Source organism: Helianthus annuus, chromosome 8, assembly GCF_002127325.2.
Source record: "Helianthus annuus cultivar XRQ/B chromosome 8, HanXRQr2.0-SUNRISE, whole genome shotgun sequence".
NCBI lineage: Eukaryota > Viridiplantae > Streptophyta > Magnoliopsida > Asterales > Asteraceae > Helianthus > Helianthus annuus.
The window spans coordinates 17404030-17476118 of NC_035440.2; the positions used below are offsets into that span (position 1 = coordinate 17404030).

General features: G+C 37.5%; 2 protein-coding genes and 2 long non-coding RNA genes across 5 annotated transcripts; 3 read left to right on the forward strand and 1 right to left on the reverse strand.

Moving 5' to 3' along the window:
• Nucleotides 1–12857: 12857 nt before the first annotated feature.
• Nucleotides 12858–15084, reverse strand: LOC110898885. Its single transcript, XR_002569698.2, has 4 exons — nucleotides 14874–15084; nucleotides 13813–13854; nucleotides 13230–13562; nucleotides 12858–13081 (listed from the first exon to the last, which is right to left on the reverse strand). It is a non-coding gene; the product is annotated as an uncharacterized LOC110898885 (long non-coding RNA).
• A 3239-nt stretch (nucleotides 15085–18323) lies between these two features.
• On the forward strand, nucleotides 18324–19424 carry LOC110901438 (receptor-like protein kinase FERONIA). Its single transcript, XM_035975915.1, has 2 exons — nucleotides 18324–18473; nucleotides 18900–19424. The coding sequence occupies exons 1-2, from the start codon at nucleotides 18324–18326 to the stop codon at nucleotides 19422–19424; spliced, it is 675 nt and encodes a 224-aa protein (XP_035831808.1).
• Nucleotides 19425–39821: 20397 nt separating this feature from the next.
• LOC110901439 (neutral ceramidase 2) lies at nucleotides 39822–46689 on the forward strand. The gene is made up of 9 exons (XM_022148269.2): nucleotides 39822–40126; nucleotides 42678–42886; nucleotides 43685–43975; nucleotides 44072–44333; nucleotides 44419–44677; nucleotides 44794–44919; nucleotides 45112–45175; nucleotides 45272–45441; nucleotides 46008–46689. Exons 1-9 carry the CDS (start codon nucleotides 39822–39824, stop codon nucleotides 46560–46562), a joined length of 2241 nt encoding a protein of 746 aa, XP_022003961.1. The 3' UTR covers nucleotides 46563–46689.
• Nucleotides 46690–56505: 9816 nt separating this feature from the next.
• On the forward strand, nucleotides 56506–57228 carry LOC110903074. 2 transcript variants are annotated; one of them, XR_002571644.2, is made up of 2 exons: nucleotides 56506–56677; nucleotides 56944–57228. It is a non-coding gene; the product is annotated as an uncharacterized LOC110903074 (long non-coding RNA). The 2 variants fall into 2 exon arrangements; XR_004864775.1 differs by having other exon boundaries at nucleotides 56967–57228.
• The last annotated feature ends 14861 nt before the right edge of the window (nucleotides 57229–72089 follow it).

Genomic DNA, 72089 nt, shown 5'->3' on the forward strand with positions numbered 1-72089 from the left:
AGTGACATCCACATCTCGACAAAAGGTCTCCATTTCGAAATTCTGGTGGAACTCTCGGATTTATTCGATGAGCACAACCACAAATGGGAACGAAGTTGTTAAGCCAGGGGTGAAACCCATACCTTAATCAACTGTTCCACTCCATAAAATGGTTTACAAAAGCTCTCACCAAGGTCACGACCATAACAACGACTCAGGCTACGCGAAGACTAGAGAGACGAATGTCAGGAGCTGCATCCCAGTGGAAGCATGAGTCCCCTAGGTCAACGCGTATGCCCGAACTTGTTGGGTATAGTCGGGTTACTTGGGTAGTCAACGCCTAAACACCCAAGGCATTCTATCTAAACTATTACGTATATGGTATCAATTACGTCTATGAGTTTTCAAATTTAAGCTTTAACGATTTATCGATTTCTCGATTTATCGGAATTACGGACCTCGATTTACAAAGCGCACAACTTGCACAGCCATCGCAATCTAAAACAAAGACCGAATGATCGCAACAAAACAAACGCTTAAGTACTCGAATTCGCTTACGCTATTTCTCTTATCGCGTCCTCGCGAATTCTGAATCAATATCTATGTATAACCTACAACTATATCTATATATGTATTAAATACAAAACGAATCAATTATGTGAGAGTTTAGGAACCTAGAATTTTCCTATGTGGCTCCTATGTGATTAATTAAATTCTATACCGAGTTTTGATCAAATCAAATCGCATCAAAAGCTCAAAAATCATTATGATCGAATCTCATTCCGAATCTTTCTGTCTAGATGCCTTCCAACAACTCGATCTCGAGACGAGTAGCTAGGAGAAGAGCCCAACGACGCGCCGATAAGAGGATTGCCTCGATTGTGACCAAAGAAGTGGTCAAGCTCATTCCTCAAATTGTCGCGCAAGTGCACTCTCAAAGCCACTCTCGAGCCCCGGAAGACGTCAAGACGGAATCTGCATTCCTCTACAAACACTTCAAAGCCTGTGATCCAATGCCTTTCACTGGTGAAGGAGATGTTTCTCAATTACTCCAGTGGTTCGATGCCATCGAGGTTACCCTTCGTCAGAGTGGGTGCCCCGAGGACCTTCAAACTACTTGCGCCACCGGAGTATTCAAATCCCGAGCACTCGATTGGTGGACCGCCGAACGCAACAAACGTGGGATCTCCGCAGCTTACGCCCTCTCATGGGGTGAGCTGAAGGAACTCATGAAGGAAGAATATTGTCCCCCTCACGAAGTCCAGAAGCTAGAGAACGAATTTTGGGAAATCAAGCAAACGAAGGTGACAATGCGAGCTATACAGCAAGGTTCAAACAGCTCAGCATAATCTGCCCAAGTCAAGTCGACACTCCGAAGAAAGCTATCGCGAAGTATATTCGTGGCTTACCAGAGTGTGTGGGTGATTTTGTCGAAGCTGCAAAACCTACTACCATCGAAGAAGCCTACCGTCTAGCCGCAGAGCTCAACAGCAAACGAGTCATAAACGGATTCTCCTCCAAGAAGCCTGTCACACGAGCTCATCAAGCAATCATCATCAACTCATCCGACGATTCCTTTGGAGAATCGGTCGATGGTTCATCTGACCGCGCCTCGGAGGATTCTTCCAAGAATCGCTCCGACAATGCCTCCGTTAAATCGTCAGGCGAATCCGAAGACGACACTGCATCAACTCAAGAAGCCCAACCGAGCCGCAAACGAAAGACCGTGAGCCCAGACTCTTCAACAACTGGACTGCCGCAACCCGAACCTCTCCGATCAGTCCCAGTTCAGTCACAACGCGCTTACAATGGATCTCATCCCCTGTGTTTCACATGCACGTATCATCACCCGCTAGAAGCAAAATGTCGCTATTGCGCAAATTGCAACTGGTATGGGCATTATACGTCGCAGTGCCGTACAGGACCGTGACCTGGAAGGAAGTCATCAGCAACCGCCGTCTCCGCAAGTATCCACAACTACGTTATTTTGATCCTAATGTTGTTGTAATAATCCGACTTATCGCTATCATTTCTGGAACTTATTTCATATATCATCGTGTGTGGATTCTATTTCTCTTACAATCGAGCACTATCTAGACGCTAGCACTATGTACTATATTATGTATTTTATCCCTATAACACTCTTAGAACGAGGTACGGTATACGTGCAAGGGACAACTAATCACGGGTGCACACGGGATTATCTTGGTCAGTGCACGAAGATCGTAGTGAAGTTCTAATGGTGCCATAACGTTTAAAAGCACGGTCAAGGCCGTGTCAACAAAGTGTGACACCAAAGCACGGGGCATAAGTAGTAGGGGTGACGCGGGGGTACGCTTTACCATACTACCGAAACTTCGTGAAGAAAGTGCCATGTGGAGTTGGACGTTATTAGACCTATTATACTATTATGGTTAATTTGACACTCTACCATCAATCACAAAGCGTAACAAAACTAAACCGCATCACTGCGAGACTTCTCGTAAGTCCGCGTACACAAATTGCCACATCGATGAACTTAGGTAAGTTCACCCCGAAGAGCAATTGGAGCAACGCGAGACTGGTCGTAAAGTCTAGAACGCAACTTAATCGCAGTTTTGCCGGATCAATCTCGCAATCAAATCATTCGATAAGTGGCTCGAAATCGCAATCGCATCATGTGTTTGTCTAGAAATCTCTAACGCTAGTTGTTGTCAATTGTGTGAACTTCTATCAGCTGGTGTGGATCGTCTATTGTGGATTCGCTAGACGAGTATCGAGGATCACTCGCCGCCTTCCACTATTAACGCGCCTCGCACCTAATCCATCCCCTCGATATTCTTGTCATGGTTCGCTATTACTTATCAATGCACGCATTCTACGTGTCATGTTAGCGCACAAGACCTCGCTTCACGAAACGAAACTAACAAGGTTGAAACATGGTGATGTTTTGACCATATTAGTTGACTTTGTGGAAAAAGGCCGTGTGGGCTAGCCTTAGTACTATTCGTGGTGTAATCAGTTCAATCAATCGTCTATCACTCGCAACGCAACAATCGTCGCTTATCAATCTGTTGAAATCTATTGTCTATCGATGTTCGAATGTTACTTGGAAGTCATCGCAGGTGGTGTAATGTTAGGGTGCATGACATTGCTTCACAAGATAAAACTAATATGGAAACATGGTGTTTGTCATATTAGCAAGTCTTGTGGAAACGTGCCATGCGAACTTCGTGTGGAATCAAATCGAAATCTCATTTACCCGAATCAAAATCGTGTCATTCGTTGCCCAACCAAGCATACCATATCAGCGTTGTGCGACCGGACTACTCGCACCCGCTGCCTACGCTTGGTTTGCATCCAACTTATTTCTATTCAAAACTCGGTCTAGCACCTCATCGCTAGGATCAAGGGAATCGAAATTCTATCTGTGTCTTATCGGCACGCATGACACTGCCTCATGAAACAGAGTTAATATGGGTAAAGCATGGTGGATACGCCGCTGGTACTTCCTATATATAAGTGTTTTAACCATATTAACGAACTTTTGTGGGAAGGTGCCACGTGGGGCCCGATGTAAGTTATTTTTCCATAGTATTAAGGAAAACCTATTTTTATAAAATTTTTACTAAAACCGTTGGACAAATGAAATTCCTTACAACATGGAGAAAACATTAAATCAGTTTGGCTCCGTGCCCAATGAAAATTTCATAAGTCCAATTCTTTTCTTAAAAACCTTTGCAATGACCGACAGGAATCTTCCCGAGAACGAGGGTTCGGCAGTCGAGTTCCGCTCGAACCCACGTTGTAGGAAAGTTTTCTTAAAACTTATTTTGCCACCTGATTCTTTTAAAATGTAAAACTCAAAACCTGTTATCAAATAACAAAACCCTCCACATAGCGCTGGTGTGGACATCAAAACGGTCGACACCGCGCCATGAGGAGATTTTTCTTAATTAACTTCGGAAATTAATCGAGTATTGGTAAGTTTAAAACGCTATAAAATTGCTTTTTGTATGTGTTATCACTTCTAAGTAATCAAATCGTATGCTCTCTCTATTTTCACTCGCCAAATCGTAATCGATCGCTCGTTATCTAGACGCTATTAATCTCTACTCGCAATCGCATCAACCCTTACGACCCTACTATTGGATTAATTTCGGGACGAAATTTCCTAAAGGAGGGGATACTGTAACAACCCGCACCTTCGTGCGTTGTTACTACTCGATACACTCGTTACGCCTAGCACCGGAGATTCGGATCATAATGTAACTATATCAATTATATCGCTAAATCGAAGTACAATCGAATGATTACGCATATTCTATCATTAGTACAAACCTATTTTGCATAACACTCACGATGATGTCGAGTAAAGGCCTAATCTACCCTTCTCGATAAGCGTGAGGTGTCAAAACGTAAGTAATCAACGCTAACAAGGACTATCGGGTGATACTATGACTCTAACCGTCATGACGATGATGGCAATATGAGTAAGTGGTGCCCCGATAATCATTGTGGCACATCACATCGAAGAACGCACTCGAAGGCACGCGTAACTCGATCACCGCACTGAGAATTGGATACATAAATACGTATATACGGCCCTTTTGTGATTAATAATAATAAATAATTTAATAATTATATAAATATATGAAAATATGGCTCAAACCGTCGAAATCGCACCAAAAACGGGATCAAAAGGCTTCCGAACGGATCAATTCGATCAGACTAGTCCAATTGGTCAGACCGGCCCAATCAGATAGGCCAGTCCGATCGGATGGGCCAGTCCGATCGGATGGACCAGCCGATCGGATGGACCAGTCCGATCGAATGGACCAGCCGATCGACTGGGCCAGCCGATCGACTGGGCCAGCCGATCGACTGGGCCAGCCGATCGACTGGGCCAGCCGATCGACTGGGCCAGCCGATCCAGTCACTGTTTTGCCTTCCTTTCCCCTTCCTTGCCTATAAATACCCCTCCATTCCCTCCCAAACACTTGTGTTGCTGCTCCTAACCGACCAAGACGTTCCAGCCCTCAAATCTCTCGATTTCTTCCGATTCTTGTAAGTTTTCAACCCGAATCTTGTACTTCTTTGATCCTTATGCAATCCTTCATCTTTCTACCTTTCAAATCTCAGTTTTTAACCGTGAAATCAACGGATTTTGGGTGTTCTAAGGTGATGTCACCATAAAGTTCTTCAAAGGTGATGTCATCCCATGAAGAACAACTTAGATCCGAATGATTTCCATACGATTCTTCATGAATCTCACCCAAATCAATGTTTTTCTAATCAAAAGGCCACGGATTTGGGATGTTCGGATAGATTTCATCACAAAGTTCTTATGAACTTCAAGTGTTGACCTCATATCATCAAGAACAACTCAGATCCAGGGCATTTCCTAAGTAAAATCAAGGTTTTTACATCAGATCTAGTGATAAAACGATCGATTTCGAGTTAAACACGGAAAAACCGACAAAAACGACCAGTTCCGACGAACGGGGTGATTCCCGGCCGTCAAAACAGGTCGGAATTGACGGGATTTCAGTTGCTTAACACCTCATCGTAACGTCCTAACCCAAAACGCTGAAAAACGCTCGAAAAATCATCGAAAACAGCCGAACAGGATGGCCAATCGAGCAGCTAGTCGATCGAACAGCTAGTCGATCGAACGGCTGGTCGATCGAACAGCTGGTCGATCGAACAGCTGGTCGATCGAACAGCTGGTCGATCGAACAGCTGGTCGATCGAACAGCTGGTCGATCGAACAGCTGGTCGATCGAACAGCTGGTCGATCGATCAGGCTGTCCGATCGAACAGCTGGTCGATCGATCATGCTGTCCGATCGATCAGGCCCATCCGACCGACCAGGCCCACTCGATCGAGTGGCCTGTTCGACTGGGCCAGCCCAATTACAATTTTCAGCCCAATTTCACCATTTTGTCCGATTTCAACCCAATTTCGCCCGATTTCACGCAAATCGATACCGTTTAACGCATAGTAATCTATCACTCACATAAATTATCTGGAATCAGGATATTCTCCGGCACCGGTTCCGCAAACCTAACCGAATACGCGCTGTGAGTATACTTGACCCCTTTTATCGAATTTTGGGTGTAACATACGTTCCATAAAAACCAAACTTATCAAACGAATGATTTAATTGGACTATTTATCACTTGCGAATAACTGTTTGCATAGATATACGTGATGCTAGTACATGTATGCTAGGACTTATACTCGTGACGTCCCACCAAGACTAGTATAGTACTATTTCGCCCGACGGGGTCTAGTTATGCCATCAAGAGTCGAGCATCGAGGACTTAGCTGGTAGTATCAGTTTTGTGAGTATATATGTCGTGTATTACGTTTATGCATGTGGAAATTCGCAGCACTTTTAAGCTATCACACTAAACATATCAAACCTGTATACTCGCCAATACTTTTGTATTGACAAAGTTTTAACGTATGTTGCAGGTTTAGCCGAAGTTTACATCAAATCAAGCTAGGAAGTCTAGAAACTCATCTAAATTATAGGTTGTCGGATTTGAATTGTTCGAGAGGACAAGAAATCTGTGATAACTTACGTGATTGTATTGTTTGTTAGTATGGGATGACAAATGTAATAAATATTATCGCAATATAGTTGTTATGGATTCTCTTGAGCAATCTGATTCGCCTAGTGCCGCGCCCCGATGATTCCGCCATCGGTTGGGGTGTGACAGGTGGCCTTAGCGGAGTGGTGGTATAACACGACATTCCACTCATCCTTGGGAAAGACCCCGTTCGAAGCCCTTTACGGGTATCGCCCCCCGTTACACATTCCATACATTCCCAAGGACGCGGGTGATAAAGAGGTGGACGAGATGATGCAAGATCGGGAGGAAGCTGTGAAGGTCTTAAAACAGTCGTTAGTCAAGGCTCAGAATCGTATGAAGCAACAGGCCGATAAACACCGAACTGAAAGAGTTTTTGAAACGGGCACCTGGGTTTACCTCAAACTGCAACCGTACATGCAGAAGTCGTTAAGGGTTCACAAGCACTCGAAGCTCACCCCTAAGTATTTCGGTCCCTTTTTTATTGTGGAAAAGGTGGGCAACGTCGCGTATAGGTTGGACTTGCCGGGAGAGGCCCAAATTCATCATGTCTTCCATGTTTCGTTGCTTAAGGAAGCGCGTGGGCCACCGTCTAAAATCATCCCTCTTCCAACAGAAGCTCGGTTCACTCTTCTGCCATACGCCGTCTTGGATTGTAAACTTGTTAAGCGTGGAAACCGGGCTGCTATAAAGGTGTTGGTGCAATGGAAGGGGCAGTTGACACAAGATGCAACGTGGGAATATTTGTACGAGTTGAAGCTGCGTTTTCCAGATTTTTTGGAGCTCACTTCTTGAGGACAAAAAGTGGTTAAGGATGGAGTATTGATACGATTAAGGAGTCACGTTTCCATATTTAGTGTTTTTCTTATTTTTGTGTGGTTTGCAAGTTCCAAGGACCATTATGGCCTTTACAATAATTGTTGGGTGTCTTTTGTAAGTTTGAACATTGTTGATGTTTTGGTTATTTAACCTAATGCCGATCGGTTTTGGGGATCATCCAGAAAATCGATTTTCTATCTCTCTAGTTTCTTGTTCTTAACCCTATCAGGAATCATTAATCTCAATGTCTAAAGTGATGAGAAAATCTACTCACCAATCACCATTGATAAAAATACTTGAAAAAATAACAAAGTTGAATAAGAATCAGTTATCTATGATAAAGATAACTTAATGTAAAAGTCAATCAAGATTTACTAAATCAAAACATAAACTTAAAAAGTTATCATATACAAATTCTATGTCAAGGTTACTTATTATTATTATTATTGTTATTATTATTATTATTATTATTTTTGAAATTTTGGTTCCTTTGGCTTCGTTTTATATATGTCATTTATTCCTCCAAAGATGAGTTAAAATGAGAACCATCTTAAGTTGTAAGAACCGTAAAAACTAGGCCAATAAAAAGGTTTTTGATTTTTTTTTTCTCAAAAGTCATAAATAACTTGTTTCAGGAATTTTTTTTAAATGACGCATACTCACATTTACATGAGCCGTAAAAAAAATACTTATCTTCGTACAAAATTTACAGTAATGCGTAAAAAAAAACTTGCAACAGTCAAAACTACCGACTCGACAATTTTTTGTTACTTTTTTTACAGATATGTTTATAATATTTTCATCTACGTTTATGCAAAAAAAATTTGACCTAACTCGCGCGGGAAGAAAAAGTTTTTATGGTTCTCACAACTTGTAGTGGTTTTTATTTGAACCGAGCCCTATTCCTCTAATCCATATATATATTTTTATCTTTTCTGAAAGTCGAATTTCTTCTCAGTCATTTGTTTGATTTTTTTTTATTTCACCATTTGAATTATGTTTGTTTTTTAACTTTTTACCCCCTAAATACCATATAAAATTAAACCACCAAGAATTTTAAGCTCCATTATTATTATTATGCGAGGCCACATCGTACAACTAGATTATGAGATCATGTGTAGTGGTTAAGAAAAATAATGCCCTCACATGGGGCATTATCTGACACGTGGCAGTCCAGTCAGCATGGGGCGTTATTACAAAAGTGGCGTAGTAGGAATAATGCCCAATAATCCCTTTTAGGCGGTTTTTTTTTTTTTTTTTTTTTTTTTTTTTTTTTTTTTTAAAGCAAGTTAGTTTCTCATTGGCCAGTCAAACCCAGTCAACTCATCACAATCTCTTTTAGGCGTGGTTTTAAAAACGCCAAGCCATTTTTTTTTCAAAAAAACTGCCCCGTAACGCCCTATGTAATTGGGAGGGGGCGTTTTTTTTTGGATTTTTTTCAAGAATAATGCCCCACTACGGGTGGTCTGAGTAATTTAAATCACATGCTCTAAGACCATGCATAGTCGTTTGTCGGATAATGCCCCCACCCTAGGGCGTTTTCTGTCATGTGGCAGACCAGTCAGCATGGGGGCATTATTAAGCGTTTTTGCAAAAGTGGCGTAGTGAGAATAATGCTCAATAAAGCCCCTTCCATTAATTACACAATTATTATTTTTTTAAATTAAATAATGCCACAATGCCCCATTGGTCAGTCAACCATTGCCACAAGCCCCATTGGTCAGTCAACCATTGCCACAAGCCCCTTCAGCGTGTTTCAAAAAACGCCTTAGGCCTTTTTTTGTCGAATATCGCCCAAAACGCCCGGATGTAATGGTATAAGGGCGTGTTCTGGCCTTTTTTTTTTAAAAATAAACGCCCATTATGGGCGGTCTAAGAGCATTCACATCCAAGGAACTAAATTATGTGAATGTTGTTTTTAAAATATAAAAAGTATAAAAAGTGGTTGTGAGTGGAGAATAGAGAAAATGTTACTGTTCATCTGTATATTTGAGGGAACACTGTTCACCCCCTATAATTTTTTAATATATTTTGAAAGTGGTTGTGAGTGGAGGAGAGAGAAAAGGTAATGATAGGGGTATAAAAAATATTATTTAATTGAAAATGAGAGAGAAAATGTAGTGTTTTTTAGTGTAATTTAGGGTAAGAATATGATGGATTGGATGTGAATGCTCTAATAGTTTTGAGTTTAATGTTTTTTTGGGTAAAGCTTGAGTTTAATGTTGGTAACGTTTACATTTATTTATTTATTTATTCTATTAAATTGGTGAGAGAAACGTAAATAGAAGACTTCCATTTGTAGCGATCAATAACAATAAAACAAGACTTCCCCTTTTTAGCGACTAATAATAATTGTTGTGGGATTTGCAATGCAACATTATATATTGGTGAGAGAAACGTAAATAGAAGACTTCGCTTTAAACCATATGTAGTGGTGATGCCCTTATTTTTTGACGTTTTGTATCATGTGCAGCCAGTCAGCAATAAAATAATAAAATATTATGGACGTTTTCTAAAATGAGTGTAGTGGGGATGTGAGACATTATGTTAAAAGAGATGTAATAAAATTAAATAAAAAAAACCATCAAAAAATCTTATTGGACAACAAAAAGAAGATCAATGGTAATTGGCCAAGACTAGTGAACCAAGGCGTGGAAAATAAAATGCCACAACTGATTTTGACCAAAAAAAGCCCAGGGGGGCGGCATCATCGGCGTTTAGGGGCGGTTTTCAAGGGTAAAACGTCCAAAAACCTTACCACTACGCATGGTCTAATAACGTCTCTAACACAGCTTCTTTGGCCGAAAAAAATGGAAAATAATGATTGAAATGTCATTAAGGGACGTTAACCATTACACATTTTTTAAAAGGGCATTAGCCTGATGGGTGTGGTTTAAAGCCTCTAGAGGCTTTATCACGCCACGTAGGCCGACACATAAACATATGGATGGTCTTATGTAAATTTAGTGACACGTCTCCCCTCAAAAATCAAGGAAATATGATGAGTTCCGTAAATTTCTCTTATAAAACGTTTAATCAATCGAGGACATGTGATCATGAGAAAAACAAGGAACGTGGGGGACAACAAGGACTTAGTCACATTTTATTTGTTGATTGTGTTATTGATAAATTCGTTTAGTCATTTGACATTTTTATATACAAGAGACGAGTATAAGATTCATGAACCTTTTTTGATTACAAATCAATTATTCGTAGCAAATATAAAGATGTGTGAATTTTTAACATGAGATGAACCAAACAAGGAATTTATGAATTATATTTACTCTAAAATGGCCCGGATTAGCTTCTGGATCAAACTTACAAACAACATGTTAATGGTTGATCCATTTGATTCGTTTAGTTTTTTCAATCAATCACTCGTACCCTGTAAATCCCACAAATAATAAAACTACTTGTAGGATCTGGGGAGGGTGTGATGTAGGCAAAACTTACCTCTATCCCTAGAGATAAAGAGACTGCTTCCAGAGAGACCCCCAGCTCAAGAACAAACATCAGACAACAAACTAAACTGCAAGACCATAAGAAAAAAAGTAACCAAATTACACAAGCAATGATGAGATAGTAGCATAGTAAAACATAAACATAGAAAACATCAAGAAAACACATATATATACAATACTTGTATCAAGACAGTCACATTCGTTTAATTTTTTAATGGCTATAAATGTGTTTCTTGTCATAATTATACTGATCGAGTAATTTATCCCTAAATTTAAATAATAAAAGATGTACATTTGAAAGGCAAATAAAAGGTTTCAGGTTGGATAATCTTGAAGGATTTGTTATGATGAGATCTCTAAACTACATTGTGAGGAGTAGAAATTAAATCAAGAGTAGTGTTCGACTAATATACCTCATCTAATCAATCGGGAACAAATGAACCAGGTGGTTTTTGTTGAACCAAAACAAACCGGAGCCAAATCAAGAAAACTGACTTATTCTTGCTTCTTGCATTTGTTGGATAACCGGTTTGTTGTGATCAGGTTGATTGATTAAACTGATAAACCCTTAGAACTGTCGGTTTCAAAATGATCATGGTTTTCCAAACATTGATAGAAACAATTATGACAATAATGTGAGAACATCACAAAGAAAATTGAGAGACTAATGGTACAATTTTGGTAAAAATCATAATATGTACAATGATGTGTTAAGGCTGAAAATTAGTTGGTTCGGTTTGATTATATACCAAAGCCGCACCTATAACTAATGTTTCCAGATTTTTATAACGGATAGGTTTCAGTGACTAATGGCTTGGCTTCATGAACAAAAGAGGAAATCACTTAATTAGTTGTGGCATTTGAACAATTTAATCTTGTTTAAGTTAACGAATACGATAACACTTTACGCCTAAAAAATATAAAATCTTGTTAATTTATAAAGCAGATTAAAAGAAGATTAAAAGAAGAGAATATATATAATCAAGATATAGAGAATTGCTAAAACATATTTTCGATGTATAATATATATTTAAGTTTTGATGGTGATTTGGTTTTTGATTGTTTCGGTTTTTTTTATACACGCATAAAAGTGTAGCTAAATGGCAAATATAGATTGGAAAAAGAACCATAACCAAAGTATCTTATTTCAGTTAATTGGTGTTCCGGTCCCCTTTGAATGTGTTTTCTACTTTTCTACTTTTCTTTCCTCGATTTTGGGTTGTTGGGCCACTGTTGTCTTTGGGCTGAAAGCAAGCTAGGCCAGCAAAGTGGATGTGGCCCAGGTGGGTCTTGGCAGATTATTTATTAAGAAAGTGCCTTTAAAGTTTAATGAAAGTGGGTCATACATGTTACCCAATCGCCACTAAATGAAGACCAATGACCCTTTTGGTAATTGAACCTAATCAGAGATAAATGGGTGTAGTTTTATATCGAGTAATACCCCACAGGTTACAGTCTTTTGTGAAAGGCAAATATATAATATTAATAGAGTCAAACTACCAAGATTTGGTTTGATTTAGTTGTTAAGTTTTACCTTCTTGTGTATGAAATATTTGTTTTTTAGAAAGAAATTTATGAATATGAGTATGGAAAACAACGCCATTTATCAAATAAAGATAAATCATGATACTTGGTAGCAATGTCCACTAGTACAGATTTGACTAAATGATGCGGTTAAATTGCCTATGAGATGCGGTTATAGACCCGCATCTTATGGCAAGGCATCTTTTAGCTATACGCCAAATAATGCGGGTCCAAAAGATGGGGTTCTAGAACCGCATCTTTTAATATACCAACAAATAAACTACTTTTCCCTAATATACTCAAAAGATGCGGGTTCTATAACCGCATCTTTTGATATGTTAACAAAAAACATTTAATTTTCTTAATATCTTGGTGTTTTAGAGAAATAATATATATATATATATATATATATATATATATATTAATCTCCAGGAAATTTTAAAAATTCCCAGTAAATTATATCATCAACAAATTATCTAAAAATGAAAATAAAACATACAAAAAACAAAATTAAATTAGAACCAATATAATAGAATCTAAGAATACAAATTACAAAGGTTTCAAAATAACATAAGATTACAAGAGTTTTAAAGTAACATAAATACATATATCTCTAAAGATGATGAAAGTGATATACAATAGCGTCCCGAACCGATGTCATCATACTTGCAACCCAATACCAACGTCTTCAATTCATACTTGCAACCAAAACCGTATTACCTAACAAAATATAACGTTACATTAATGCACACCATTAATAATTGTATGTATCCAATTTAAACAAAAAGCACAACTGCACGAGTCAAAATGAAACTAAAGATGAACATGAACATCTACATTGTGATATTGCTATCAAAGAAATACATACCTCTTCTTTTTTTAATGCACAACAAAGTTATCTCTTTAGCCTAGTATTGTTCCCCATGCTTTATATTGTTTCTTGTCCTGAAATCATTATAAGACGAAATATTAAAATGATCCCTTCCAAGTAAACACATCACATTCATCAATTTGAATGTCTACTTGTGAATTGAACTCGTTCTTTCATTTCGGCATTTGCAATCCAATTTTCCTTAAATTGCTCCATCATTTTGAGTTTCTCTGCTCTTTCTTTTTCTTTCTCTAATCTTTTTGTTTCTTTCACTTGTCGCAATTGCCTTATTTCCTCATTCAACAATTGTATCTATAATAGTATCCAAATCTGCAATTTTATTAGTTTAATTATAAGTAGGTCACTAGTTGTGTTATATCTTTTTTTCTTTAGTTGGTCAAAGTGGAACACCAAGTTCATCACCTGAGGAAGGTTAAAATAATATTTAAAAAAAATATATTATTGTGTATAATATACGCTTGGTAATCAAATTTAACATAAAGATCAAATCTTGTTATAAAAGTTAGGTTACCATAAACAAACATAATCAAGACCATGTAATTTTGGGTTATCATGCTACCTTTTTTCACCTATATTCATCAGGCATCATGGTAGCTACAATCTACAAATGAACATACAAATATTAGATATGATCAAGTGATCAATATAAAGCAAATTCGAGAGCATCGTCTAAATTAAAAAAACTTCATAATTAGAGATAGATTGGATTAGGGATGAGCTCGGTACCTACCGGTACCGAAAATCCCCAAAAGTGGGTACCGGTACCGAATATACTCGGTACGGTACGGTTCAATACCGGTACCAGTTCGATACCGGTACCGGGTACCATTTGCTCATCCCTAAATTGGATAACATGGGTCGATTTTATGTATCATTTTCCATGTGATAGACATGTCCACTATTGCTTTTTAGCATTTAATACAACATATTTTGTTTAAAAAGCCTTAGAAGTTCACAAACCAATCAAAACATAATAAGTTTGTCTCAAAACAGTAGTAATAAAAATGCTTACATGTATTTCTTTATCAACAATAAGCACCAGCCAACAAAACAAACAATTTAGATCACACTTTTAAATCGATATAAATACAGAAGTAAACTTAAAACTAAACGCCTATTAATCTGTAAGTTAGTAAACTTAAAACTAAACATCCATTGATCAATATCAAAATTAACATTTTTATATTTAAAAAAAGAACTAAAAAAGTCCAACTGTTTATTAATTAAGCTTAATACAAGCATAAAATATACCATGCAATAAAGTTATCACACAATTGAGTTGTACTGAAGCCCTCATCTTACATCCTCACAATATCAATTTGTTCGAGCATTAAAGTTGGTTAAAAACACCCATATAAAATACACAATGTAATAAACACCATCACTACTCGATAATATTTACTGAAGTAATATCCAAATTCAACAAAAAAAACAAGTAAATCAACATAAGCTTTTACCCAAACATGCAACAAATAAAATTTGCAAAAAAATAGTTGTATCGATTGTAGCCATTTCAGCGAAATCATGTCATAAATCCAAAAAAAAAAAAAAAAAAACAACTTAATCATAGATCAAAGTCGATACGGACTTCCAACATTCAGAATCTAAATACACATTTACCTGTAGACCAACGTGAGCATATCGAGAGGTAAAAGTTTCTCTCGCTACTTTAACACTTTATTCTCAAAACCATAGAAGAATAAGAGGGAAAGAAAAGGAGGTTTTGTTGGTGAAAGAGGAAAATGTGAAACCGTGTTGCTATATAGTATCTAATTATCTATAGATGAAAAATTGAAAATTGAAATGGTGGGAGGGAACTCAATTTAGAGGAGGGAGCGGGAATTGAATTAAGATTGGGAAGAAATTTGGTGAAATGGGGGGAATAGGTGAATACAAATCAAATTTGGGGATAATAAGAGTAAACCGCCATTTTGGTCCCTAAGGTTTGGCCCGTGGTTTTATTTTTGTTGTCATTTCGATCCAAAAGTGAAATCATGCCAGATCCCCCTAATTAAAGCCTCAACTTTTGTCCTTTTCCACAGGGATATTTTTGTCATTTACGTTTTATTATAACTGATTATCAATTAAAATTAATACAACTAAATTATTAAAACAAATATCTTGAAGTGGGTCCCAACCCCACTTCTTCTTCACCAAATCACCACCATCACTACCCAGATCTCTCTCACCACCATTGAACATCCACCACTACACCTCCACCACCAAACACCCAATACCACTATCACACCCCAACCGATGGCGGCAACATCGGAGTTAGACAAAATAGATTGCAAGAGACTTATAACACTATTTGTGACAAGTATTTAAATAATAAATTTTCATTTCATTTCTAAAGAGTCAATTACAAGGATTTGAAACAATACAACATAAATAACGAAAGACAATATAATAAGAATACAAGATTAAAGTGTGTATCTAAGCATCCTACTAGATTCCATGCATCACCAACATCATCGCTAAACCTGCAACATGTTTTAAAAGTGTAGTTCAATACAAAAGTATTGGCGAGCATACAAGTTTGGTGCGTAGTATATAAGTATAAAAACGATAAGGAACAATCCACATGGCTAACCTAGTTATCAAGATTAACGTATAAACTGGCATGCGATTTACAAGTCAACCCTCTGTTTACGCAAGTATGAATGAATAAACCTAACATGACCTCTCGTTCACGGGTGGTGCGTTACTCCTATAGCGCTATACATGTTAAGTGGAGGCTCGTACAAAGCTAATGACAAGTTCATCACATAAGAATCACCCAGAAAACACGAATCAAGCATAATAAACAACAAGCATGTATTGGATTGTGGTTTGTATATTTGCATAAGAATATGTATACTAAGTGTGTTTTGTATATGAAAACATGTTACACCCAAAATTGAAAACGGTAAAATTAATGTGATTCGGGTCCTTTTATCGTATACAGGGTGTATTTAGGAGCGTTTAGGGGTGATTTTCGAGGGTTGTTATACTTTTTGTCTAATTTGGTTTGATTTTGGCCCATTATGATCTGATTTTAACCTCATATTTGACCGACTAGGTCCGATTTTGCGATTTTTGACCGATTTTGACGACTTTGACCGATGTTGACCATTACCGCTTAGTATGGCCGATTTGGCAAAAATTAGGCGATGGACCTCCGATTACCACCTAGGCGCCGATTAATCGGCCGCCTAGGCCGATTTCTGCGACATTGCCATTAATTATCCTAAACAAGCTTCATTGACATTAATGTAGCATGAACAACCCTAGTTGACCATTACTGGCCTAATTGGTCCATCAATCATCCTAATAGAATCCTAATAGACCACTGATGATCGTTAAAGCCCTTCATTGACAAAAATGGAGCGTGAACAACCTTAGTTGAGCACCATCGTCCCTAATTGACATATCAATCATCTTAAACAGTATTCATTGACAAAAATATAGCATGAACAACCTTAGTTGACCGTTATCGCTATATGTTTAAGCAACATGCACGTGATCATCTATAAATGATTAAGCCCTATTTTATTAACCATTTAATGATACATCGATATGTACACATATACATACATTGACACATACATATATACACGCATAATACATATGAATATATAATTACGTACCAATATACACAATAAACTAATAAAAAATTAAGTCGTATTTGTAATCATGAAAAAAGTAATTTGGTTATCTAAGAAAATTATTTATTTGTTATTAGTAATACTATATATGAAAACCTTTTTTATATTTTGTTATTTAGTATCATTAATAAAAATAAATAAATAAATCATATTAGTATATACTTATCTTTATTATTAGTTTTTTTATTACTATTATATCAAGAGATGCGGTTCTAAAACCGCATCTTTTGGCTCTTGATTTTTTTCAAAACACTCATAAGATGTGGTCACATATGAACCGCATCTTTTATCTCATGCTTTTTTTTCAAAACAAACATAAATCTTTTTAAAAACACCCATAAGATGCGGTTAGAGAGGAGAACCGCATCTTTTAAATACACCCGTAGCATCTTTTGATCAATTGTGTACTAGTGGTCGTTTTGTTAGTAACAAAAACTATAGTTTGGTGATTAGAAAATATTTTAAAGAAATTTAAAAATAAAACATTTTATATTAAAAAACAGTTTTTGAAAAAAAAAAGTTATAAAAAAGTTAATTCTAAAAAAAGTTATCATTTAACTTTAAAAATAGTATATCCATCTATAATCTATAATGCTATATAAAGCATTTCAGATGTACAAGATTGTAATACCAAGGTTGCATACATGTTTAAAACATCCTAAATGTTTCAGTCACAAAGGTCACCATTCGACACTGCTATACGACTCCATTTAAATTATGTTGTCTGGTTATTAATATCGTTCTCAGCTATATTGCACCTAATTTGTTTCACCGAGAACTCCACATGTTCAGCGTTGATACCCAATCCCACTGGTCCCTCATGTTTTGAATAGTCTGCTGCACTAACAAATTATGTAGCTGACGTATTTGCTCCTTTTCATGTATTGTTGAGTGTTGATGATATTGCCCTCCACTCCAAGCCCAAATTTTACTTTTACTAATACTAATTACTAAAGTACACAGAATAGCTACAATAATGTTTGATTTCAAATCGCGTAAAAACTAGGGGTGTGACTAACACGACCCGAAAACCCAACAAGAACCTAACACGAAATTCGCGGGTTTAGGTTTAGTTTAAACGGGTTCAGGTCAGTTTCTGCGAACCCGTTTAGGTTAACGGGTCGGGTTCGGGTAAACCTGGTCGGGTTGACCCGTATAACATATTTATACTATAATATTATAATTTTTACAATATATTTTATGTCATAAATTAAATGGGGTGTGTATTTTATGCCTTGATTATAACTTAAAAAAACAAATTAACATAGATTTTATAATTTAAATATGATATTATTATATACATTAGTGTTTTTTAAGTAAATTTTAATTTTAATAAATTAACTTCAGAAAAAATTAATAAATTCGGGTTGAATGGGTCGTGTTCGGGTCAACCAACGAAGTTTCGGTTTGTGTTCGGGTTCATATGTATGATACAATTTTCAGGTTCACAAAAGATATAATCTTTACAGATACGGCCATTGAACCATTGGAGCAGAGCGCTTTAGAAACTTTTTCTGACATTGCATATCGATGTTTGATGGAATCTCGTGAAGATTGGCCAAGGATGGCTGAGGTTGTGATGGAACTTGAGACTGCACTTATATATCAGGAGATACATATTATATTTGTAGGTTGTTAAATTATATTTATAGGATGTTAGCTTATTTGGGAATTTCACTAGACTTATAGAAGCTGAAGATACATATTTTTATAAGTGGAGTTTCTTTAAAAGGCATAAAAAAAATTTTATTTTTCTCCTTCAAGTGTTTTCTTTTTGTTCCTTTCTGTTCATGAGAAAGAATTCAGTTGATTCACTCTAAACGCCAAAGAAATAAGATTGCGGAATGAATTAAAATCGAAATACACCAACGAATTGAAATGAAAATGTTTGCATATGATAACATCTTGTGTCAGGCTGTGCATTTGCAATTGCTTTCCCACCCTTGACTTCTATGTAGTAACTATTATCTGATCCCCAAATATGTTGGTATTCTGGTAGCAATTCCAAGTTCTTAAAATCTTGCTGGAAGAGATAACATCAGCCACCAACCACTTTAACGTTGAGAAGAACTATACTGGAGGTGGTGCTTTTGGGAAGGTTTATAGAGGTGAAATGTCTCACTGTAAGGGCCGAAGCATGACTGCTATTAAGCGTATTGATCCGAAGTATGGACAAGGAATCCCTAAGCTCTTGAAAAAGATCAGGACCCTTTCCTGTTACAGGCATGAAAATATTGTCTCTCTTCTGGTATTTGGGGATGAGATGATCCTTGTGTACGAGCATGTGTCTCGTGGAAGCCTTGACCGCTATTTGGACTCCTCTCATCTCACGTGGTCCCAACGTCTTAAGATATGTTTGGATGCCACAAAGGGGCAAAGGTACCTTCATGATCACCAAAGACTTATCCACTGTGATGTAAAAAGCACAAACATCCTACTTGATGACCAATGGAATGCTAAAGTTTCTGACGTTGGATTATCAATAATGGGCCCCGCTAATGAGCATAGCTCTGTTACATTGTGATTTCTTACTAATCTAGTAATCTATATATTGTATCAGATCTTCAGCTTGATGTCAAAGGTTGCCGAGATGTGTATGCCTCATTTGACAAGTATGTTGAAGTAGAAAGGCTTGAAGGTGACAACAAATATCATGCTGAACAACATGGGTTACAGGTTGGATGCTGAACAACATGTGTTACAAATATCATGCTGAACTACATTATTATCATTACCACCTACTAATAAACTATCTAATATGACCTTTCAGGATGCAAAGAAGGGCGTCCTGTTCATCGATTTCCCACCTGCTCTAAAGATAGTTGTATTAGGCTCAAGTAATATAATTTGTAGATCAGTGAGATAAGGAAAAAACTAACAAACATGTGTCAAATGAGTAAAACTATAATTAACTTATGTATTTTTTAGATGGATTTTGGAAATGGTCTTGTTAGTTCTTGTATCTGCTATTACATTCTTAGCTTTGATTATTATTATTATTATTATTATTATTATTATTATTATTATTATTATTATTATTGTTATTATTATTATTATTATTATTATTATTATTATTATTGTTATTATTATTGTTATACCACCATCGTTTGACACCAAATCTAACCGGAATCCGAACACGGGTAAGTTTGTTTGTTATTTTGATGATTTTGGTTGATATTATAGGAGAAAAAAAGGGTAATAAAGTTGTTAAATTGGTTTGAAATTTTGAGTGTTTTGACGTTGTTTTTTGTTGTTTAGATGATTTTTAGGGTGATTATGTTGTTTATATATTTTTAGGGTGATTACAACTTACGTTATGATTTCTAGGGCTTGAATAGTTGAACATTAAAATTAAAATTGAAACATTATGTTATGGAGCGATGAACTTATGTTATATAGAGAAAGAATTGCTTAAGAAATTAGTTTTAGATTATGTTTTGGATAGATTTTCAAAAAATGAAAACACGTAGGGCGTCGACATTTTAATTATGTCTGTAACAAGGTTTGACATGTTTTGGATAATTAATATAAATTTAGTTTGATGTTCGTTTGTTTTACTTGACCCGACCCGACCCGACCCGACCCGGTACGAACCGATTTTTTTACTTATATAACTAGGGGCCTAAAATTTTTAAAAATGTTCCGCACCCCCATGGAAAAATTCTTGGGTCCGCCACTGCACCAAATTACCTTTTACATCAGTTTCTTAAAGAAACTCAATGAAAAAGTTCTCTGCGTTACACACCCCCATCGGTTCCGTCAATGATGCCGTACCCACAAACCCGTACCGTCACCAAGTATGTTTCTGTTGAGAGACGCAAGGATGTTGTTGTTGACGTATCTTTAATGATGCCGGCGCCGGAGTTTCGCGAGTTTCACCAGAGTAAATCTGTTGATGTTGAGAGACGCAAGATTAGGGCTCGTTATATTCTCATCATCAATCCTCTTCGCCTGATATAACCCTGAAAGAACTGTTAAAACTCATAAAATAGAACCAATTTTTATAAATATTTTTTCAAATTGTTTGTAGGTTTTGTTAAATTGGGTGAAATATTTGTGGGTTTGTTTGAATTGAGTGAAATGTTTGTAGGTTTTTGTAACACCCCATGTTTTCGAATGTCAAAGTCAAAGTCCAAGTCAACTTTGACTTTCTTTGACTGTAATTAGTCTATTTTATATTTTATTTGTATTCTGTGGAGTAAGTGCTGTAATCAGAAAGAATCGAAGTAATCGAATGTTTAATCAACGCAAACCGATTTACGATAGGGAATAGTAGGAAGTAACAATGCGATAAAGCTAACTAATTAGTAATCAAACCGATCTAACAATCATTGAACTCGAGACTCGAACTATGCGAACTGGGTATTATATTACTTGTGTGTGTGCCTTATGTGTTACTTGTGCGTGTTTACTTTGTGCTTTGTGTGGTATTCAATCGAATCAATCGAAACTCGAATCGAAACTCGAAACTCAAATCGAATGCAATCGAAATCAAATTAAGAGGAATGGTAATGTAAAGATAGGAGGAAATATAGATGATTGTATGTTAGATATAGTAGTTGGGACTCAAAGTAATTTGAATAGGAAACTCTATCGTACTCGTCTCGTCTTCAATCGAAACCGAAATATCAAAAATCGTCGCAAAACACTCAAAAGGGTCCATTGATCGAACAGGAGACCACTGATCGAACAGGCCGGCCGATCGAACCAACTGTTCGATCGAGCAGGCCAGCCGGTCAGGGGTCCTGGCCGATCGGTTGACACTTTCCTCTTTTGGAAGCCTATAAATAGGGCTGTCATTGTCATCTTTACCACTTTTGGAAAGCTCTGACCGACCAGCTCTTCTTCTCCACCTTTTCTCAGATTTCTTCCATTCTCGATAAATTTTCATCCTAAATCCTGTACTTTCTTGATCAAAACATGCTTCTACACCTTTCTATCTTTCGAATCTTGATTTCTAACCGTGAAATCATCAAGATCTAAGCATTCTTGGATGATGTCATCATGGTGTTCTTCAAGAACATCATGTTTTGGCCTCAACTCACCATGAATAGCTCGGATCTAACCGATTTCCACATAAACAAGCTAAGATCTACCAAAGATCTAAACATTTACATGGTGTGGAGAATTGGAAGAAGGATTCCAACTTTCTTTCAACTCTTTTACACTCAATGCTTTCAAAACCGGTTGAAACGGAGCTTGAACCAACATGCTAATCATTCTAACAGTTGTGTGGTTCAAGGTTCGGATTCTAACCACGAGGTTCACCGATTTCGGGTTAAACTTTAAACTCTAGTTCTGAACCGTTCACCGGCCGGATTTGGGTGATTCCTGTTCGAGCAAGGGGAAACAAGTAAGAACGAAAGTCCCATAGTTCAGCTCGTTGTCAAACTACCTCGATCAAAGGTCAAATAACCAGAACAACCAAGTGTTAGACGAACAGGCCGACCAGGTCAGGATGCTGGCCGAACGGTTAGGCTGTTCGAACAAACAGCCCAACCGATCGGACACACCAGCCGATTGACCAGGCCAGCCGATCGGCTAGCATATGATTCCACACTTTGACAAATACAGGAAGTATAGTATTGCATGAGATGATGTTCGATCGAACAAACCGTTTGTCAACATTACTCTTCGGATCATGAGATACTATGCTTCAACACTTAGTCGATTTTCAGATCGTTCGTAGTATGGGAATGACACCCGATCGGATATGCTACTCGATCGAACAGGCTGTTCGATCGAATATGCTGTTCGATTGAGTGACATCCTGAATTAAGGACTACAACTGAAGTTCCTAACCGATCGGTTATGCCGACCGATCGAACAGACCGTTCGATCGATCGACCTGAAAGGTAAGAACACTTCAGTGTTCTCAAATACTGCAACGAAAACTTCGAAAGTTCAAACCATCAAACACAAACACATCCTATTCATAGGAAGAAACAATCCACTCGAACAGACCAGCCGATTGAGCCTACTGGCCGATCGAACGGACTGCCCGAATGGATTGCCTAGCCGAACGAACGACTCGTTCGATCGAACCTACTGTTCGATCGACAGGCCGTTCGACCCACTTACACTCATTTCCCTTTTTACGTGTATTCATCGCTATGCTATCGAACTATTCAGGCTAACTCTACTCTCAAGCGCTCCCTTCAATCCATAAATCAATCGCTGTGAGTATACTCGATCCCTTTTTGCTTTTAGCACTTTTGGGTGTTACATACGTCACTTATATCAAAACACAATCGATCATACTACTCAAACTATTTGAACGCTAACCAATATGCATGTATTACGTGACTTAATGAATGCTTGTTGATTGTGTTTACACGTGGAATGCTATCTACCTGCCTTAACGACGTAGTACTATAGTTTGGACTCAGCACCCGTTCACACGGGGGTTGTTAAGGACAATTACTTGCATGGATTACGGTGGTAATCATGTATTGCGAACCGTCTCGGACGATCAACCCGCAGTCACTGGTATCGTAGGTCGATGTCGATAATTAACATGCTTCGTTTTCCTCTGTGTACGTGCTGGTTATGCGTAAACTATTCGAACTCTATATGCTATTATCAAACTTGTATGCTCACCTTTACATTTTATGTATTGACTTTATTTTAACGTATGTGACAGGTGTTTAAGATGTTTGCTTGCTAGGAAAGCGAGGCTAGGAATAAGCTCTACAGGCCCCCAACAAATAGTTGTCTGTTAAGAAGGAGCAACTAGAGTATAGTTGTCTGTAGATCTTGTCAGGCTGGGTCTTTAGGAGCATTTGAACAATATTTGTTTGTTTTATTTAAATCTGAGTTGTCGGAACAGAATATTTGACTAGTTGTTATCTGTAATAATTTGTTTGTTATTCGGGACACGGTATGGGACGTGTTACTTTAAACTGAATAGTGATAATAATTGTTATGGAAACTTCTGGACAATCTGTTTCGCTCAGTGCCATGCCCCGATGATTCCGCCATCGGTTGGGGTGTGACAGATTGGTATCAGAGCCATAACTATAGGGAATTAGGCAAGACACGACCTAGTCCGGGTCGCTGTCTTAGAGACCTAGACTATAGTTAGGAACCAACAGACCAAGCTTAGGTGCTATAACCAATTACCCTCCACCATCACTGCACTCGAATTTATGATTAGAGCTAAGCGATTTTGTCAGGACTAGGTGTGAAAACCTCAACCTCCTGGCTAAATTATTTGTTCAGTTACAATGGGAGGATATTATTCATCGGGATTAGGTGTGAAAACCGCAAAATTCTCGACAGAATTATTTGCTCCATTTCCTCGAATTTTACAAGGAAGAAATTGTTAAGCCAGGGGTGGAACCCTAACCTTGGCAGTTTGTTTCGGATTTTATTTATCTCACCAAAGCCTCGACGGACTCCAACGACCTGAACTCACGAAGTATGACCTAGGGAATACGTGTTCAATGCCCAAGAATCGAGGCATGGACACAAGCCCGAACGTTGAAAGTGACGACAAGTCTATTGTGAATAGTTGAACCGCTTTGGGAAGTCAATGTCTAGTAGCCGCAGACAATCCATCTCTCGATTTCATGTGTTTCGATTTTGAACCCGCTGTTGCCTACTCTGATTGTTCGTTGATTTTATGTGTTTTATGTGAAATTACCTGTTTATGTGTTAAAATTTTTGGAGCATTATTCGACCTCTGCTATCACTTCGATCGACACACACGAACCGCATTACCTTTCTATCTCAACAGGCTAACAAATCGTTACAAACGTTAGGTGACACTATGCTATGAGATGCGCTTATACTATACTCAACATTCTATACGATTATACTATGCTACTCGATATGCAATACGAACGACTCGCGAGCTTGAATAATAGGTTTCTGTATTCTGACTGTCTCAGCAATAAAAAAGGTGTGTGCTTCTATGTTCATGAGTCAGAATGCTCTATGTGTGCTTATAGGAGAACTACGTGCTTAACTGCATCCGTAATTGAATGCGTATGTGCTTCTGTGCTTATGGGTCTCTGTGCTCTACATGTTTAGATGTTTATATGCTACTGTGGATACGTGAATCTGTAATTATGTGCCTATATGTTTATGTGATACGTGTATTGACGTGTTCCTGAGCTTTAGTTAGTAGTAAACGTGTGAGGTGAGATTCGATTACGTTGTGTTGAGTCCTGTGACGATGTCTGTTGCAGACCATGTCATCGTCTGGATCCCGACACCACCTGACTCGACAAGAAAAGAGGGACAAGCGTCTCGCTGCTATCATCGCCAAACAAGTGGCAAAAGCCGTGAGTGAGGTGTATGAAAATGTCAGCAAATCTTCTGAGGAGTCGCGAACTGAAACTCCCAAAGATGCGAACAAGACTGCTTTCAGCTTCAAGCAGTTCAAGGCATGCGGACCTAAAGAGTTCACTGGCGAGGATGGCCCTACCGCCATATTTCACTGGTTTGACTCTGTTGAAGTCACTCTGCGCCAAAGCGGATGTCCTGAGAATCTCCGCACCCTCAACGCAACAGGCGTCTTCCAGTCCCGAGCTCTAGACTGGTGGACGGCCGAACGAAACAAGCGCGGAAATGATGCAGCTTATGAGCTGACTTGGGAAGAGCTAAAGGCCATCATGATAGACGAGTTATGCCCTCCCCATGAACGCGAAAAGCTGGAGGACGAGTTTTGGGTAATCAAGCAGAAGGACGGAGACAACGCTGCTCTAACTGCTCGCTTCAAGCACCTTAGCATTATCTGTCCTGATCAAGTCAAGACACCAGATATGGCCATCAAGAAGTATATTCGAGTTCTGCCAGACTGCGTTTCTGATTTTGTGCATGCCGCCAAACCATCAACAATCGAAGAGACTTACCTACTTGCCACTGAGATCAATGACAAGCGGGTAATGTCTGGTTTCTGGGATAAGCATACCAAGTCTCTGCATCAAGCCACCACAACAACATCCACCGACACCGCCACTGCTCAACCCTCCAAGTCATCAAGAAGGAAGAAGAAGCACAACAACAACAGCTCCAGCAACAAGAACTGTGATGTGACAACCACTGCTGCCCCTCTGCAAGCCGTACAGGCTCAGCAGCAGTCGCACCACCGACAAGCTCCAGTAATCAATGCGCCGCCAGCTAAGCGCGCTTACACAGGCCCTCACTCTGCCCTACATGCTCATACCATCACCCAGTGGGAACCGCCTGTCGTTTCTGCGCCCACTGCAACCTCTACGGGCATTTCACTGCGAACTGTCGCTATGGTCCCCGTCAAGCTCCAGTTCAAGCTGCCGCTCATCAAGCTCTACTTCCAGCCCCTCAAGGCCAACCAGCAGCTCAAGCACCCGCAGCTAACGCTCGAGTCTGCTTTGCATGTGGTGATCCCAACCACTTTGCAAACATGTGCCCGAACAGGGTTGTGAAACAAGAACCCCAACAGCAACAGCAACAGCAGTAGCCTCAGCAGCAACAACAAGCAGCCCGTGCCAGAACTTTTAACATCAACGCCCGTCAAGCCCAGGCTGACAACAACGTGGTTAATGGTACGTTCCTTGTGAATGGTATTTATGCATCATGTTTGTTTGGTACTGGAGCCGATAACTGCTTTGTGTCGTTTGAACTCGAGAAGCTCCTTAGTCGTAAGCGTTCTTATCTCCCCTCGTCATTCGAAGTCGAAGTTGCTACTGGAAGAACCGTCGCCGTAAACTCTATTCTTCGTGATTGTACCCTCGAGCTCAACAATCACATCTTCCCAATCGATCTTATTCCGATGCAACTGGAAGTTTTGACATCATAGTAGGCATGGACTTTCTACGCGAAAACCATGCTGAAGTCGTGTGTTTTGAGAAGATGATTCAATTCTCGCTTGCGAATGGTGATCTACTATGTGTGTACGGTGAAACAGCTTCGAAGGGTCTCAAGGTTATGTCATGTATCCGAGCCAGTAAGTATCTCCGCAAGGAATACAGGGCTTTCTTGGCCAACATTGTAGTAGCGGAGAAGGAAAAGAAAAAGAAGGTTGAAGTCAAAGACGTCCCTATGGTTCGTGAATTTCCTCAGGTGTTCCCTGATGACCTTCCCGGACTACCACCAAGTCGTGATATCGACTTTCGAATCGACCTTATTCCTGGAGCTAACCCTGTAGCCAAGGCCCCTTATCGACTCGCACCATCCGAAATGAGGGAACTTTCAAACCAACTCCAAGAGCTACTGGAAAAATGCTTTATTCGCCTGAGCACCTCTCCTTGGGGCACACCAGTCCTTTTCGTCAAAAAGAAGGATGGGTCGTTCAGGATGTGCATCGACTATCGGGAGTTGAATAAGCTGACCATCAAGAACCGTTATCCCCTACCTCGAATCGACGATTTGTTTGATCAGCTGCAAGGTGCATCATGTTTCTCGAAGATCGATTTACGCTCAGGTTACCATCAGTTGCGCATACAAGAGGAGGATATACCGAAAACAACCCTTCATACTCGATACGACCACTATGAGTTCGTTGTTATGCCTTTTGGTCTAACCAATGCACCCGCGGTTTTTATGGATCTGATGAATCGCGTGTGTAAACCTTATCTTGACCGTTTCGTCATCGTGTTCATCGACGATGTCTTGATTTATTCCAAGTCGAAAGCCGAACACGCGCAACATCTACGTTTGGTTCTCGAGTTACTCCAGGGGAACCAACTCTATGCCAAGTTCTCCAAGTGCGAATTCTGGTTGGAGGAGGTTCAGTTTCTGGGTCACATCGTGAATAGTCAGGGTATTCATGTCAATACCGCGAAGATTGAAGCAGTTAAGAGTTGGATTACGCCTAAGAACCTGTCTGAAGTTCGTTCTTTTCTCGGACTAGCGGGCTATTATCGACGATTTATTGAAGGATTCTCTAAGATCGCTGTGCCGCTTACCGCTCTTACCCATAAAGATAAGCCTTTTGTGTGGGGAACTGCACAGGAGACTGCCTTTCAAACCCTCAAACATATGCTGTGCAATGCTCCAATTCTTACGTTGCCGGACGGAAACAACGATTTCATTGTCTACTGTGATGCTTCTAACCTTGGTCTTCGCTGTGCCCTTATGCAACGAGACAAGGTTATAGCCTACGCACCTCGTCAGCTCAAAATCCACGAGAAGAACTATACAACCCATGATCTTGAGCTAGGCGCGGTTGTCTTTGCATTAAAGATCTGGCGACACTACCGGTATGGTACCAAGTGTACGATCTTCACCGATCACAGGAGTCTACAACACATCTTTAATCAAAGGGAACATAACATGCGTCAACGCCGATGGGTAGAACTTCTTAACGATTACGACTGTGCGATTCGCTATCACCCAGGCAAGGCAAATGTTGTAGCCGACGCACTCAGCAGACGGAGTTATTTGCTCAGTATTCGCAACACTCAAGCCCAGCACAATCTCGAAGCTCTCATCCGTGAAGCCCAGCATGCTTGTTTTAAGGAACGCACTTTGAAGAAAGAGATAATCTACCACGATGGAGCTCAGCTTGTAAGTAAAGCAGATGGGATTTTCTATTATCTGGACCGAATTTGGATCCCTAAGCGGACCGATTTGCGAAAGATTATAATGAACGAAGCCCACAAATCCCGGTATTCTATTCATCCCGGTGCCGACAAAATGTACCAGGATCTTCGTTACAAGTACTGGTGGCCAGGTATGAAACGGGATATTGCCCTCTATGTTGAAAGTTGCCTGACTTGTGCGAGAGTTAAGGCTGAACATCAACGGCCCTCTGACTTACTCGAACAACCTCCAATTCCCATATGGAAGTGGGAGAGTATAGCTATGGATTTCATAACCAAACTTCCGCCCACGCCATCAGGTCACGACAATATTTGGGTTATAGTGGATCGACTAACCAAATCAGCCCACTTTTTGCCAATACGGGAAGACTACAAGGTAGAACGACTAGCCCGAATCTACACCGACGAGATCATTTGTAATCATGGTACGCCTCGTGACATCATTTCAGACCGTGATGCTCGGTTTACTTCGCGATTGTGGGAAACGTTTCAAGCGGCTCTTGGTACGTCACTTAACCTGAGTACTGCATTCCATCCTCAAACTGACGGACAGACTGAAAGAACGATCCGTACTCTTGAAGACATGCTCCGCGCGTGTGTCATAGACTTCGGTGGTAGTTGGAACAAGTACCTGCCGTTAGTCGAATTCTCGTACAACAACAGCTATCATGCCAGCATACAGATGGCACCATTCGAGGCTCTATACGGAAGAAGATGTCGATCGCCTATTGTATGGCACGAGATCGGTCATTCACAATTAACCGGTCCCGAGCTATAACGACTGACAAAATCCTCCAGATTCGAGACAATTTGGCGAAGGCCAGGGATAGACAGAAAAGTTACGCCGATAGAAGACGCAAGCCCCTTGAATTTGATGTTGGCGACTACGTACTCCTAAAGGTATCACCTTGGAAGGGTGTAGTCAGATTCGGCAAGAAAGGGAAACTAGCGCCTCGATATGTTGGACCTTTTAGGATTCTGGAAAGGATCGGAAAAGTCGCCTACAGACTCGAACTACCGGAGGAACTTAGTAACATCCACCCGACTTTCCATGTGTCGAACCTCCGAAAATGCCTAGCTGACCATGATCTGATTGTACCGCTCGACGATCTTCAGGTCAACGAAACGCTATACTTCGTGGAAAAGCCTGTCGAAATCATGGATCGCCAAACCAAGCAACTCAGGCGCTCACGCATCCCTATCGTGAAAGTCCGATGGGAGGGCAAACGAGGCGAGGAGTTCACTTGGGAACTCGAAAGCGACATGAAGGCCAAGTACCCGTAGTTATTCAAATGATGATCTGAAGCGTCAAATTGGTAATTCACGGTGCTGTGCAGCTTCAAGCCTAATTTCGGGACGAAATTCCATAAACAAGGGGAGGCTGTAACACCCTGTGTTTTCGAATGTCAAAGTCAAAGTCAAAGTCCAAGTCAACTTTGACTTTCTTTGACTGTAATTAGTCTATTTTATGTTTTATTTGTATTCTGTGGAGTAAGTGTTGTAATCAGAAAGAATCGAAGTAATCGAATGTTTAATCAACGCAAATCGATTTATGACTGGGAATAGTAGGAAGTAACAATGCGATAAAGCTAACTAATCAGTAATCAAACCGATCTAACAATCATCGAATTCGAGACTCGAACTATGCGAACTGGGTATTATATTACTTGTGTGTGTGCCTTATGTGTTACTTGTGCGTGTTTACTTTGTGCTTTGTGTGGTATTCAATCGAATCAATCGAAACTCGAATCGAAACTCGAAACTCAAATCGAATGCAATCGAAATCGAATTAAGAGGAATGGTAATGTAAAGATAGGAGGAAATATAGATGATTGTATGTTAGATATAGTAGTTGGGACTGAAAGTAATTTGAATAGGAAACTCTATCGTACTCGTCTCGTCTTCAATCGAAACCGAAATATTAAAAATCGTCGTAAAACACTCAAAAGGGTCCATTGATCGAACAGGAGACCACTGATCGAACAGGCCGGCCGATCGAACCAACTGTTCGATCGAGCAGGCCAGCCGGTCAGGGGTCCGGGCCGATCGGTCGACACTTTCCTCTTTTGGAAGCCTATAAATAGGGCTGTCATTGTCATCTTTACCACTTTTGGAAAGCTCTGACCGACCAGCTCTTCTTCTCCACCTTTTCTCAGATTTCTTCCATTCTCGGTAAGTTTTCATCCTAAATCTTGTACTTTCTTGATCAAAACATGCTTCTACACCTTTCTATCTTTCGAATCTTGATTTCTAACCGTGAAATCATCAAGATCTAAGCATTCTTGGATGATGTCATCATGGTGTTCTTCAAGAACATCATGTTTTGGCCTCAACTCACCATGAATAGCTCGGATCTAACCGATTTCCACATAAACAAGCTAAGATCTACCAAAGATCTAAACATTTACATGGTGTGGAGAATTGGAAGAAGGATTCCAACTTTCTTTCAACTCTTTTACACTCAATGCCTTCAAAACCGGTTGAAACGGAGCTTGAACCAACATGCTAATCATTCTAGCAGTTGTGTGGTTCAAGGTTCGGATTCTAACCACGAGGTTCACCGATTTCAGGTTAAACTTTAAACTCTAGTTCTGAACCATTCACCGGCCGGATTTGGGTGATTCCTGTCCGAGCAAGGGGAAACAAGTAAGAACGAAAGTCCCATAGTTCAGCTCGTTGTCAAACTACCTCGATATAACGTCACATAACCAGAACAACCAAGTGTTAGATGAACAGGCCGACCAGGTCAGGATGCTGGCCGAACGGTTAGGCTGTTCGAACGAACAGCCCAACCGATCGGACACACCAGCCGATCGACCAGGCCAGCCGATCGGCTAGCATATGATTCCACACTTTAACAAATACAGGAAGTATAGTATTGCACGAGATGATGTTCGATCGAACAAACCGTTTGTCAACATTACTCTTCGGATCATGAGATACTATGCTTCAACACTTAGTCGATTTACAGATCGTTCATAGTATGGGAATGCCACCCGATCGGATATGCTACTCGACCGAACAGGCTGTTCGATCGAATATGCTGTTCGATTGAGTGACATCTTGAATTAAGGACTACAACTGAAGTTCGTAACCGATCGGTTATGCCGACCGATCGAACGGACCGTTCGATCGATCGACCTGAAAGGTAAGAACACATCAGTGTTCTCAAATACTGCAACGAAAACTTTGAAAGTTCAAACCATCAAACACAAACACATCCTATTCATAGGAAGAAACAATCCACTCGAACAGACCAGCCGATCGAGCCTACCGGTTGATAGAACGGACTGCCCGAACGGATTGCCTAGTCGAACGAATGACCCGTTCGATCGAACCTACTGTTCGATCGACCAGGCCGTTCGACCCACTTACAATCATTTCCTTTTTTACGTGTATTCATCGCTATGCTGTCAAACTATTCAGGCTAACTCTACTCTCAAGCGCTGCCTTCAATCCATAAATCAATCGCTGTGAGTATACTCGATCCCTTTTTGCGTTTAGCACTTTTGGGTGTTACATACATCACTTATATCAAAACACAATCAATCACACTACTCAAACTATTTGAACGCTAACCAATATGCATGTATTACGTGACTTAATGAATGCTTGTTGATTGTGTTTACACGTCGAATGCTGTCTACGTGCCTTAACGACGTAGTACTATAGTTTGGACTCACCACCCGTTCACATGGGGGTTGTTAAGGACAATTACTTGCATGGATTACGGTGGTAATCATGTATTGTGAACCGTCTCGGATGGTCAACCCGCAGTCACTGGTATTGATAGGTCCATGTCGATAATTAATATGTTTCGTTTTCCTCTGTGTACGTGCTGATTATGCGTAAACTATTCGAACTCTATATGCTATTATCAAACTTGTATGCTCACCTTTACATTTTATGTATTTACTTTATTTTAACGTATGTGACAGGTGTTTAAGATGTTTGCTTGCTTGGAAAGCGAGGCTAGGAATAAGCTCTATAGGCCCCCAACAAATAGTTGTCTGTCAAGAAGGAGCAACTAGGGTATAGTTGTCTGTAGATCTTGTCAGGCTGGGTCTTTAGGAGCATTTGAACAATATTTATTTGTTTTATTTAAATTTGAGTTGTCGGAATGGAATATTTGACTAATTGTTATCTGTAATTATTTGTTTGTTATTCGGGACACGGTATGGGACATGTTACTTTAAACTGAATAGTGATAATAATTGTTATGGAAATTTCTGGACAATCTGTTTCGCAGTGCCATGCCCCGATGATTCCGCCATCGGTTGGGGTGTGACAGTTTTGTTGAATACTCATAAAAAAATCTAATTTTTGCAAACTATTGTTGAAACTTTTATGGGTATTGTTGAATTGCAAAATATTATTATATGCAGAACAAGATCTTCATCGCCTAGAGAAATTTAGATGTATAGATATAGATACATATCTAGAGAGAGAGAGAAATAGTGTGACATATTAGAGCATTCACATCCCGTCATCGGCTCAACAAGAACCAAAAGCAGATGATGTTGTGACAAGAGAGGTGACAACCGTCTCTCTCGCCGGAGCCTCTTTCAATTTTCCGACCATATCGCCCCCATTTGAGTGTAGTCGATGGTGGTGATTTTGTTGGTCTGCTATAACATTTTAATGGTGATGATCTTGGATAAACCCTAATGAGGGATTTGGGGGAGAAAAAGGGGTATTTATATGGTGGGGTAGTTGGTATGTGAATGGTCTTAAATGTCCTCACGTGCGAAGCAAGTGATCAGAAACTAACTTAATTTTTTAACTGGGTTTGAGGTAAAGGATGAAATGTGCGACATGTTTTTAAAATAAATGATTGTGGTTGTAATTATTAAAGTTAAAGACTATCCACTGCAACCCTAACTCAAAAGTTTATGTTGGTAACTTCAATTCTACGGAATTTCCGCCGCATCGCGCAAGGAATTCCACAAGAAACTTTTTAATTAAAAGTTTATATATTACGAGTAAAGATCCCGTACAAATAAAGGTATCGTACAAAACGTACGAATGGCGTGGAAAAGTAAAAAATTGCGGTGACATTTTCATAATTATTCTATTAGTAGAATAATTATCAAAATTACTCTGCAAATTTATCAAACAACACACAATTCAAAATTTTCTACAAATGTATGATAATTAATCTAGCAATTCATCAATAATACACTACTACAAGATATCATTCAATATTACTCTACAAGTGCATCAAACAACATAAATTTTAAAATTACTCTTTAAGTGTATCATAATTACTCTACTACTTCATCAAAATAACATAACAGACATAATTACTCTACAAGTTCATCAAACAACATATAATTCAAAATTACTTTACAAGTGCATCATAATTAATCTACAGTTCATCATTAATAAAATACTACAATATATAATTCAAAAATACTCTACAAATGCATCAAAAAATATAAATTTCAAAATTACTCTATAAGTGTATCATGAGTACTCTACTAGTTTATCAAAATAACATGACAGACATAATTAATTTACAAGTTCATTAAACAAAATACAATTCAAAATTACTCTACAATTCATCATTAATACACTACAACAAGATACAATTCAAAAATTACTCTAAAGTGCATCAAACAACATAAATTTCAAAATTACTCTACGAGTGCATCAAACAATAGTCATTTAAAATTACTCAACAAGTCATCCTAATTACTCTACTAATAGAACAATTTCGAAAATGTCACCACCCTTTTTTTACTTTTCCACACCATTCGTACCTTTTGTATGATAAATGTATTTGTATTTGATCTTTTGTCTATATATATATATATATATATATATATATATATATAGGACAAAGATCCGTTAGGAACCACCCCTTATTGCGAGAACCGCGAGAACCAGTGTGAACACAAACAGTAATTCCTAAAGAAATCTAAAAAACACCTAAAAATTTTTTTTTTATTTTTTTACTATTTTTTTTTGAAAAAATCGCTATATTTTGTTAATAAAAAAATAAAAAAAAATTTCAAAAAAAAAAAAATTTCGAGTAACAGTTATCCATGCACATGTGCATATGTGTCGTTTCTTTGTCAAATTCCGTAATTCATTACAAATAATAGTCAATTGCACTTTCATTTACACTACTACGTGTAATACACTATCTTTTACATTACCAATGTTAGAAATGCACATGTGCATCTATATGTATCAACAGGAAATAAGGTGTTTTGGTACACTACTTTCTCTTTCATCTATCATTCCATCCATAATACACAAGCATGCACATGTGCATTTCTGTCATTTCTTTGACAAATTCCGTAATTCATTACATATATTAGACAATTGCACTTTCATTTACACTACCATATGTAATACACTACTTTTTACATTACCAATATTAGAAATGCACATGTGCATTATATGTATCAACATGAAATAAGGTGTTTTGGTACACCACTTTGAATACACTTTCCCTTTCATCTATCATACCATCCATAATACACTACCATTACCTCCTACCATCCATAATACAATACCATTACCTCCTACCATCCATAATACAATATCATTAACAATATTTTCACTTTATTACATGTATGTAAACACCATTTATACCATCCAATCAACATATTACATAAAAAATTGACAACTATAACCAAACCATCAACCACTAGATATAACTAACCAAAAAACATGTATATGGGTCTACTTCTCCATTCAAAATCACAAACTTTTTGTACCAAAACACGTTATATCATGGTTATACCTAATTATGCACATGTGCATTTTGAATATTGGTAATGTAAAAAGTAGTGTATTACTAATGGTATTGTAAATTAAAGTGCAATTGTCTATTCCTGATAATGTATTACCGAATTTGTTGAAGTAATGATACATATGCACATGTGCATGGATAACTGTTACTCGAAAAAAAAAAGTTTTTTTTTTTTTTTTTTTTTTTATGGAACGAAATATAGCGATTTTTTGTTAAAAAATATTAAAAAAAATAAAAAAAAAATTTTGAGTGCTTTTTTGATTTTTTTTAGATTTTATTTTGTGTTCACATTGGTTCTCGCGGTTCTCGCAATAAGGGTGGTTCTCGCATGAACCTTACCCTATATATATATATATATATATATATATATATATAGGATGAGGATCATGAGTGAACAACATCCTTGTTTGTGAACCGTGTGAACTCATCTCAACCATCCATTTAATTAGTTGATGTAAAGGTTATGATTGTAATTTTACCTTTATTTATTTTTGTAAATTCCATTTTCTATAATGAGATAGCAGTTACAATCCTATAATTTTGGAAACCTAACCAATTCATATGATTTTTTCAAAGATTCGATCATCTCTTTAGCCATTATTTTCGAAATTCATAGGTATCATCTTATTTGTAACTTACGGAAAAGATTACGGAGGATGCTAATAACAGCGATTCCAACACCCAAGACGGAAGACAACAAGTAGAATTCAATCTCATTTTTTACACAACGATGAATCAGCCAGGTTTTTTTTTATTTTGAACTATTTGTGTCGCTAGCTACATGGATTCTTTGATTAGTTTTAGTGAAACCCAATATTGACTTTAGTCGGTTTTTTGTTGATTTATTTTGGGGTTGACGTTTATTCATGTGTAGAACAATCAAATTTTGATGATTGAAGCATTAAGATGATTTTGATTATACGTTGACAAAAGGCTGTTTTTTGTGTGTGCGTTTTAAGAATGGTGGATTAGTTATGTATGCCAGTATGTTTTCCTTTTTTTGCAGATACAGTGAAGTGAATGAATATTTTTTATGATATCAGTTGTATGTACACATATGTATAGATTATATATGCAACCACTTATATTCTTGTGTTAATGATGTATTATTCATGTGTAGCCTAGAAACTGTTTTCGTGTCGTTTTTACAAAAGTCTACAATTTGACTATATTGCCAGTAGGGATTATTTTTAGACACACTGATGTATGAGATTTTTTTATGTAACTTAAATAATTCTAGTTTTTTTTTTGTTTTCTTAATGTTCAGAGTCAGTTGCAAGTAACGTATACGAAACACCCAACAGTTGTGGGTATTGGACGCCAGTGTTCCGCCCGGTTGCAAACCCGTTGTCAATTCGAGATTTAGTTCAATAGAAACCGCAATTGAAATGTATGAGGAGTCTGCACAACTTGCAGGGTTTTGCACACGCGTGGGTACATCTAAGAAAGAAAAGGTTGGCGACAAAAAAATTACAGATCTGCCATATGTCTTTGTGTTCTAGAGTGAACAAACCTAAAGAAAGGCAACCCAACTAAGGATGGCTTATCTACCGACGAAGACGACGAGGAAGAAGAAAATGAGGAAAACATAGAGTTAGAACCGGACGAATCGGAAAGCGAAGCTAACGGTAGCGAAATATAGAATATGGGCCGAAAATACACATTTTTAAAGTTCATCTTTTTTTATAAGAGTCTGTGAACCACTTACATTTGTGACTGTTTTAAATTCATTTACAAATTAGTTTGATTAAACTGTTAATTTTACCGTATTTCTAATGTTAGTTTAAAATTAATATAACTTAACGTACAAAGAAGCCATTATTAACAGTTATACAACAATTACATAACCACAACTGAATTTTGTATTTTTTTTAAATTTGTACATTTGTACAAACACAATTAACTCTTTACATACAGTTGTTCAAGTACATAAAAAAACTGAAACTACATCAATATATACACACGTGTATACTTAGTACTACATCTATGTACATATATACACACCTGTGTATTTACTGTTAATACATTTGTGCACACACATATGTACATTTGGTGTACTCATTCATTAAGGTTTGTACACTCGTACAACATTGTATAATTCCCTAAAGCTGAAGAGAAAACCATGTATGTTGTGCGTTTTCACACCATTGTATATTATGTCCCAAAAACACAACCCAACATCTGACTAAAATAAAAACAAACCATCTAAACATCTAGTTTCTTTCTAAAAAAAGAACTAAACGGCAGGTGATTTGCCAGACTTGAATAAGAAACACCAGCCGCAACAGTCAAGTGAACTCAACGTGAATCTTGACGTTTCTTCAGCGGAACTTAATAAGTATACACAAGATGTAACCAAGTGGAATATGAAAGTCGATAGTCTGTCAACTACTTTTCAAGCCATGAACGACCAGTTTTCCACTACAGAAGCCGCCTGGACATGTTTGGGAACTTCAAAGAGAGAACTAGCACAACTAGCAGGCTTAGTTTCAGAACAACTAGCAAGCTTACTATGATCTCGATTATACGTGGAACAACTAGCAGGCTTACATATTATTTGTCTACATCAACATCAATATTGACAATGTGTCACTTGCAGCCACATCAGCATCAAGATTGATAATACTTTTCCTCTTTTGAGTCTTGTATTCTTCCACATCCACAGTTGGTGTCTCCTAGTGAAGAAGCATAGCCTGACCTTCTTCCACTATAAATGCATCCATTTCAGCAGCATACAGGATCTTCTTTATGGCATCTACAACTTGCACAAGAGAAAATATACCAATTACATACATGAAGTCACATAAACAAAAAATCACATTACAAATAACTTGAAATATATCAAGGAGAAACCGTACGGGCAAGTTTGAGATGCTTGGAGTATGGCACAGGATTTCTATGTCCCTCAGTTTTGCAAAGTAGATATCTCTCTTTCTCAAGACTGTCCATATTTAGTTTCAACTCAGTGATCTGCATATCAATCGAAGTTAATTCATTAATTAAATACGCATGTGCATCGACTGCTTAAACACATGTGTACATAGTGTACAACCCAGGTTTACAGACAAATAAAAAACATACCCTGTACATATGTGTACAACCAGTGTATTAATAAATCTTCATAACAATATACACATGTGTATATCGCCGTGTACACATGTGTACATCGCATAAAAACAGAGTAAAATCCAATATCTTGTAAAACCAACCATATCCTTCTCAAAAAAACAGAGCAACATCGCATAAAAACAGAGCAAAACTACCACTTATTTGTTAAATCAACACTATAAAAGAAACTTGTGATTAAGAAACTTTTAGAACAACTTTTACACCACATTATTAATACATCTTCAAAACCCAGAACATTAATAAACAAAAAACACACTGTACATATGTGTACAATCTGATCATATTTACCCCCCCTAAAAATCAACTCAAGTAATCGGAATACACATGTGTACACCCGCCTTAAACAAGAAACAAGAAACAAAACCCTAACCCTCTATTGATTTCGTCGACGAATACCCATTCAACATCAGAACGATCCAACAATTTTTTTTTCCAAAAATTGAACTCCAAACAACTTAAATTAGAACCCTAATTCTCCGGTGGATCAGGAAAACCAGAAAAAAAATTACTAATTTCCAGTTCAATCCTTATTCTGACAAATCAAAACGACGTCTAATCAAACAAAGATGAGGGATTACATCGGTGTACCTTGGTTGCTCGCCATTCCGACGAAGATGATGATGACGGTAAAAAGTGTTCTTTACCGTCGCCCTTTAATCTTCTACTTTCTGTCTACTTTTATTTGATAAAAACACAAAAAATGAGGAGATGGCCAATCGATTACAGAGATGATGACCTTGAAATCGCCGATCGATCTTTATGAGGAACCCTAAATCGCCGATCAGTTACAGAGACGATGAACATGAAAATTTTGTATCTTTATCAGAGAGATTGTGATTTTGATATTTACAAAATAAGATTTAGTATACATTTACATTAATGCCCCTGTCCCCCTTATTTACTGGTTATATTTTATAAAATATTTACCAAATTGCCATTACCATTAAATCTCATCATCTAAGAAATGAAGGGTCAAGATTTGTTCACTTTGTTCACAACTTAACCATTGTTCACTCTAGAACCCTACCCTATATATATATATATATATATATATATATATATAAATATGTAATCAGTCACTTTCGTAATTTTTTTGTTATATAATAATTGTTTAGCCTAGGATCGGAAGAACATATTTAGGTAGCAATTTGTCTTTTGTTATAATTCCACAATTAGTTCCATTTCTGAAAATTAAGGTGTAGTATAATTACAAATGACGATCCCGAATGTCAACCGAACATTACATTAGTAACTTACACATAAAAGATATTTAACTAGTAGCATCACCATTAGTCTTGGCTTCAATTCCATGTAAAGCCGCACTAGCTATTGATCAAATTATGCCTTAAAGACGGCAAAAGTGCCATAATACAAAACATTCACCTCGATCAATTCTAACATACTCGTTTTAACCTATGAAACACCATCCGATGAAAACCATATCCAACTCCTATATATTAAATCCTAACTACTATACCAAATAAATCAAACATAAAAAAACATGCATCAAAATCCTTTCATTTTCTTTCTTTTCACTCTACTCATCTATCTTTTGCCATCTCGGGCAACCGCGGATTATTTGATTGGAGTTGGAAGCTATGACAGCACCGGACCGGCTGCAGGAGTTAATATGATGGGGTATGCAAATTTGGACCAAAGCACTGCTGGAATACATTTCAGGCTAAGAGCACGAGCATTCATCGTAGCGGAGAGCTTAGATGGACCACGATTCGCTTTTGTAAATCTTGACGCTGGAATGGCGTCACAACTTGTCACGATTACTGTCCTTGATAGGCTATCCAAAAGGTATGTTTTGAGTGCCAACGTTTAGTTGGTATAACCATGCAAATAACCTTGTAAAAAACGTAAATGCTATTTGTCCCAAATAGATTAAAATTATGAACGTTGACCTTCTTCATCTGTTATTTAAAAAAAACGTCCACTAAAAAACAGACGCGTGTTCTTCTTATGCTCATCAGTACACCATCTTTGATATCTTGGTCAAAAATAAAAGAAAAACAATTATTAATTAAATTGAAAAATCCAAGCTTTTTAAGGCTTAATTTTAATCTATATTAATATTAATACTACTTTAAAAAATCAAAACGTTTAAAAAAGAATTTATAAACTTATAGTCATTAAAAATTAAGAGTTAATTATTGTTTTCGTCCATGTGGTTTGTCAAAAATCACTATTTCAGTCCATTAGTTTAAAAATTGCGATTTTAGTCCCTGTGGTTTCACTTTCGTAACCATTTCAGTCCCTGTGGTTTCACTTTCGTAACCATTTCAATCCATTATTCTGTTAAGTACAGGTACTGAAATGGTTACGAGGTGGACTGAAATGGTTACGAAAGTGAAACCACAGGGACTGAAATCGCAATTTTTAAACTAATGGACTGAAATAGTGATTTTTGACAAACCACAGGGACGGAAATAGTAATTAACTCAAAAATTAATTTCTAAGTAAACTTAAAAACGTAATTATTTTAAACTATAAACCTTATTTTTCTAGATATTCAAAAAAAAAAAAAAATAAACTTATTAAAAATATTTGTTTGAAAAATATTTAAATAGTTCAAATTATTAGAAATTAAAAAGTTATTTGTTTTAAAAAAGATACTTCAGAACCTAAAATTATTAAAACTTAGATTTTAAAAATACTTAGAAAAATGTTTTGACCTTTTTAAGTGTTTATTTACTTTGTTATTCTATTTTTAAGCATTTATTAATTTTTAAATAATATTTTATTCCTGTCCATGTCTGTGACGATAAATAAATATCGTTACTAGTACGTGATGTTCTTAACTGATCGGCATGGTTAGAATAATATCGGTGTCGGCACCGATATTGGTGTTTATTTTTATCTTTTTCTGACGATGTAAGTGTGTGTATATATATATATATGTATTTTATTATATTATATTTTATATATTAATAGAAAGGTTGATGAAATAGTGTTTCATTGACTGTTTATGTGTTTTTTATTCTATTTTAAGCATTTACTTATTTTTGATAACTAGGATTGCGACCCGCCGCATTGCAGCGGGGATTCTTTAGTTATAACTAAGTCAATCTAGGACCCGCATGTTATGTTAAACCTGTCAAACGGGAAAAAATAGACGATGTAAAAACGTTCACCCACACACGCATGTTGCTTCGTGTTAACTCATTAAATTTAGAAGGAAACGTAAAAACGTTGAACCAAAGACACACGTTGCGATGTGTTAAGTCACAAGATTTAGAACCAAGCATAAAACAAAAAAAAATTGCGGAACATGAAAACTATAAAGGACCAAGGTTGAAAGTAAAAAAAGTTATGAGGATAGATTGCAAAGGATAAAAAGTTTTGGGTTAAAAGTAAAAAAACAAATAGTTTTGAGTTAAAAATAATTTATGAAATACTTTTGTGTGAAAAGTAAAAAAAAAAAATCATTTTTTTTGGAAAACCCTCAAAGCCAACGTTACAACAACCATATGCATAACTATTTTTTCTTTGAAAACCCCAGAAAGCACACCCCGCGTTGCGGCGGGGCGTAAAATGATGTCAAATAGTACTAATGTCACACAAGCGTAATCGACCACCAACACTGACTCGACCTAGGATATGCGTGTTGCGATGAACCTGTCAAACATGAAAAAATAGAGGTAAAAACGTTGAACCACACATGCACATTGCGTCGTATTAACTCGAAAAATTTAGAACTATACGTAAAACGAAAATTTTCGAAAGATGAAAAGTATAAGTGAGAAAAGTTGTGAAGTTAAATTGCAAATAATGAAAAGTTTTGGGTTAAAGTTAAAACAACAAATGATGTAGGGTTAAAATTATAAAAAGTAAAAACCTTTGGGATGAAAATAAAAAATCAACTTTATTTTTTTGAAAAACACCCAAAGCATAATGTACAAGTGATAATGCATACAAAAGTTGCAAAGTTATATATGGAATAATATTTTATTCATTTGTGTGACGATAAATAAATATCAGTACCAATATCGTTTGAATATCGGTGCTGGTGCGGGTACCTGTGTTCATTTTTATCGTTTTCTATCGATGTAAAACATATGTTGATTTCTATATCTAGTGCATGTATTGTACATGTACTGTAACGAACCGTACCGATACCAATCCAATGCATGCGGTAATGTATCTCCACAACTCACAGACTAATACCCTAGTTATAATTAAAAGATTAAGAAACTTAACTCACAAAAATATGTCTTGTGCCACGTTAATTATAAGATTATCGGCCACATTAACGCAAAGGTTTTTTGCTCAACAAAATTGATAAAAATAAAAGTTGAAAGATAAATTTTATCCTTTGTGATTTTCCCGGATATTCTTGTGCCTTCCGTAGGTTTGGGAACTTATACAACGAAGATAACGTAGCTATTAGTGGGACCCACACTCATGCTGGGCCAGGAGGGTACTTGCAGTACGTGGTTTACTCTGTGACATCACTTGGCTTCATTCCTCAATCGTTTGATGCAATTGTTACAGCCATTGAAATGAGCATTCTTCAAGCTCACAAAAATCTTAAATCTGGTTCCATTTTCATCAACACAGGTGCCTTTGTAACTTATGCTCTGATTGTTGTAGTCAGGGCCGTCCTCGAGAATTCAGGGCTATGGCAAACAGAAAAATGGACCCCTAAATGGGCCGACAAGCAATTATTTGCTCTTTCGCCAATTTGCCATCTCTTTAATTTTAAGACTTTCAACTGATATGTTTTATAATTGCGTTTTGAATTTAAAAAAAAAACATTTGGGTTTATTTGAGTTAAACGAGAATAAAGTTTATTTGTTTATATGGGCCTGAACTAGATAAGATATGTTAATTGGTATAATATTGGATTTTTAACTTTTAAGTTTAATTATATGCTTTTTTAAAACTATATGTATAAAAAATATATAAAATTTATTGAAACCTATGGGAGAGTGATTATTGGGTGGTCGCCCACCTTGCCCCTCCCATGAGCCAGCCCGGATTGTACTATCATAACTATTACAAAATTTGGTCACAAATTGCTATTTGCGCATGGTTTGCAACCGAAAATGGTGTTTTAGAAAACTCCGTGGGTAATCTATCCATAATGACCACTTTGCGACCGGCCAACCTGATTTATTGCTTGTATTCACAAATTTACAACCAGTTGCGACAGATGTAACATCGGTCGCAACCTGTCGCTAAATTTGAAAAGGTTTAAATTAAACTTTTTTTTTTTTGCGACAGATATAATTTCGGTTGCAAATCAGTTGCTAAATTTGCGACTATTTTTCCCGTCGCAGGTGTCCGGTAATTTTCATGTGGTGGCATATCCTCCAAACATACTAAAACTTCATGAGGGATTGATGTTTTTTGTAGGGGATCTGGATAATGCGGGAGTAAACAGGAGCCCAAGTGCATATTTGTTTAACCCTCCAGATGAGAGGGCTCGATATCCAAGAGATGTGGATACACTAATGATACTTTTGAAGTTTGTGGATGCTACAAGTCAGAAAAGCATTGGAGCTTTCACATGGTTTGCAACTCATGGAACCTCTATGAGCAAAGACAACACACTAGTTAGTGGTGACAACAAGGGTGCTGCTGCTAGGTTCTTTGAAGATTGGTTCACTTCCACTAGTACCAACTCAACTACTTTTAACACACAAGGTACAAGTAATCCTAACATAACCATTTGACAAGGGTGTTCTAAACTTGTTGCTAGGTTCTTTTGTGACTGATGTAATCATAGTGACCTTTGAATAGATGATATCAGTGTCTTGATAAACAAAGCGTCGGAGATCAAAGCCACGGGAGGTCAGCCTTGTGGCCAAACATCGAGTCAAGGGTTTAAGGTGAGGAAGAATGATGGCGGGTCGAGATTTGTTGGAGCGTTTTGTCAATCGAATGTAGGAGACGTTAGTCCTAATGTGTTGGGAGCGTTTTGCATCGATACCGGATTACCTTGTGATTTTAATCACTCCTCTTGCAATGGAAACGACCAGCTTTGTATCGGTCGTGGTCCAGGGTAAGTCGATCTGTCTTATTGCATTGCTAAATCGTTGTTTATTTTTTGATCAATGAAGAACTTGACAAAACTAAACTCAAAACAGGTACCCAGATGAAATAAAGAGTACAAAAATAATAGGGGAGAGACAGTTTCATAAGGCAGTTGAGTTATTCACTTCTGCTAAAGAACAGTTAACCGGAAAAATTGACTACCGCCATGTGTACTTAAACTTCACCAATATTAAAGTAACATTGGCCGGTAACAAGACCGCGAAAACATGTCCCGCAGCCTTAGGCCCGGGATTTGCTGCAGGAACTACTGATGGTCCTGGTGCTTTTGGATTCCAACAAGGCGATACTAAGGTCAGAGTTGAATGCATTACAAAGTTCTATATTATAAGTATCTTTTCTTGATGTTTTGTGGATGTTACACACACACACAAAAATAAATAATAATCAAGATCTATTTGCAAATGCAGATTAACGAGTTCTGGAAAAGAGTAAGAGATTTCCTGAAGAAACCAAGCGATTATCAAGTCGATTGTCAAAAGCCGAAGCCAGTTCTACTCTCCACAGGAGAGATGTTTTTCCCTTACGCGTGGGCGGTAATCCTGAACCTTTTTTTCTGGTTTCTTTTTCATATCTACATAGAATAGCGAAATCCACATAAGACAATTATTAATCTAAGTGCACATAGGGATACAATGAGGATAATTATAAAGGAAAAACAATCAGATTTTATATCTTATAATAGAGATATAATGATAAGTGTCAATGATGTTTTGGTAAATTTGCAGCCAGCAATTGTTCCTATTCAAATCCTGAGAATTGGGAAACTAGTCATACTATCGGTTCCTGGAGGTATGAGCTCGTTTCGTTCTTCTCAAAAAAATTTATGTAAAAAAGTTCCTAAATCCTAATGAACTAATGTTTCCTAGTGTTTTTTTATCCTTCCAGAATTCACAACAATGTCGGGTAGAAGATTACGAGAATCGGTGAAGCAAACACTCATAACTAATGGAAACGGTGAATTTGACAATGATACGCATGTCGTGATAGCAGGATTGACCAACACATACTCGCAATACATCGCGACCCCTGAAGAATATAAACAACAAAGATACGAGGTAATTAACTAAAACTTAGTCAGAAACTTTTAGATTTTTTTTTGGATTAGTAGGTGGTTTAGGATTCAACAAGGTACATAGGTAGTGTTCGTTTCAGATAATGGAATGGAATTCGGAGGGAATTGGAATGTAGATTCCATTTCTTAATTTGTTCGTTTCAACAAATGAAAGCATTGTAATTGAACAATAACATAAGAAACGAAATATATATTCCAATTCCATCTAGATTGTATTCCATTTTGTGAAACAAACTCACCTAAATTCCAAATCAAATTTCAATTCTCGCACGAATTCCAATTTCAATTCCATTACAATCCATGAAACGAACGGTTTCACCAAACTTAATTCATATTTTCTAGTTATTTACCAAACTATATGGAGTTCGGTTGTTCGCTTGCGTGGATGGCATATCGCCTGGAAGTACAAGAATTTCCAAAAAGCACCTGGAAATACTTAACTGAATCCTAAACCGCCTACTAATCCCAAAGGTCGACACTTTGACTTATAAGGCCTAACATAATTTTCTTTACATATAATTCTTAAATGAAAATCAACAAAAATTACAGGGTGCATCAACGCTATACGGTCCTCATACTCTATCAGCATACATCCAAGAATTCAACAAGTTAGCAGAGTCAATGGCGAAAGGGCGTAAGATAGTTCCCAAAGGCCCATCACCACCTGATCTTTCGTCCGTCCAACTGAAACTCCTACCCGACCCTTCTGGCGACTCACCACCACCAGGCGTGAAATTTGGTAATATGAAACACGACGTTTCCATTCCAAAAAGTGGCTCCTTTCAAAAAGGGGACAAACCGAGCGCAGTGTTTTGGAGTCCAAACCCAAGATATGATCTATTAACCGAAGGCACGTATGCTGTAGTTGAGATGCTTCAAGGAGAGAAATGGATCCCAGCCTATGACGACGACGATTTCAGCTTGTTTTTCAAGTGGAACATAGATAATGGTAGTAGTTATGGATTGGCTAGTCTTGAATGGGAAGTGCCTGATTCAGCTAGTAACGGGGTTTATAGGTTCAGACACTTTGGTTCATCTAAGAAAACCATCGGTTCAACAACAGAATATTTTACAGGCGCATCAAGTGCATTTGCAGTGTCGTAAAATCCAAGCTTTGAGTTTTAGTACTTACTTAATTACAACAATAAATAGCCAATGGTGAAGGCTGTATTATAACTCTTTGTATGTTTGTCTTTTCCTGGTTAGTAATTAGCATTTTTAAGTTATTTTATTTTTGAAGCAAAAAGAGAAGTAAATACAATAGGCACGTAGCCTTTTTTTTAAAGGCCGCAATTTTATAAAACAAGAACATGCTTAAGCAAGATGCTCAAGCATGAATACAGTACAAGGAAGTGAAAAGAAATGAAATAGATCACAAGAACACAGCTATAAACTAAAGTCACACAAAGTCTTCCAGTCCATTTTAATCGACGCCGCCCTTGAAGTAACCCACAGAAACACTAAGGCTTTGATGTCTCCCATTAGTTTAAAGACCTAATACACCTTATTTTTGAAAATTGTATCGTTTCGAGCCAACCACAGAGACCAACATACAGCGGCCACCACCGAATAAATTGCCTTCTTCCTGTTTTCTGTCATCCAGAGACTCCCAAAGAAAAGAATTCCAAAAGCTCCACCACGCTTAAGAGGTACCTCGGAATAGGAATTTTTAGCCAAAGTGAAACAGCAGTCCACACTTGTTGAGCGAATTCATAAGAATCAAAAGATGGTCTGCAGATTTGGATGCTCGACTACACATGACACATCGATCAGAAGGTAGATGCACCTCATCTTGATTAAGGCCTCCCTAGTAGGTATTCAGTCCAATACTACTCTCCATAAAAAACAGTTTATCTTTTTTGGGATCCAACTGACCCACTTCAGATGTTTTGTTTCCTGAATTTTTGGGATGCTATCGAGTTCACGCCTTAAGTCACAATAGGTACGTAGCTAGCAACCATGTGAACGAGCCATTCCCACCAGCTAACATTATTTATGTATACTAGTTTCTTTATATCGCGTTTTGCGGCGAAACCGAGTAAATGATAATGTAAAACAAACGTAATTTGAAAATAAAGCATCTTGTTTAGAAAGTCAAATCATTAGAACGATTTAGTTTATCATCGTACCCTTTTATGATACCAAATAAATACTTTATTTTGAGTATAACCTCGTTCTAACAAAACTTATAACGGAATGTCAGGGAATAAAATCAAGTACAGCTACGTACTTAAATTTTTAGAAAAAAAGTTATAAACGTCAAATTATTCGATAAATTAATATATGTTCAAAAAAAAAAACAATTATTAAAAAAAAGGTAAAGGAAATATATGTTTAGAAAAAATATGTTATTAAAAGTAAATATAATAATAAACTATTATAATATATTAAATAATAAAATAATAAAAAACAATATATTATTATAAAAATAAAGTTACTATTCATCGTCCCTCGAAATCAATATATATAATATATATAATGGCCAAAAAGAGTGGTCTCCCCATAATGTTCAGGATAGAGTGGGGAAACAAGGGAACACTGTCCCACACATCTAGGGGCAGACAAGTTTTTCCCCTTTGCGGTGAGTGAGTGGTTGTGACCAGGAATGAGTAATTTTATTTTGTTTTTCAAAACAACAATAATATATAAAACTAGTAAATTAATTTGTTTATTTGAGTATTTTGATCATTTATTTGTCAATTTGATTACTTATTCATTATTTCACATATTATGTGTGTCACTTAATATATTATTTTGTTCATTTGTTTATCACTCAGTTTGATTTTTTCACAAATAATTGGTAATGGTTATTAAAAAAAACAAACTAAATAACCAATGTTATTTATATTTTATGCAAATTCATATAAATTTTAATAAAAACGAAATAGTTTTCAAAAAAATTATAGGTCTTGTAATCAAGCGGTGGTGACACATGTTATGTCGACATTATCAAAAAAATATGGAATTCTACTTACGCATCACACCTTCATGTTTTTTATCAGTTATATGATGTTTTAAAATTAATGAAATTAAATGAAATTTATTACTCATTATTCAAAGGAGAAATCCGACGCAGATAGAGCTTTGTAAAAGAGGCGTACAAACCGGAAACATTATGTGCCCTTGTTGTGGGTATATGCCTGTAGAGAAGATACGGACCATTTATTGGTTGCTTGTACGATGGCGAAGTCATTATGGTGGCTGATTGGGGTATGGTAGAATATGGATACTTTGTGTTCACATTCTACTGTTAAGCAGGTGCTTCAAAGTGTGAAGTGTTGGATATAATGTTCAATTGTCGATTATAATTCAATGTTGCCGTCAAGGTACGACCCAAAGAGTTACACTTTGGGTAACGAACATATAACGGTGTTTTAATCGTTAATCACCGAATCACGAAATAATAAGCGTAATAAAAGAAACGGGTAATTATTTGGAATAATTACGGGGAGCCGATTAATATTATAATTAACTTGTTAATTATAATAAATCGTATATATATATATATTATTAATTATTTAGATAATTAAAAAGAAGATACTTATTTTAATTATAAGATAATTATGAAGGAATTGTGATTAGATTACAATTCCTAATCCTTTATATCTTTCAATAAAAAGACTTCCATACTATCGATATATGCTCTATCAAATGCTAGATATATATAAAAAAAAGGATATATGGAAGTTATATATAAAAAGGATTACTAGTTAATCTTAAAATATAACTCTCAAGTTAATATACATATTGCTCTGTACGTTGCTTTTGTATGAGAGATTTCGATTCCTTTGATAGATGCTTTTCGAAAAGTCAACAAGAAATAGAAAAACAATATATTTAACTTCAATTTTGGGGAACTTTGATTTCGGTTTTTTATCGGCTGCCGCAAAAAGAAAAAGGGAGAGGAGCAACTATTTACAAACAAATCATTTGTTTCTTTGATTACGCATAAGGTAAAGTTTCGAACTTTATTTTCTTTAGACTAAGGTTTCGTTTGAAATCGTTTCAAACGAACAAATCATATTTCGTGGTCAACGATCATCTAGCGAGATCGTTCGTTGAACCAAGGTGTCTTACTTGGTAGTCACGATTCTTTAATATAGCCTATTTTGATTGTAAAGAGATCACTGGAGGAAACGGTTTAGAACCGAACTTCGTGTACATGTTTTCCGCTGCGTTCAGTTTGTTTGACAAATTGACTAAAATAATTTTCTAAAAGTTACACGATGTTCCAACAGTGGTATCAGAGCCACCTTACAAATCAAAGTAGGTTATAGTGTTTGTAGATCTATAAAATAGTTTATAGGATTGCATGCTTAAAATCGAGTAGATTTGGCATAGGAACTTGTCGCGTACAATAGTTATAGGCAAGTTTTATTAAGGCCAAACATGAACACTTGTCAAAAGTTCTCTTTGACAAAATACTTGGCCTTATCCTATTTTGTTTAGCTTAATGATCGTACGATGCAAATCCGGGTTAAGATTTTTTTTATGAAACGCGTACCTAATTAGTTTTGAAGCTATGCGGTTAAGTAAATAAAAAAAAATCGGAAATATTGAAATGGTGATTTCAATATAAAACCGATGTATTTAAAAAGAAATCAGATGTCATTAAATTCTATTTTTTTTTCTTATCGGAAATTTAATTTATAAAAAAAAAGTTTTTTTTTTGGATGGGATCCAAGATTAAGTGGGAGCACAAAAGGGTTTGTGCTACACTTAATGGGCTCGGTTCACGTTCTTGGGCTCGAACGAACCGAACATATTATGAACCCGGAATTGCATATTTGTTTATTTTATTAAGCGTTTTTGCCATGAGATGTTTGTTACGTACATAAAATTAATAACTAATACACGATCATTAAAACGACAATTTTAATAAAAGGTTTATTAAGTATTGGATAGGTAATTAAAATAAACAGTTTATTTTAAAATACAAAAATCAAAATTGGTTTTACAAAAAATTAAAAGTTAATTTGAAAACCATAATTAATAAAAGTTATTGATTAAAATAAATTTGCGACACGACCAACTTAGATTAAATAGGGTATTTAAAATTAATCGGTCGAGTGATTGAAAGGTGTTTCAAGTCGTCACAAATTAAAACGTAAAATTGATTTTTACAAAGGAATTGTATAGCCTATGTTCATGCCATAGGCCGTACAAGTATTTTAAAACGACCCGAACTGGTAATTTTAAAATATAACCCAAATTAAAATCGATATTCTACGCCACCCTAAATTAAGAACACCCGAACTGATCTATCCGAACCCCTGGTGCTAGTGTTTACCCTGCATCCAGGCCTACGGTTTTGGTTAGGGGTAGTTCCACGATTTCCATGCTTACGTGGGCCGGGCTACAGTTCTGATTTGAGGACAAATATCACTTTTGCGACACGAGAGCGAATGTTAGTGTTTACCCTGCATTCGTCTTCTACGGTTGTGAAAGTGGGCGTAGTTGGGGTTAACGTACCAATGCTTGACAACACTCGTCATGCGACCCCAAACCGAGAATTGTGTAGTTGACACAATTGGTGATCGTCACCTACCCTTCAATCTATGCCAGTGAAGAGTGCTAAGTCCATTCACTGAGTTATGGGGAGATGGGATCTCATCCTAATTCCTAAAATTTTGTATATCTTGGGTCAAAATTGAATTAGGTTAATGCATGAAAATTACTAATAAAATTTTCTTCTAAATTCTACAGATGTCTACAAACAATTCTGATAACACCAAATTCTCGCTTAAGTCCATCCTTGAAAATGCTAAACTTGATAATTCTAACTTCATGGATTGGTACCGCAACCTGAAAATTGTTCTCAGGGCGGAGAAAAAGGCTTATGTCCTTGAAGGACCAATTCCCGAAGCACCTGCTGCTAATACGGGTGCAGCCCGTAGGACATGGGAAAAACATGTTGATGATTCCCAAGATGTAACATGTCTTATGCTTGCTATGATGATTCCAGAACTTCAGAAGAATCTGGAAAACTTGGGAGCATATGAGATGAGTGAGCAGCTGAAAAACATGTTTCAGCAGCAAGCTCGTCATGAGCGTTTTGAGGTGATGAGATCTCTCATTACATGTCGCATGCAGGAAGGTACTTCGGTTAGTGCTCACGTACTGAAAATGAAGTCTTTCGTTGATCAACTGAAGCGTCTGAACGCACCCCTTAGTAATGAGTTAGCTACGGATGTGATCCTTAACTCGCTACCCAATTCATATCATCAGTTCGTAATGAACTATAACATGAATGGGTGGGAAAGAACGATCCCAGAGTTGCATCAGATGCTAAAAACTGCTGAGACAAACATCCCAACTAAGGGCAATCCAGTGCTGGCGATCAGGGAAGGAAGAATTACCAAGAAGAAGCAATCCAAGGGAAAAGGCAAGGCGAGTAAGCAAGACAAGGGCAAAGGCAAAAAGGTTGCCACTCCGAAGGCAAAGCCTCATAAAGATGCCAAGTGTTTTCACTGTGATGAGATCGGGCATTGGAAGAGGAACTGTCCCAAGTACCTGGCTGAGTTGAAGCTTAAGAAGCTGCAGATTGGAGAATCCTCAGGTATACATGTTATTGATCTATTTTCCTTTTCGAGCAAATCTTGGGTGTTTGACACTGGATGTGGTTTTCACATTTGTAATGATTTGCAGGGACTAAAAAGGATTAGGAAGCTGAAGCAGGGTGACTTAGAGCTGCACGTTGGGAACGGGCAGAATGTTGCTGTGAAGGCAGTTGGAGAATTTATTCTTGAATTACCTTCTGGATTGTTTATTACTTTAGACAATGTTTTTTATGTTCCTAGTTTGACTAAGAATATTATTTCTGTTTCTGCTTTAAGAGAACAAGGTTTTAATTATGCTTTTGATAATGTTAATGGTAGCATTTCTGCATTTTTAAATGGTGTGTTCTATTTTGAGGCTAAGCCTCACAATGGTGTCTATGAAATAGATACTTCTAACAGTAGATCAAATAATATAGTATGCTCTTTTTCCTCTAAACGTGTTAAAACTAGCTTTAATCAAACATATCGTTGGCATTGTCGTCTTGGCCATATTAACATCAATCGCATGAGGAAGCTCCAGACCGCAGGGATTCTAGAATCCACGGGTCAGGAGACTTATGATTTATGCGAATGTTGTCTAAGTGGCAAGATGACTAAGGCCCCTTTTACCGGAACTAGTGAAAGGGCCAAAGACCTGTTAGGACTCATACATACTGATGTATGTGGTCCATTCAGGACTATGTCAAGGAACGGGGAAAGATACTTCGTTACATTTACTGATGATTATAGTAGATATGGATATGTTTATCTTATGAAGTTTAAACATGAAACCTTTGAAAAGTTCAAAGAATTCCAAAATGAAGTACAGAATCAACTAGGGAAAACGATTAAGGCACTTCGATCCGATCGAGGTGGTGAATACATTAATCAAGAGTTTGATGAACATCTCAAGAAGTGTGGGATTATATCCCAACTAACTCCACCCGGAACACCACAACTCAATGGTGTGTCTGAGAGGAGAAATCGAACCTTATTAGATATGGTTCGATCAATGATGTGTCGTACAAACTTACCACACTCCTTTTGGAGTTATGCTCTTGAAACTGCTACACGTCTTGTAAATATTGCTCCTACTAAAAAGGTAGAAAAGACACCATATGAGATGTGGCATGGTAAACCACCTAAAGTCTCTTACCTTCGCATATGGGGATGTAACGCTTATGTTACCAGTGAGTCTTCGGACAAACTTGATCCTCGCGGTGAAAAAGTTGTTTTCATTGGATATGCATATCCGGTTGGTTATTATTTCTATAATCCTGCTGAAAATAGAGTTTTCACTAAGCGTCGAGGAACATTCCTAGAGGATGAGCTTATGGCGCGAGGAATTGGAGATAATCTTGTGGATCTTGAGGAAATTCGAGAACCACAAATTAATCAACCAATAGTCGAATCTGCCTCTCAACAAAATGTTGTTGGTTCTGAACCTGATAGGATTCAGGAATCTGATGTAACACTAGGCGTCCGCAGAAGTACGAGGGATCGTCATGAACCTAATCGGTATTCACCTGATAGGTACGTCTTGATAATAGATCAAGAAGAGCCCTCAACCTACAAAGCTGCTATTTCAGGTAATGAATCTGAAAAATGGCTCGAAGCCATGGGCGTCGAGATGCAATCCATGTATGACAACCAAGTCTGGGATTTGGTTGAACTTCCTCCCGAATGTCAAACTGTAGGAAGTAAATGGTTTTTCAAGTTGAAAACAGATATGGATGGAAATGTGCAAACCTATAAGGCTCGATTGGTTGCTAAAGGTTTTACTCAGACTCAAGGAGTTGATTATGAGGAAACCTTCTCGCCAGTAGCCATGCTTAAGTCTATTAGGATTCTACTTGCCATAGCCGCGTATTATGACTATGAGATATGGCAAATGGATGTCAAGACCGCGTTCCTAAATGGACACCTTACAGAAGATGTCTATATGGAGCAGCCTGAAGGTTTTGTAGATCCTAAGAATCCTAAGAAAGTTTGCAAGTTGAATAAATCCATTTATGGATTGAAACAAGCATCTCGAACCTGGAATCTTCGTTTTGATCAGAAAATCAAACAATTTGGTTTTATTAAAAACGAAGATGAGCCGTGTGTTTACAAGAAGGCAAGTGGGAGTTCTATTACTTTTCTAATCCTGTATGTAGATGACATACTTCTCATTGGAAACGATATCCCAATGCTGCAGGATGTTAAATCCTGGCTTGGTAAATGTTTCTCAATGAAGGATCTTGGAGAAGCTGCTTATATTCTAGGAATAAAGATTTATAGAGATAGATCTAAGCGGCTACTTGGACTTAGTCAAAGTACATATATTGATAAGGTCATTCGACGTTTTTCAATGCAAGATTCCAAGAAGGGTCTCTTGCCAATGGCAACTGGAACCGTACTGAATAGTCATCAGTGTCCCAAATTGGACAAAGATAAAGAGGATATGAAAAAGGTTCCATATGCCTCTGCTATCGGTTCCATCATGTATGCCATGTTATGTACTAGACCGGACGTATCGTTTGCTCTGAGCTTGACTAGCAGATATCAACAGAATCCTGGTAAAAGTCACTGGATTGCTGTGAAAAATATCCTAAAGTACTTAAAAAGAACTAAGGATATGTTTCTGATATTTGGCGGTTTGGAAGAAGAGATGAAAGTAAAGTGTTACACTGACGCAAGCTTCCAAACGGATCGTGATGATTCACGATCGCAGACAGGCTATGTTTTTACTTTAAATGGTGGTGCTATAACTTGGAAGAGTTCTAAGCAAAGCGTGGTGGCCCAGTCGACCACTGAATCAGAATATATAGCGGCTTCAGAAGCTGCTAAGGAGGCTGTTTGGATGAAAAAGTTCATTGCTGATCTCGAAGTTATACCAAGCATACAGAAGCCTATCGAGATATTTTGCGACAATACAGGTGCAATTGCTCAGGCAAAGGAACCAAGGTCGCATCACAGCACGAAGCATATTCTCAGAAAATTCCATTACATACGGGAAGTTTTGGAAAGAGGAGACATCGTAGTAGAGAAAATTGATACTGATCAGAATCTAGCGGACCCGTTTACTAAGCCTATACCTCAAGTGAGACACGAGAAGCATGCTGATTGTATAGGTCTTAGATATGCTAGACAGTGGGTCTGATTTTGTAATTTAGTAATTTGGTGCATATTGAACTGTAAACAGTATTTTATGTTTATTTGAATTTAATGGTTGAATGTCTTTTAAACTATTATATTTGTGTTCAAATATTAGTACGTTAAGTATCTATGAATATTGTATTCTAAAATGTCCGTAGTCTATCAGATTCGTGAGAACCAATCTAGTAAAAGACTATTGTGAATTAGATGGTTGATCCATATAATGGATACTCAAAGTGTTGAGAACCATATTCACTGATATGATTAGTTGAATCATATTGGGCGTAACTCGTTTCAAAATGATCTTCATGGATCTTAGTCATAAGACATTTTGAATAGGTACGATCATTGTATCCTTAGACCTGCGGTACATACTAGAACTAACTTAAATGAATGGTTGCTCTTTGATTCTATCTAACGCTGTACGTAACTGGCAGTAATAAGGATAGTTTTGGGAATGATCTGAAGTTTAGTGGGAGTTGTTTGTAGCCAAAGGGATCTGTGCTTCTATACTCAGAAGAGGAACACTCTGGCGCCTTTCGTTGGTTTGAACTGGTGTTAACGCGTGGCCACGCTCGAACTAGTAGTAGTTTGATAAACCACTTCAAATCAGGAACGAAATTAGAAATGGTTGAATAATATATGAGAATGAATTGGATCCATGTCTCATGTTCAACAAGTGTTCAATATAGAGGGATAAATGAGTCGATAACCCGGGCTATAGTATTTGCATAACCAAAGGTTTGATTAGTGCAAAGAATTAGTTGACATAAGTATGTCATACCTTACCGGGAACAATATGATGCAGCTAGGCACCCACTATTGTCTACATTGAAACTTAATCGGCCAATCGACCAAGTGGGAGATTGTTGGATATAATGTTCAATTATCGATTATAATTCAATGTTGCCGTCAAGGTACGACCCAAAGAGTTACACTTTGGGCAACGAACATATAACGGTGTTTTAATCGTTAATCACCGAATCACGAAATAATAAGCGTAATAAAAGAAACGGGTAATTATTTGGAATAATTACGGGGAGCAGATTAATATTATAATTAACTTGTTAATTATAATAAATCGTATATATATATTATTAATTATTTAGATAATTAAAAAGAAGATACTTATTTTAATTATAAGATAATTATGAAGGAATTGTGATTAGATTACAATTCCTAATCCTTTATATCTTTCAATAAAAAGACTTCCATACTATCGATATATGCTCTATCAAATGCTAGATATATATATAAAAAAAAGGATATATGGAAGTTATATATAAAAAGGATTACTAGTTAATCTTAAAATATAACTCTCAAGTTAATATACATATTGCTCTGTACGTTGCTTTTGTATGAGAGATTTCGATTCCTTTGATAGATGCTTTTCGAAAAGTCAACAAGAAACAGAAAAACAATATATTTAACTTCAATTTTGGGGAACTTTGATTTCGGTTTTTTATCGGCTGCCGCAAAAAGAAAAAGGGAGAGGAGCAACTATTTACAAACAAATCATTTGTTTCTTTGATTACGCATAAGGTAAAGTTTCGAACTTTATTTTCTTTAGACTAAGGTTTCGTTTGAAATCGTTTCAAACGAACAAATCATATTTCGTGGTCAACGATCATCTAGCGAGATCGTTCGTTGAACCAAGGTGTCTTACTTGGTAGTCACGATTCTTTAATATAGCCTATTTTGATTGTAAAGAGATCACTGGAGGAAACGGTTTAGAACCGAACTTCGTGTACATGTTTTCCGCTGCGTTCAGTTTGTTTGACAAATTGACTAAAATAATTTTCTAAAAGTTACACGATGTTCCAACATGAAGAACATGGAAGTTTGGAAGAATAAAAAGAAGGCAACAAGATGCATTATAATGATGACTTGCTAGAAGATATGGACCTGCAGGAATGAGAAGATATTTAAGGGAGTGATCTCTACAAATATAAAGATGCTGTATGAAATAAAAGAATGCACATATGTTTGGATTAAAAACAGAGCGAATATGGGAGGTATTACTTTTGAGAATTGGTGTAATAAAGGTTTGAATGCCATAGAAGGTTAGGTAATGTGATGTATGTTCTTTATGCTTTCTATTTGTTTTTGTTAGCCATTTGGCTGGTGTGAATATAGCTTTCATGTGACAATCGAGGACGATATCCGTACAACCCCTTAACCATATGATTGCTTCATGACTATGCGTGTTAGATTTAACTCTTCATAATTAGGTCGTTACGCATCTAACAAACTCTAAAAACATACACAAGGTACAACACACGCGTTAGGTGATTTTTTTAGAAACTACTGGTGCACGTCTAAATGATTTGACGAACAAGAACGTCAGTGATATTTAATCAAAACAGTCAGAAAACATTTTCAAAGTTGTTATTATGTATAACATATTTAGTTATATATATATATATATATATATATAGGGTTAGGTTAACGTACAAATGCCCTTATCGTACATTATGTACGCTACAATCTCAGCCGTCCGATCATCTTTCCGCATTGAATTCGCATGTTGTTTTTTTGTAACAATTTCGCATGTTGTTTTTTTAACATGCGATTTCATCAAAATTACCACATGCGAAATTGTTAGAAAAAAACAACATGCCATTTCATCAAAATTATCACATGCGAAATTGGTAAAAAAACAACATGCGAATTCATCAAAAATTATCACATGCGAAATTGTTATAAAAAAAACAACATGCTATTTCATCAAAATTATCACATGCGAAATTGGTACAAAAAACAATATGCGAATTCATCAAAAATTATCACATGCGAAAATGTTATAAAAAAAAACAACATGCGATTTTACTATGCGGGAAGATGATCTGACGGCTGAGATTGTAGCGTACGTAATGTACGATAAAGCTATTTGTACAGTACTCTTTACCTATATATATATATAGGGTAGGGATCCTGTACATTAATCCAGAAGTGTGAAAAGTGTGAGAAGTGTATTATAATACTATATATAACACTGTATAACACCATATAAACACCGTATATCATTATGTAACACCATATAACACTATGTAACACTATATAACAATATATAATACTATACATCTATCATAGACATGCTATCAGACAAAATATAGTGTTATATTTGTTATATAGTGTTATATAGTGTTATATGGTGGTGTTACATAGTGTTACCCGGTATTTATATGGTGTTATATAGTGTTATATATAGTGTTATAATACACTTCTCATACTTCTAGATTAATGTACAGGATCCTATATATATATATATATATATATATATATATATATATATATATATATATATATATATATATGTTTCAATTTAGTTTTGGATTTTAGCACGTAGTTAGCTTTGTTATTGGTGAGATTTACTAAGTACGATGATAATATGATTTTAGCACGTAGTCACGTATTTAACAACTATTGTTAACAAAATACTAAATACGTATATGTATCGTATGTATATAAACATACACACCTTTGTATTATTCATTTATGTGATCAATATAAGTTACATTTGTGCAATTTTATTCAAGAAATATAGATGTCATATATTAGAATTTTATGCAAGCACCTTTTGTTGTGTTACATGACAATCGTATGCCATATATTAGTTGAAAAACAACTATATTAGTTTATGAATTAGTTGGATCACAACTACACTTATCACTTGGATTATTGCCATACCTTGTCCACTTTCCCATCCATTTAGACAACAGCATGCTTTGGGAAATGGATATGGACTTCTCTAGACATTAATGGTGTACTAGAAAGTCAAAAAGTATGGTCCAAAACTAAATAAATAAGCAAACAAGTAATCCAACGTGTGTGTAAGAGTCAAGTTAATGGGACATCAAAAAGCTTCCTTTATTCTTTTCTACCTACGGTTTTTGGACTGAAAATCCATACAACATTAGAAATTAACCAACCCACACCAAACCATTACATAACTCATTCACTCTCTCTTAGCTTCCCCACCATCTTGTCCCCTCTTTTGTTTCTTTTCTTGACTAATGTCAACAAAAACAAGCCCACGGATCCCTCCACATGTTCAAATATTTTAATTTAGCCTTCAAGGTTCAAGTGAAATTCAAGTTCAGACTTCATGCTCATATTATTTCTCAATTATTCCTTGCTTGTTGATTGTAAGTTTCTTTAAAAAAAGAAACTCCTTTATTATGTTATCTTATTAAATGATCTTGTACTAAAATCACCCAGTAGGTTGTATGGTTTAAGCTCTATTTTTACAAGAGTTCGTAATACAAGACATGGTTCTCTATGGAAATTACATGAACTGTTATTATTTTCTTGGAAATAATGTATGTACACTATGGAAATCTTAACTTTCATGGATGTTATAAGGATTATATTGGATATCTTATCTTTTAGTCGGTAACCAGATTTACAACTTCATTTTGTAAAGCTTTTACTTAAAAACTCAAAAAAAAAAAAAAAAAAAAAAAAAAAAAAAAAAAAAAAAAAACTAACAAGCTGGTGTTAGTATCTACATGATAAATATATAAATTACGCATTGGATTTCTTGAAAAAGAAATGTGTTTCTGAATACTTACCACTTTCTTGGAAATTATAGATTATATAGTTGTTTTACAAAATAAGTATGTAAATACTTAGAGATCTCAAGATACATGTATTATATCCTAAGATTCCATGTTATTTTAAGAAATCCCTGCAATTGTAATCTTTATAGTTTTAAATATATTATGATGCCTGTTAATACATATATGTGGACGCGACTCGGCTTGAGCAACGACATTCCTCCGTCGTGTGCTTCAAGATCAAAAGCGGGCCAAGATGTAAAAGGGCTTTGAACTTAGTCCTTGGGCTTATAACAAGTCGGCTTAACACATCAGGTGGGATTCAACCTTTGGGCCCAAGCCCATATCGGCGAAACAGATGGGAGTCGACGAAACAAACTTGTTTCGTCGACAATGATTCCCTTTCGTCGCCTGTCTTTCCCTTTCGTCGAAGTTGTGTTTCGCCGAGGTCCGTTTCGTGATGGTTTGTTACTGTGTGACTATAAATAGACTAGAGAACACAGAGAGAGTACACAGAACACACACACGAGAGAACTAGAGAGAGAGTTTACAGAGCATATTTGTAAACATTGAGCTGTAACTGAGTTTCATAGTATTAATACATAGGTGTTAATCGTTGAATCTCGTGTTTATATTATCATTGTTGTGTTCGATCTTGGTTTGCTATCTCGGTTGGATTCCGCACAACCGGGTTAGTTTGTATACAAGGATTAGGCGACTAGATCCTCCCCTAGCCGGACCTACAAGTGGTATCAGAGCCTTGGCTCTTCTCCTTGTTAAAACCGAGTGTTTTCGGGTGTGTTTCAAGTTTTTGGAGTTTATTTTTCCTGAGAAATTGTGTCTAAAACTTCAAAAATCGTCATATCTTGTTGGAAGTTCATGTAAAAACCTTTTATTTTTCATTTTCACATGTTAAAGAGTGGTTTTTAGTGAAGTTTCGTGCAAATTCTTGTGTTCGGAAAGTTGTCGGTTTACCGGAAAATTCTAAGTTTCTGGAGTGTTCTTCAAATATTCATCTTATCTTCAAATTGTTCTTGATATTTTCAACTTTCGATCTTGGTCAAGTGTTTGTCAAAGTTGTTAATGTTTTGAAAATTGTGAAAAGATTAAAATATTGTATAGACATGCTTTGGTTGGTAAGTTAGACATGGTGTAGCCGAAAGCATGTCTTTGTGTCAGTAAAAGGGATAAGGTTGAACCAAAAAGTCACACCAACTTTTCACCAACTCACTGAACCACTTTTCGACGAAACGAACATAGATGAAACAGAATTTCATTTCGTCATAAGCATACTCGACGAAACACATTTGGGTTTCGTCGAACAATTGGGCCTGAATCCATTTCGTCGAGTTGAAAGCACAAAAGACTTTCTGTTTCGTCGTCTTGAATTGGGCCTTGTTTCGTCGAGTTAGTCTTGGGCCCCCTTAGTTAATTTGGGCTTTTGTTTCGTCGTTGTCATCCAAAAAGCAAATTTTTGTTTCGTCAATCTCTTTAACTTTCTGTTTCGTCAAACAAAGATGATCCAACTAACTCATTTAGGTTTCGTCGTTCATTGGGCCTTTAAATTGAATTTGGGCCGGTTTCGTGGAACATTGGTTTTGAATTGTTTCGCCGATAAACATTTGGGCCGTTTCGTCACTTACAAGCCCAAAAGAGATTTCTGTGTCGTCGACGAATCAGAAGTTGTTTCGTGGGACTTTGTTTCGTCGAGATACTTGTGAGTTTTAACAGTAGGTTTGTATAAGTGGTTTAACTATTTGTCTCAAGTGTCCTGTTCAGGTATTCATTCTTACATATCAAATATGAATCCAAGTTGGTGGGGTACTCCGTCTCCGGATGAAGGAAAGTATAGAAGTACGGGTTTGTCTCCTTCGTGGGCCGAGTCTCCCGTACCGGTATCTTCGCAAGCTAATGCAATATCTACCGGTTAATGGGCATTCGTATCAAATCAAACTCCGAGTATCCAAAGCATTCTATTAAGCGAGAGCGAAACCGGAAGTTTGAATCGGCCTCCAAAGTTGATGCATTTAAACGAATATCCGGGATGGGTTGATAGGTTCTATACATACGTCCTTGGTCAAAATACAGAATTGTGGTTACGTTTTACCACAGATTTCGATCAAGCGATAGAGGTTGCTGATGTGTGTAAAATGCAACATATAAATCACATCAATTAAGGCATAAAACTAACCCTTTTTAAGTACTAATGTTGGAAAAAGAGTGTTTTTGTCTTTCTTTTGTATTTTCAGGATGAAATGAGCTCAAATTCACAAAAGAAGCAAAAAGACAACTAATTCTAGCATAAATACAAGAAAAGGAATAAAAGTAGACTGCCCGGACCCTCAACGGCATCCTCCAAGGCAAAGAAGAGAAAGCAGAAGACTGAACACGCCCCGTGTCCAGCGGACACGGGGCCGTGCCCAAGAAGCAGCATAAAAGACAAACCTATAGAAGCTTCCATTGCCCACCACGGGGCCGTGTCCAGCGGGCACGGGGGCGTGGTGAAAGTACAGCAGGCGCATTAATTGTAATTGCGAATTACAATTAATGAGGAGAGAGAGTGTCAGACGGGCACGGGGGCGTGTCCAGCGGACACGGGGCCGTGCCCAGCCTTCTGTTCAGCCTATAAATAGGAGTGCTTGGTTTCATTCCATCTCATCCCTTGGCACACCACCTCTCTCACACTTCATCCACCACCCACCACCACCATAACACCATCATCCACCACCATCATCAATTGTCCATCATAGAGTGTGTGAGTCGTCTCGGGATCCAAGATTGATCGTAAGAGTTCTTGACAATCAAGGCCATGTTTGCCTAAGTCTCTTACATCACTTGGTGAAGACAAGTGTTTAGTATAATACTTTTTATTTTTAATCTTTTGCACTTTTTATTTGGTTTTGTATTAATGACTTTAATAACTAGTTACTTATGTTGAAGGTGATCTTTCCTTATCGTTTGTCCGTGGTGTCTTGGCGTTATTTTACTGTCTATATAAAATAAAAGATTTTCACCATTCATATCTCCACGGTCTATATGGAGGTATGTTGGCTACCTGGTCGGGGGTTAAGGGAACGGTTTGGTAAGGGTCTTGCCCCTGTTCAGCGTTTAGAGGTCCTGCTTGGGACCTGGGTCAAATTTAGTAGGATCTCCTTCAATGCCCATAGGTATTGGATGGCGGAGATCCAAACTCTTTGACCCCCTCATAAGTTAACTACTATTAATACTATAACCCGGCTATTTAGGACTGTATCCCTGCTGACTCAGACTACTTAGCCGAGGGTAACGTCACCGCCGAAAGCGGGGCCTACCACAATTTGCATTAATAACTTAATTCATTATCTTTCAATAATCCGACCCTTTAGGATTGTATCCTTGCTGACTCAAACTACTGGGTTGAGGGTAACGTCGCCTTCAAAAGAGGGGCCTACTACAATAACTAAGATAATCTCTTAAACAAGTGCAAAAGTGCGAAAATAATCAAAGGTTATACTAATACACGTATCGGATCCAAGTGATTCATCTTGTTTATCTGTTTTTATTTTATTTTATTTTTCAGCATTTAGTTAGTTTTTATTTTCTTAGATTAAAACATTTTTTCTCACTTTTTGATTTGATTAGACGTTGAGGATAAACCGGTATTAAAAGCTCTTGTGTCCTTGGACGACCTCGGTATCTTACCAACACTATACTACGTCCACGATGGGTGCACTTGCCCATATGTGTGTTTAGTGTTAGTGAATATCGTGTTTTATAAATTTAAAACTTGGCTAAAAGTGTAAAAAGGGGCTTAAATATACATAAAAAATATATTACACTACACGCGCATCAAGTTTTTGGCGCCGCTGCCGGGGACACAAGGATTTTAAGAAAGTTAGGAATCAACGGCCTAATCATATTTTTATTTTTCTTTTTAATTTTTAGGATTTTTCTTAGTTTTTCAGCTTCTGCAGAGCTCAGCACGGGGCCGTGCCTGCTGAACACGCCCCCGTGCTCAATCATTGGAACTGGCAATCCTGTTTTAAGTCAGACAGTAAGCTGAACACGGGGCCGTGTCCACTCAACACGCCCCCGTGCCCAAGATTCTCTTACTGAAAACAGAACCGTTAGATCCCGGCGGTTGGTAATTTCTGACACAAACATGAGTGATAGTAATTCTTTTTACTTTCGGCACTCTTATGGTGTGTGGTGTCGATTATGTGGAGGCGAACATGAGGAATTAAAATGTTATTTTCTAAATTATAGGCCCCACTATATAGACCCACCGATTCCTTATAACCTTAAGAGGGGCGAAAGTAAAAATAAGCACTATCTCTCCCTCGAATGCGCCCAGCCAGATATTCTAGGGGAAATGCTCCTTGACGAGTTATTTCAACTGGAAGAACTAATTCTCAATTGGTTAAAAGAACTAAGGAAGGACTTTATTGATCCATCCCAAGATAATGACCATGAGGAAATGTTGGAACCGCATTCCAACAACCTCGTTGCTCCCGAAAATACCTTCATACCTAGAAAAGACTTGGACGATAGTCGTCCCTGTGCCGATTGTGCCGTGAAGGACTCCCAATCGACTTCGTTCGATGCATACAAAGACCTGAGCGATTCGGCATATACCTTCTTTAACGACAGCCCGGAAAAGGGTTGGACTTGTCCACCTAGAATGAAAATAGGAATTACCCTCACCGATAACCTCTTGCGTTCTCGCCTTAGTATAGGACAATTAAGGTATCTTAGGCACTTTGGGGTTGTTCCAACAAATCAAGAACCACCCGATATAAATAAGCTCCTTAGGAGCAACAAACTTCATAAAACAGCTTCCCGACACGGGGCCGTGTCCGGCCAACACGCCCCCGTGTTCATCAAAAGATTCCCTTCTGATCAGAACGTCAGAATACGGACAAACTGTGTCAGAATTCCATCTGCACACGGGGCCGTGTCCAGCGAACACGGGGCCGTGTCCAGAAAGCTGTCGTTTTCTATAAATGTAGCCAAGAATTCTGCACATTTGGACCAACTTGGGACAGAGATTTGAAGGAATCTTCTCTCAAACAATCCTAGGTAAGTCTAAAAGAAGGTTCCAACAACCTATCTTGTCCTTTCCTCTTCTAGACATTTCCTTCTTTTTTCATCTTTCTCCAAGAACTACCATCAAAAGTTTGAATCCTTCAACCTTTATGGTAGAAAACAATGAGTTTTGTTCATGGAATCTTGGTAAAAACATGTTGTGTAACATTGTTTAAAGTTATTTATGACCAAAAAGCCTACATAAATTCAGAAAATAACTTAAAAGCCCGAGATTCCTTGCTTCAAAAATTCTGCAGAAAGATGAACATGGGGCCGTGCTCAATGAGCACGGGGCCGTGTCCAGAAACTATTTCATCACATAAACTGCTTTTTGGTTTATTTTTCGTAGAATGGCGAGTGAAAACAGCGAAACATCATCCGTTCATTCCTCAAACAGCCGAAGGGGAAGAAGGCCCTCCGTTGAAGCTACGCTTGTGCACTATGTAATAGCATTGAGGGAAGCTCTCGACGAAATGACGTCAGTAGAGGATGTCCTAATTGACCGTATTAACGATCTTACGATGGGACTCGAAAGTAGCTTTCAAGAAATTAACCTTTTGCACCAAAGGTTAAACATTCTTGTAGCACCTCCAATGGAACCAGTCCTTCCACAACAGGACTGGAACTTGGCACTCGGGGTTAACAACCCTACCGGGTGGGAAGACTTTCCCGCGGAACCTCCCATGGAACACCCACAAGAAATTCCAGCGGAAGTTGAGACTCCTCAAACTAATGCAAATGAGCCCTCTTTTCTCCTTCCAAGGGAGGTGGAGGAGTGGCTCGCCGACATATGAGGAGGACCACGCCCGGAAGAAGGAGTTTCTAAAAGCCTTATCTAACCAAGATCAATAGCTTCTTGGAAATTTTACTAATTAAAATAAAACATAGGGCTAGAACTCGACGGCTTAATATTTATGTAATCTTTATTTTTAGTCTTTATGTAATGTTTCTCTATGTTTGCAATGATATAATGGTTTCTAAGATTGGTGGTTATTAATGAATAAAACACACTCATGGTGGTAATGGATGAAAGAGGGAACAAGAAAAATGGACCCATGCACAAAGAACAGAGCAACCCGACACAAATCTCCATCACAGAAGGCTCAACACGGGCCGTGCCCAACCAACACGACCCCGTGCTGAGCCACCTGCAGAAAAACACCCAGTTCAGGTAACTGGACACGGGCCGTGTTCAGCGGACACGCCCCCGTGTCCAGGCTTCTGTCTTAACTCTTTAATTTCTGTTACTGGCACCTGACCACGGGGCCGTGCCCGGTCACCACGGGGCCGTGTCCAGGAAGCCAGTAACATAAATCTTTGCTTTTTAACCCACTTTTACACATTCTAATCAACCGAAAATATTATTTTTGGGACACATTGAGGACAATGTGTAATTTAAGTGTGGGGGGATGCTAAAACCTTGAATTTTGCAAATCCTAAATACAAGCCTTACACAAAACTCTATTGGAACCGCTAAACACCCCAAATTTTTTTCAAAAACTTTTCGTTTTTTTTTTTTACTATTTGCTTGTCTTGGTTTAATTTGGGAATAACAAGTTCTAAAAAGGTTATATTTTTACAAATTTACAACCGATAGCGTCGTGATAACAAAGAACCAACATAAGAAAATTACGAAACGGCATAAAAAGTCTAATTAAAAATTCGATTATATATACTTGATCACATTAAAAACCCATTCCCACAAAAGTGAGTTTTGAGCCTTTATTGAGCATACAAATATACATCTTTAGACTAAATGCTCATTTTTCGTTTCTTGTGTGAATAGCCGCTTGGTTCTTACAACTCTAGAACTTGCCACGACGATACATTCCCAGTCCTTACCAACTTAAATCCAAGTAAGTAAGTGATGAAGGCATTAGGACTAACCATATTTTTCTTTCTACACCATTATTTTTCAATTTTTTTTACCTACCCAAAATCCCCCTAGTTAGCCCCTTTGAGCCTAAACCTTTCATTTCATTACCCTAAAACCTTTTCACCCACCAAAAACCTTTTTATTTTTCACCCTTTATTTTAGTAACAAGCTCGGTTTTTCGTAAGCTCGCTATTTTATGTGACTCAAAAAAAAAAAAAATTTGATGAAGTAAAAAACAAACAAAAGCCATATAAAAGCTTGTTTGTAGAAATACTTCAAAATAAAAAGTCACTAAAAACAAGGTGTGTCACGAAAACCGACATTTTTACGATTTTCGCCCTTTTACTAACCACTAACCCAACCACCCACCTTTAACCCAAGCCTAACCCTTCACCCAAAAAGTCCTCTTGATATTTACAAAGGTAAAAAGTTAAAAAGGAGGAGGATTGATTGCTTGGCAAGCCTTTGGAAGGCGTAAGTTCCATGCCGCTCTCGAGTGATTCACTAAAAATTACACCTTCGGCCGAGTGTTGAGTGATCTCCCGTGAGGTATGTGAACTTGTATATAAATGGAATTTTAATAAGGCATGCTATGCCCGAATAAATAATTTATCTTATAAAACGTTCTAAATAAATCATAACGAATAGGATTGTAAATAAATAAAAATAAAACTTACAAAGATCTTGGATTCCCGACACTCTAGGACAAGCCAAAAACCTTCTCTTCTACCTATTCCATTTGGGAGTGTAAGCCACATTTAAAGAGTTTTGCTTGAGGACAAGCAAAAGTTCAAGTGTGGGGGTATTTGATGTGTGTAAAATGCAACATATAAATCACATCAATTAAGGCATAAAACTAACCCTTTTTAAGTACTAATGTTGGAAAAAGAGTGTTTTTGTCTTTCTTTTGTATTTTCAGGATGAAATGAGCTCAAATTCACAAAAGAAGCAAAAAGACAACTAATTCTAGCATAAATACAAGAAAAGGAATAAAAGTAGACTGCCCGGACCCTCAACGGCATCCTCCAAGGCAAAGAAGAGAAAGCAGAAGACTGAACACGCCCCGTGTCCAGCGGACACGGGGCCGTGCTCAAGAAGCAGCATAAAAGACAAACCTATAGAAGCTTCCATTGCCCACCACGGGGCCGTGTCCAGCGGGCACGGGGGCGTGGTGAAAGTACAGCAGGCGCATTAATTGTAATTGCGAATTACAATTAATGAGGAGAGAGAGTGTCAGACGGGCACGGGGGCGTGTCCAGCGGACACGGGGCCGTGCCCAGCCTTCTGTTCAGCCTATAAATAGGAGTGCTTGGTTTCATTCCATCTCATCCCTTGGCACACCACCTCTCTCACACTTCATCCACCACCCACCACCACCATAACACCATCATCCACCACCATCATCCATTGTCCATCATAGAGTGTGTGAGTCGTCTCGGGATCCAAGATTGATCATAAGAGTTCTTGACAATCAAGGCCATGTTTGCCTAAGTCTCTTACATCACTTGGTGAAGACAAGTGTTTAGTATAATACTTTTTATTTTTAATCTTTTGCACTTTTTATTTGGTTTTGTATTAATGACTTTAATAACTAGTTACTTATGTTGAAGGTGATCTTTCCTTATCGTTTGTCCGTGGTGTCTTGGCGTTATTTTACTGTCTATATAAAATAAAAGATTTTCACCATTCATATCTCCACGGTCTATATGGAGGTATGTTGGCTACCTGGTCGGGGGTTAAGGGAACGGTTTGGTAAGGGTCTTGCCCCTGTTCAGCGTTTAGAGGTCCTGCTTGGGACCTGGGTCAAATTTAGTAGGATCTCCTTTAGGATCGTATCCTTGCTGACTCAAACTACTGGGTTGAGGGTAACGTCGCCTTCAAAAGAGGGGCCTACTACAATAACTAAGATAATCTCTTAAACAAGTGCAAAAGTGCGAAAATAATCAAAGGTTATACTAATACACGTGTCGGATCCAAGTGATTCATCTTGTTTATCTGTTTTTATTTTATTTTATTTTTCAGCATTTAGTTAGTTTTTATTTTCTTAGATTAAAACATTTTTTCTCACTTTTTGATTTGATTAGACGTTGAGGATAAACCGGTATTAAAAGCTCTTGTGTCCTTGGACGACCTCGGTATCTTACCAACACTATACTACGTCCACGATGGGTGCACTTGCCCATATGTGTGTTTAGTGTTAGTGAATATCGTGTTTTATAAATTTAAAACTTGGCTAAAAGTGTCAAAAGGGGCTTAAATATACATCAAAAATATATTACACTACACGCGCATCGGTTGCCGCTTCAACTGCTGCTACATTTGCCGATCTTCCTGAAGATAAGAAAAAGACGTATGATTTGGAAAAGAAGGCATATGCCATTCTTACTCAGGCATTAAGCAAGGATATTTACCATCAATTTGTCAGTTTCAAGACAACAAAGAAATTATGGGATGTGTTGAAGACCAGAGGGGTAGGAAATGAAGCAACACGTCAATTGCGACACGACCTACTCAAGAAAGAATTTGATGGCTTCACGTGTATGGATAAGGAATCTTTGGGAGATATAACAAGTCGGTTCTATCATTTGCTTACTGAATTGGGTAATTTTGGGGTAGTGACAACTCCAGTAGAGGTAGTGAAGAAGTTTGCAGATGCATTGCCACCTCAATGGAATAGTTTCTTGGAGATTCTAAAATACAATGGAGTGTTGGCTACAACAAACATCAATGACTTCGTGCAGCTATTGGAGAACAAAGATCAGGAGGAAACTCTAAAGGCAAAGAAGGTTCCAGTTGTACAGAATCCTGAGATGTTATGGAACCTCCAGCACCTCTTCTGCAAGACCAGTCTCTCATGCTCCTCTTCAAACGACATTTGTCACAAGCACAGATTTATATGGCAATCAGATACAGGTTCCTGCCAAGCCAGCTCCAACAACAGATTTGTATGGAAATCCTCTACAGCCAGCTCCACAACAGCAAGTCTATCGGCCATCTACCGTAGCAACTGATCTATATGGGAATCCACTTCCTGTTCAACAACAAGCGTGTTATGGAAGTACATCATCTGCTGGTCAGCCATCTAAGCCAAATACAGTATGGCTTGACACCTCAAGCTTTTCAAAAGTCAGTGTGGAAGTAGCAAAGGAACATATGGAGCTGCTAAACACTTTGGTGAGCGCGTATTGTGGGTTAGTAGAAGGTCAGATTGGGAACATTAATCTGACACAAGAAGACTATCAGCAGATTGATAAGGAGGAGATGAATTTGATGGACATCAAATGGGCTTTTGCAGGTGCTGTAAGGCGGGCAAAGGATTTCATGGAGAGAACGGGCAGAACCAGCTTGGAAAGCAAGAAAGACACCAAGTATGGGTTCGATAAGCAGGCTGTCAAGTGCTTTAACTGTGGTGAACGGGGTCATTTTAAAAGGGAATGTACAAGGCCAGCTCAGCATGGGAACCAGAATCCGTTCAGAAATCAAGGCAACCAGCAGAATCAGAACAGGAACAATGAGCGTACATTGATACCTGTCAACAATCCAAGTCAAGCGGGACCATCAAATGCCAACCAGGCTCTTGTGGTTCAAGTAGATGAAGGTTGTGATTGGTCAATTCAGTTGAGTAATGATGCTCCGGATGGAACAGCTTGTTTTGCTGAGGTTGTCAAGGATTTAAATCACGCCAGTGGTGGAGAATCTTCCGCCAATGGTGGTGAATCTTCTGAAGATGAAGACAGTTCTGGTTACAGTAGAAGTTCAGATGAAGAATCCTCGAGCTCAGGCGATGATCATATGGATGAAACATCAAGTGCGTCAGTTGATGCAGATATTGATGAGCTATGGGAAGAAGCTGCAGCAGGAACTCATAGGAGATCTATTTTGGTGGATCAAGCTGCATATTCTTCTTCTTCTCTCCATTCAGCCTTTATGGCTAATGTCGACAGTTCATCAAGTCAGGTATGTGTCGATGAACCCACTGCTGTTAATTGTGATAATTGTGCTAGATTAAATGTTAAATGTGCTGATTTAGAGGCAAACATGTCTGAGTTGCAAGGAAAACATGATGCTTTACAAGCTAGTTTGTTTGACTTGCAAGACAAACATGTTTCGTTGAATGCTAAGTGGTGTGAGTTGCAAAGCAAACACGAGGCTTTGCAAGAGAAGTATGATGTGACATTCATCCACAACCAAAAGTTAACCGTGGATCTTTCTAAGTGCACAGAAGCCAACATGTTTTATGAAAACCATGAAAAGGAATTTAAATCGGTGATTGAAAAATTAAAGAAAGATAAAACCGAGCTGACAAAAATGGTTTCCAGAAAACAAACTGACATAAATTTGTATATCACTTGTCTTGAGATAATGCAAAAAGAGATGGCTTGTGTTAAAACTGAAAGTGAGGCGATCCAGCTTAAGCTAGACAGTTATTTGAGCTCTAGCTATGTGTTGGATCACATCATTGACGTTCAAAAAGAGAAACGGGATATCACATGCATTGGTTACAAGAAATGTCCACCACCTGTGAGACACAATTATGATGCCATGCCTGATGAGGAGGATAGAACTTTCTTTGAACCATCTGTCCCTTTAGACGTTAAGGAATTTGCAACAGGACTTGGATATAAGAAAGAAGTATCATCCGATTCAGATGTGTCAGCAGATACATTTGTGTCTTCTGCTGAACCAAATCAGGATCCTCCAGTTATTATTGAGGATGCTGATTCTTCTGATGATGAATCCGATGATACTAACCCAGCAAAGTCTGATGCGGTAATCAAACAAGAGGACATACCTCTTGAGAATCATATTCTATGTGATCCTCCTACAAAACCCGCTAAGACTGTTGCAATCGAGTCCTCGTCCGCAAGAGAGTCGGAGAGTGTGAATTTGCTGTACACTCTTGTTGGTGATGATAAAATTTATTCTGACAAAGATTTTCCTATTAAGAATGTTAATCAATCTTTAATCAGTAAAGTCTTTGAAAATTCGACAAGTAAGTTTTTGGGAAAGACAGGATCACATGTTACGGTAACACAGTACCCTCCTATTCCAAAGGCCGAAGTTCAAAAACAATATGGCAATCAGAAATTACCAACAGAGAAAAAGCAGCAAAATCATACCAAACCAAAAGGAAAATCAACGACTCAAGGTCAAAAGAAACAGAGTCAGAAAAAGGACAAGAAGGTGAACTTTGTGAAATCAAAGGGAACGAACAAAATTGAAACATTTGAAAACAAATCTAACTGAGATTTTGTTAAGAAAGCAACAGTGTTGAAAAGAAATGAACCAAACAGTTCAAAACCTAGTACCTCGGGATCACAAAGTTCATCATCAACAAGACAATCACATGTTGCTTCGGGGTTTGTTGAACGAAGATCATGTTTTGAATGTGGTGAAATTGGACATATAATTCGAAATTGTCCGTATCTTCATAAGTTGAAAGCTAAAGTTGATG

What these genes read in the sequence shown, in the direction of transcription:
- LOC110901439 (XM_022148269.2), top strand. Translation starts at nt 39,822, where the DNA reads ATGCATCAAAATCCTTTCATTTTCTTTCTTTTCACTCTACTCATCTAT. An exon ending in TGTATCGGTCGTGGTCCAGG is followed by an intron (nt 44,334 to 44,418) that starts GTAAGTCGATCT and finishes AACTCAAAACAG; the next exon opens with GTACCCAGATGAAATAAAGA. An exon ending in CATACTATCGGTTCCTGGAG is followed by an intron (nt 45,176 to 45,271) that starts GTATGAGCTCGT and finishes TTATCCTTCCAG; the next exon opens with AATTCACAACAATGTCGGGT.
- LOC110901438 (XM_035975915.1), top strand. Translation starts at nt 18,324, where the DNA reads ATGTATGATACAATTTTCAGGTTCACAAAAGATATAATCTTTACAGAT. An exon ending in ATTGGCCAAGGATGGCTGAG is followed by an intron (nt 18,474 to 18,899) that starts GTTGTGATGGAA and finishes GTATTCTGGTAG; the next exon opens with CAATTCCAAGTTCTTAAAAT.